This window comes from Dreissena polymorpha, chromosome 1, assembly GCF_020536995.1.
Source record: "Dreissena polymorpha isolate Duluth1 chromosome 1, UMN_Dpol_1.0, whole genome shotgun sequence".
In the NCBI taxonomy this organism is placed as follows: Eukaryota; Metazoa; Mollusca; class Bivalvia; order Myida; family Dreissenidae; genus Dreissena; species Dreissena polymorpha.
The window spans coordinates 55,925,756-55,997,844 of record NC_068355.1 but is presented as its reverse complement, the minus strand read 5'-3'; the positions used below and the strand labels follow the sequence as shown (position 1 = coordinate 55,997,844).

The 72,089-nt window shown below is 35.8% G+C and overlaps 2 protein-coding genes and 2 long non-coding RNA genes across 4 annotated transcripts in view; all 4 read right to left on the bottom strand.

Moving 5' to 3' along the window:
• Positions 1-913, bottom strand: part of LOC127875923 (uncharacterized) — a 2,178-nt gene extending 1,265 nt beyond the window's left edge. Inside the window, exons 1-2 of the mRNA XM_052420714.1 lie at positions 771-913; positions 1-466 (exon numbers count right to left, since the gene is read on the bottom strand). The exon at positions 1-466 is cut by the window's left edge and continues 1,265 nt beyond it. Of these exons, the coding sequence (XP_052276674.1) occupies positions 1-466; positions 771-785 (481 nt within the window). The 5' untranslated portion in view covers positions 786-913. The remainder of the gene's footprint in view (positions 467-770) is intronic.
• Positions 914-3,528: 2,615 nt separating this feature from the next.
• Positions 3,529-11,097, bottom strand: LOC127881641 (cation-dependent mannose-6-phosphate receptor-like). Its single transcript, XM_052429729.1, has 5 exons — positions 10,979-11,097; positions 9,403-9,493; positions 7,272-7,396; positions 4,798-4,924; positions 3,529-3,953 (listed from the first exon to the last, which is right to left on the bottom strand). Exons 2-5 carry the CDS (start codon positions 9,442-9,444, stop codon positions 3,891-3,893), a joined length of 357 nt encoding a protein of 118 aa, XP_052285689.1. The 5' UTR covers positions 9,445-9,493; positions 10,979-11,097; the 3' UTR covers positions 3,529-3,890.
• A 17,781-nt stretch (positions 11,098-28,878) lies between these two features.
• LOC127881651 (uncharacterized) lies at positions 28,879-34,900 on the bottom strand. The gene is made up of 2 exons (XR_008050180.1): positions 29,526-34,900; positions 28,879-29,235 (listed from the first exon to the last, which is right to left on the bottom strand). It is a non-coding gene; the product is annotated as an uncharacterized LOC127881651 (long non-coding RNA).
• Positions 34,901-34,945: 45 nt separating this feature from the next.
• Positions 34,946-65,816, bottom strand: LOC127881682 (uncharacterized). The gene is made up of 10 exons (XR_008050192.1): positions 65,455-65,816; positions 64,500-64,565; positions 54,126-54,928; positions 45,976-46,460; positions 44,245-44,380; positions 43,909-44,035; positions 39,767-42,658; positions 39,156-39,267; positions 37,753-37,882; positions 34,946-35,798 (listed from the first exon to the last, which is right to left on the bottom strand). It is a non-coding gene; the product is annotated as an uncharacterized LOC127881682 (long non-coding RNA).
• Between the last annotated feature and the right edge of the window lie 6,273 nt (positions 65,817-72,089).

Genomic DNA, 72,089 nt, shown 5'->3' with positions numbered 1-72,089 from the left:
AATCCCTGAAGTAGCTGTCAATATTCTCCTGTGTGACAGCGGCTGCTCTTGTTGATGAAAGACCCCTTGGTTTAATGACTTTCAGCCTGTGTGTCCATCGTCTCAAGAAGGCATAATACCAGTTGTTGCTTAGTTTGGAGTCAGTTAATCGTCTACCCAGTTTCATAGCCAAATCACCTGCAAGAATGTTCAACTGAGAGCGATTAATGCCATACCCAACCTGGGCCAACCCTTCCAGATGGCTAACAAGCAATTCTTCTTCTTCATGGGTGAATAATGAATCTTTTCCCCACCTTGAGCTGATCTTGACTTTGTTCAACACTCTGTCCCTCAGTGTTTGTTTTGGCACACCATACATGATTGCTGCTCTATCAACTGGCAAATGGTCATCTTTCACTGCCTTGTATGCACTCATCATCATTTCCCTAGAATATGCCTTGCATTTCATCAGTCTGATAGGTTGTTTCTGAAAAATAAAAACAAAAATGTGTTTCATTGGAATTCTCAAAGTGAACCCATTGTTTCTCAATTGATTTTAACAATTCAATTAAGGAACAATTGGTTGAGTGTGACCTAAACTTTAGTGTGTTTACAGCAAGTGCTTCGCGCATGCGCAAACCGTCATTTGTGTAAAAATGTCAACAGACGATGTAACATGGGAAATACTCATAAATAGGGGATTTTGTGTTACTTAGAAACAATATAAGGGTAGAAATAGTGTTTATTTGTGTATAAAAATGCATCGGGTTATGGTTAATTGAATTATTTACCTGTTTTTGACGCATTTTCGATCTGTAAAATGAACGCCGATTCTGTCAAACTTTTTACCGGAACGAACTGCAGCGCCTGCGAACGTTCTTTCAAGTGATTTCACGCGATCTCTATAACCACGACACAAAGGGAACCCACGACTCAATGAGAACAGTTTACGATTCATTTGTTTGAGAAATTGAAATTGTAGTTATAAAACCATCGTAAATTTATAGTTATTGCAAATTAATAGATGTAAGAAACAAATATTTAACTGTGTCATTACATTATAAGCTTTATATTCGTTACTAAAATGTATGTTTTATGTTCGTTCACTAAACGCGTTGACAAACGACGCCATCTTAGGTTACATTCAACTAAAACATCGAATATCCCTCAGTAGTTCGTAATTTCTAAAGAGTTTTTTTTTCTCTTCTTGCATAAAAGCAATTTTACAATTTTAGACTTGTAATATGTGGCTATTATAATAACCTATATGTATCTTGAGTATTTTTATGACGTAAATTGCATTCTTCTGTGTTTTCTGATGTATGGGGCTTTTGTCGAGAAATGCTTTGTCGAAATATGGCTGCCAAAACGATGTTTGTACTGGTGTCTGCATTCGCATGACATGCCCTTTTTATTGAAATTAATGAAACAACATATCGATCGTTAAAATAATGCCAGGCTTGCAATAGGAAAAAGAAAGGCTAAAAAAATGCTTTAAACGTTTGCAGTATTATAATGGGATCCTTTCGGAATTGGAATTAGTATAATTTAAATGGTAAAAGCACAGATACTGGCATGTTTATGTTGCAAATATTCATCTACAAGCATGATAAGAAAACGATTTTTTATGATTGTTCGACCATTGGATTGCTAGACAAGATGAGAGATGTGAATATTTGGGCCAAACTGAGTGGGCATGTAAGGGACGGGAAGGGGATCCTGTTGGGAAGAATAAGTGTTAACTTTCCGAATTACCTTTCTAGCAAATAGGATGATCTTCATATATTTAAATTTCAGATGGAGAACAAGATTACAAAAAAATACACAATGACACGGATGTATTCCATTCACGCCATTCTCTCTTGTTTCGTAGGCTTGATCTTTTATCCATTTAGCCACAAATTGAGAACAAATCAGTGGCAGTCTTGCTCCAGGCTGGAAGAATGTGAACACGCCGTTAAGAACTTTATTTGTTCAAATATCTGAAGTTATTGAAATATATGTGAAAAAAAATTTAAGTGCATAAAGACAAGTATCCTTGCAGTTTGTGCCGATATCTTAATTAAGGTATATGAATACATCCTTGAATACGTCTGAAATCGGTGACAAACTTTCACGTTGCGTTTAGTATAACCGTGCATAGCCGTGCAGTGCACAATGCATTGTTAAACAAGAACGCAGACTTATTAAATAAAGTAATTCTGGTGTATTTCACACTGCCATAAGCAGCAAAAATCTGTATGTTATGTACTCGTTGAAATTCTTATTTTAAAAAGTGCTTGTTCCAGACAAATCTCTGTGCGTAGGTTGTAATTTTGGTATTGAAAGTGTCGTTAAATCAATTTACCAAAACATACTGTCATGTGTGGCGTATTCTGTAATAATTATAATGTCAAGTAAAATAGTTGAATGAAAGTCATAGGATTCCAATCCGGGACCTCTTCGGGTCAGATATAACGCGATTCCTCTGTGTCTGTCAGGCTTAAATACTGTTCAGCCTATTTAAAGTTATATTATGGGCATCTCACAATTTATAGGTGTATATCGCAACCGTTTTTATTTCATTTGTGGTGTTTTCACTTCATATACAGTAATATTTGTTAATGCAGCATCAACATACTATAATGCTAAAACAATATCCCGGGAAGAGAAAAATAATGCATTTGAACATGAAAATGATTCGATTTCAATGTGAATCTAAATTTAGTTCTAGTGCAGATTCGTTCATACGACACAAGGACACTATTTTGTTGAATGTATCATTTCGGCTTAGAGGACTGGGTGACTCATGTAAAATATCGAATATAATATATATTTTTATAAACAATGAGAAGAAAGATGAATTGCAGATAATTGGTCGGTAACCACATTTTAACTAACTCTTTTGGTTGTTAATTCTTTTCAGCTCAAATTAACAGTGAAAAATGCCCATAATATCACTTTTAAATGCCTTGTAAGAAAATACACGTACTTTAAAAATTATCATTACAATGCATTCCAGACGCTTTACTCTATTAATAAATGTATTTCCTTTACAGCCCAACCGATTTTTACAACTAACCTCCAGATCTGAAAGGTTACGGTAATACATGATTGAATTAATACCTTGACGATTTTGGGAGTAAATATTTCAGTTTTTTTTGTTTTCAGTCATTCATTTAACATATCCAGACTCATCGGAAAGTTACAGTCAGGTCCAGCTGTTGAATCTTCATACTAGAATTCAACAACTGACCTGTAAGTGTGATTATGACAACACCGTCTTCAAATAGTGATGCTTTTTGGTATTTTATTTCAGATGTACATCGATGATGAAGTTACAAGCTGGACAAGATATTACAGACGCAAAAAACTGAATCGCCATGGTAACGGTTATTTTATCGAAAATTCTGCTATTACCGGTTTGTGGTTATTAAAATGTATTTAAAAATTACAAAATGCTTGCTCGTTGTAATAATAACGCAATCAAAAATATAATAATGCCCCTCTCTCTGAAGAGTACTTCCATTGCTTCGTTTATCATCGGTTACCTTCAGTTATTATCGGCTATCATCTTTAACCTTCAGTTATCCTCGGTTATCATCGGCTATCATCAGTTAGCATCGTTTTCATCGCATTATTAAATATACCCCTTTGCAGAATTCAATAGTAGTATAACGATTCTTTGACAAAATATATACCGGTAATTTAAATGTATAATCAACAAAAAATGTTCAATATATACAAACATATCAGGCATTAAACTAACGAAAAACGCATTGAATGTTTCTACGCGACTCTTGATGACATGACACTTGATGAAACTTCTGTTGATATGAGCACCGTTCTGTGAAAACGTAGCGTTTTGCATGTGCGTAAAGTGTCTTCCCAGATTAGCCTGTGCCGGTCAAGCGTTCACTCGCCGTATGCTGTTATATGGAGTTGTACGACGCAGATTTCTTCCTACATGGACTAATGACGAATAGCGTTCCACTCTACAACATAAAAAATCAACATGTTAATTAAACAACACTTGTGTTGTTGATGTTTAAGGGTTTTTTTAAATTTGTTTTGTGCTTTTGTTTTTGAAAGTAAAGAAATACTTATATTATGAATCATTTGGCTCGAAGTTTGTAGCTCTCAAAGTTTTCTTGTCGGTCCACGCGATTTCGTGCAAATGGGTGTCGTCTAAAAAATGCAAGGGGGGGGGGGGCAACAGTGCACTGCAACATGGTATTTAGCCGTTGATATTTCTCTTAAACTCAATCAAGATAAAATTAAAGGGCCATCACCCCCTAAGAGACTTTTTGGCTGCATTATGATGTATAATGATAGATACATGAGACCTCCGGTTCTGAGACGAATCTGTTTTTCTGAGTGCCCCCCCCCCCCCCACGTGAAGCCCTATTAGACTTCACGTTGGTCGAACGTCTAATGCAAGCAAAGAGCACTAGAAGTCTATACTTGAGAATGGTCACAAATCATTCGAACCACTGGTGACAGTCTGTTACCAGGAGGACACGAATCTGCTCAAATAATATAGCCGCGCTAATGAACTCGGGGCTGTATGCAGTCCGCACGTCCTTATTAGTGACGTCACTTTCCGCGTGTACGATATTTTTATATCAAAGTAAGTCCTTTCTCAGTGAAAATCTTAGCGAAAGGCGGAACGTTTTGTCCCTGATTAGCCTTTGCGGACTGCATTGTGCCCTGTTTTCGCAAAGCGCGATTCAATACGTTAATGCCGACTGCACAGGGTAATCTTTGGACGACACTTTACGCACATGCATTAAGTCCCGTTTTCCAAGAACGCCGATGATATTGTTCCAGGTACCTCACCTTTATGTATCCAGGCAGGTTGGACCAAAATCCGTAGTTTGGCAAGAGTTCCTTCCCCTCGGCGCGGCGCACGAATTTCATGAATGAAACACCGCCGATGATGTAGATGAGCAACAGGCAAGCAAATCTGTGGACGGCAATCAGAAAAATATTATAAATGAACAGGACTCTTGAATATTTAACGTTTTCAATACAGATTTTATCAAATTATGAAACCTCAGAAATATTATCAGGAGATAATTTATGTTTACTGATTTTGAGGAGACCCTAACCTCGCACTCGGCCAGTGCTGCCCTTTTATTTATTACAAAAATATTTATTTTTTTGACATTTGATCATTTATAAATCTCTCATTAAATTGTAATTAATTTATTCCTTATTGTATACATTTAATTTTTAATTGTTTAACAACAATGGGAATAATATATTCTAACAAATATAAATGACATATAAATTAATACGCAACAGGGAGCATTCCAGATACGTCCGCGCGCTCGAAAGTGCCCTTTGGACAAAACAAAGCTCCCTGCCCTTATCAAACCCTAGCTGGAGAACTGATTGGCCCATAATGTTTCGTGAAACATTGAAAGGTAAATAAAAGTTAACCTCATAGCAACACGATTCGGATTTAATAGCAATAAACAGGCAAGACACTTCAAATTTAATGAGAAAAACCGTGACTTTATGAGAACGGTAATTGTAGTAGATAATTAAATAAAAGATAGGCGTAGGGAATATGGTGTCCGCCTAGCGATCGGGAGGTCACGTGTTCGATCCCCACTGTGGGAGCGTTCATTAGATATCCCCCATAGACATCAAGTTCTGGTTCTAGGCACAGGACACGGACTCGAGAGCGTTTCAAATAAGCCTTAGGTTTTCTATGCAATCGAGCTAAATAAATAGGTTGAACTAAACTAAACTAAGGCGAATTTACATAGCGGTTGTGTGATTCAATCTATGTCCATCTTTAGCCCCATAAAATAGTTAAATTATTGCAAATTAATAACACTCGTATAGCCCAGTTACTATTAAAATGTTACGATCAACCATATTACCGAGACTCATACGTGTTTCAGAGAGAAATATCGTCACAAGATGACCTACTTGCGTCAGTAACCGTAAAATTTATTCCGTAGTGATAACCACGGTGCCTATACCACGTGACTTTTTAAGATCTGTGTTGGGGAATAAAGCGCGAACCAGTTAAGATTTTTAATGATGCCTTTTTAAATATTTCACCATTTTTAATGGGATAAAGTGGAGAGCCCGCTCATTCGTTAGAGTTTTCTAAAGGTATATTGATCTTTGAAAACAAAGTATTTTTTAGTAAAGTGCAACCGCGCGTTTGTAATATGAAGTGTGGGGACTGATCCGACATTTTCTAACCGTTCAAACGCGCGGTTGCATTTTACTGAAAAAAAAATATTTGTTTGAAAACATCATGATACCTATAGAAAACTCTTACGAGTGAGCGGGCTCTCCACTTTATCCGATTAAAAATGGTGAAATATTTTAAAAGATATCCTTAAAATGTTAACTGGGTCGCGCTTTATTCTCCCAACACAGATTCGAAAAAGTCACGTGGTATAGGCACCGTGGTTATACGACTCCTCGCTTGATCAACCTATTAATTTTATTATTGGAATATCATATTACCTATTGAAGGATCGTATGTTCAATCGCTTAATTGATAGTTTCAATATGTATGTTATTAGCAAATTGTATAATATTGATCATTAAATGCTCAAAAACCTTGATTAAAAAATGAATCTAATTCTCGCTCTGAGAAAACCGGGCTTAATGCATGTGCATAAAGTGTCGTCCCAGAGTAGCATGCGCAGTTCAACACTTTTCGCATGTACATAGTATTTTTGTTTAAAAAAATTCTCGTTCAAACAAACAGCCAGTCTATGCGGAAAGTGTCGTACCTGATTAGCCTTGTGTAATGTACATGCTACGCTGGGATGACATTTTACGAACATGCATTAAGCCTGGGATGACATTTTACGAACATGCATTAAGCCTGGGATGACATTTTACGAACATGCATTAAGCCTGGGATGACATTTTACGAACATGCATTAAGCCTGGGATGACATTTTACGAACATGCATTAAGCCTGGTTATTCTAGAGAGATGCTCATATTGTATCTTTATATAGGACAATATTTTATGAACTTTTCGAATTAGCACAGTATTAAGTGTCGACCTATTTTTTACCATTCTGAGCAATGTGTAAACTGCTTTATGAGAACAGCATAAAACGATAACGGCCTGCACGTACTTCACAGGCTGTTCAGATTGTATGCGGTTTGTTGCTCATTAGTATCTCATGGTTTGGACATGTAGCCTTTACAATTTAATTTAAGTAATAAAGGTATTCAATTCCAATTGATTTCTAAGGGACTACGTGTACACGCGTCAAAGTGTGCGCAGCACAGGATTAGGTGACCCGAAATAAAATTGTTCCTTACATAATGAGAAACACCACTCCGCCACTAATCCCTCCTCCTCCCCCTCCTCCTCCTGTACAAGGCTTCAGCGGCCCGGCCTCGTTACACGCCCCCGGACATGCGCACACCGTCTTCAATGTCAGCGTCTGTAGGCGCAATCACAAAAATCTCTTTTCATGGCTTGCATAAACTTATTTTGTCAGTAATAAACTTGCATACTCTTATTTTGGGAGTAATAAACTTACAAAAACTAATTTTAGGAGTTATAAACTTGCAAAAACTTATTTTGGGAGTTATAAACTTGCATATACTTATTTTGGGAATTTTAAACTTGCATTAAATCATTTTGGTAGTTTTAAACTTGCATAAACTTATTTTGGGAGTTTTAAACTTGTATTTGCTCATTTAGGGAGTTTTAAACTTGCATAAATGTAATTTTGGAGTTTTAATTTTCCATTAACTCCTTTTGGAGTTTTAAAATTGCTTAAACTTATTTTGGGAGTTTTAAGCTTTCTTAAACTTCTTTTGGAATAAAAACTATTATTTGTTCATCTCAGTAGTTCCAAATTGTCAGTCATCAAAACTTGTATCAATGCTCAAGACTGTCATTATCCTACACGTGAAGTCATTACTTAAAAAGTGTTCATTTAAAGGGAGGCTCCGTTTAACATACATAATACATAAACATTTACGAAAGGTCTTAATAAGCAATTGTAATTGCCACAAAATATTGGTGTTTGATGAGATTGTAAGTGTATGTTTGTTTATTCTGTTAGGTTTCATGATCAGTACATATATACGTTAAACCCAGCAGCTTGAGTATTGTTTTGAGTTGGTAAGCACACTTTCTATTGTTGTATGTTAGGTTTCGTTCCGCATCATGGAGCAGTAATGCATATGTTGTTTTTTGAAACTGTTATTCAATGTACATGTACATGATATTATTTTGAATCAATATTTCAATATCTTTAATTTACCTTTATCGAATAAGGGTTTATTCCTAATTCGTCGTACAGTGCTGAAAGATTTGATGACACATTGAATTGTGTATTTTAATTCTTTAAAAAAAGGTTTGCATGAATGATCTCTAGTTCTTTTCAAGAATAATTTCCCCAGATTTCAGTTGGGAATTCATATTATTTACAAACCGATAAAAGTGGATGAAGTATTATGTTACCGTGATCTGAAATTGATTTTATTGTTTTATACCATTGATTGTATTGTTTTTTATTGTATTGTTTAATACCAGTTTCCGTTTTTAAATAAAGTTAAACCCAAATATTTGAATGATGTGAGGATTTCAAACCGTTCTCTATATAAAGTAAAGTCACAACTTGTATATGAGTAATAATATGCATGTATTCATATATAAAAGTGATAAACATATATTTATACGGACGTATGAGTGGATGAGTGATAAACATGCGTGTGTACGAGCATATGAGTGATTAACATGCATGTGTACGAACATACAAGAGATACACATGCATGTATATGTACATATGAGTGATAAACATGGATGTGAACGAACATATGAGTGATAAACATGCATGAGTACGAACATACAAATGATACACATTCATGTATATGTACATTAGAGTGATAAACATGCATGTGTACGAATATATGAGTGATAAATATGCATGTACACACACAAACGAATGATAAACAGACATGTCTATGTACAAATGAGTTAAGTCCAGTAGCCCCCCGCACAGTCATTATGGGTTTACATGCATGTAAATCACATACCAGCTGCACTGTTGTGGCACTGCAATTTCAGAAAATGATTTTATAAAATGGTTTTACTACCCACAATGACCTCGCAGGGCGGTCTAGAACTCATATGTACGTATACATGCATGTGTATCACTTGAATTTATGTATGCATGCATGTTTAGCACTTTAATTCATGTATGCATGAATGTTTATCACTTTAATTCGTGTATATATGCATGTTTATCACTTGAATTCGTGTATACATGCATGTTTATCACTTGAACGTGTGTATACATGCATTTTTATCACTTGTGTTTATGTACAAGCTATTTTATATGTAAATATGATTGATAAATGTTCGTGTATAATGTAAAAGAGTGATACGAATGCACGTATTCACCAATACAAGTGATACGCATGCGTGTATACGTACATATGATTTAAGTCCAGAAGCACCGCCGCCCTGCGCAGTCATTATGGGTGTGCATGCATGTGTGTCACATTCCAATTGGACTGTAGTGGTGCTGCAATGTCAGAAAGAAATTTCATGCAATTCTCTTTAAAATCTGTAACTGCTTGTACGTCAACAATGACTGCGCAGGGCCGCTTCGCTTCGCTTCTCGATTTAACACTTATGCATGTATGTATACATGCATGTTTATCACTTGTTTTATGTACAAGTTTAAGGATATGCATATATGACTGATTAACTGGAATTGTTATGTATGTATGCATGATACAAATGAATGAATGTAACATACATAAGTGTTAAATCCAGAAGCAAAGCAGCTTATATCGCTGTCCCTTAACTATCAACAATCATCAACGGGGAATTTCAATAATTGATTTTCGTTATGGGAAAACGGGGTTTAATGCACCTGCGTGGAGAGTCGTCCCTTATTAGCCCCTGTGCACATACATTTGGCCCGGTTTTCCAAGAGCAAGAATCACACCCTGACTGACCCGACAATCGGTTCAGTTTTCGCTACAAAATGACCCGGGTTCAAACTCCGAAGAAATATTTTTTCATGTAACTTATTTTCTTAATATTGTTACTTTCCGAATGATTTAAAAACCACAGTATTTTTATACATAACATTAAATTTAATTGGAAATAAATGCTTCACGGATTTATGTAAACAAAATAGAAAACGTCACATACATATGTGAACAAGTCAAAAAAATACGTGTATGTGAAAAAAGTCAAGCAACTTCATGTGAACGAGTCTAACAACTTAACGTATACATCTTAACTGAGAATTTTAAGGTCTTTATCAGATAGGAGACTTGCTTGTATAAATCAAAATTAAAGCACATTCTTAGAAATTCATATTTAAAGAATATTCTTATATCAATGTCTAAGAATTGATTGATGAATACGAGCCATGAACGTACGTGGGGAGTTAATGACCCGCACTGTATCCAATCAGAACTTACGTGAGGAGTTAATGACCCGCAGTGTATCCAATCCGAACTTACATTAGGAGTGCATGACCCGCGGTATATCCAATCCGAACGTGCGTTAGAAGTCCATGACCCGCAGTGTATCCAATCAAAACTTAAGTGAGGTGCTCATGACCGGCCGTGTATCCAATCGGAACTTACGTTAGAAGTCCATCGCACGAAGTAAATCCAATCAGAACATAAGTTAGGAGTTCGTGACCGACCGTGTACTAAATCAGAACTGAAGTGAGGAGACCATGACCGGCCGGATATCCAATCTTAACTTACGTGATAAGTCCGTGACCAGCCGTGTATCCAATCAGAACTTGACCACCGTGTATCCAATCAGAACTTACGTGTGCAGTCCGTGACCGGCCGTGTATCCAATCTGAACTCACGTGAGTAGTCCATGACCGGTCGTGTATCCAATCAGAACTTACGTGAGTAGTTCGTGACCGGGCGTGTATCCAATCAGAATTTACGTGAGTAGTTCATGACCGACCGTGTATCCAATCAAACCTTACGTGAGTAGTTCGTGACCGGGCGTGTATCCAATAAGAACTTACGTGAGCAGTCCGCGACCCGCCGTGTATCCAACTTCCAGACCGGAATCTCCCGCGCCAAACTGCGCCGTCTGCTGGTCGCCAATGTCACTCGACTGCTCGATAGTGTTAGTCTGTCAAGCCTGGAGCAGACGACACATTCCAAGAGGTTAAAGGCTACTTTACACTAAATCAGTTTGTATCTTCCGGCGACCATTCGAATGAAGTGACTATTTCGAAAGAGTCAATTTTCTCTTCCGCTTTAAAAGTGATTTAGCGATCGTGATCATGCTTTTTCTGATTATTTCATGACTACATTTTGAAATATGTTTATTAGAAACCTGCTGTGGTGATCCCTATATTGCTTAATACTCGATTGTTCATAGTCGGCTCGGGTGCTTCTTAAACGTACCCCGGGTACTCTTATGTAAACTACCATTTTATCCGGGTAAGAAAATATACTAAAACGTATCCGTGAATACTTACGCTAAATTCACGTTTAATAACATTATACTTAATCATTCGTGTACCAATTTTAATTTAAGTTTTAGACCTGCGATATGACTTTTTGATGTTCTGTTGTTGTTTTTTTGTTCGGATATTTCCAATGATATTCTGCATCCAAAATAAAAAGAAAGCCACAAGAAGTCAGTTTTTTAAGGCATTTCATTCCAAATTACAGCCTGTTTTTTTTTCAAAAAAATATTATAACCATTTAATTACACATGTCGGTCCTAAGAACATGCATATTTGTAAAGCAATACTCAGTTTAATAATTAGTGAATGCAATATAATTTGACATATATATTTTCAGCTCCATATTAGTATCGCCATCTTCTTTGATTTGGACCAAATTATAGTAGTTTTACGCACATACTTGGGGACAGTTCGAGGTGACTCAAAGTTTCGTAAAATGGCGGAATTTAATACCTCCCATTCACATTGCTGATTTTCCCAATGTCAGTGTTTTCCTCACAATTTTGCGACAATGGCGCGGAACCAATACTTTTCCCAATTAGGCAAAAAAAGACAATCGCTGGAACCGAACAGTCCGGTCCGGGCGATGTTCATTTTCGAGTGAGTCTACTTTACGGGTACATCGAAACAAGGTAGATATGAGTAAACAGAGCTAATCTTAAAGGATTCGGATTTTTAAATGTTTTTTATATGAGTTATGTAGCTCCTTACCTATTTATAAGCAATAATGGAAACAATCTCTACGACGCTTAAATTTTAAATTTAAATAAAAATTATCATATTTGACGTTTGACATTATAATAATGACGTCATGAGCACTTGCACTTATTATTTGAAAATAATGTGTGTGTGTGTGTTTGCTGTTTTTGTGTGTGTGTCGCTGCTTGTATATTAAATATAGATCATCTTGATATCAAAGTGTTTGTTTTGTTTAATCTGATTCTACTTACTATAAATGATAACGTTATAGTTCCGAGTTATATGACCTACCAACACATATCGACTGATATAACAATTTCCTGTTGAACTGATATAAAAAATATATCTAGCAGAAATATATATCAGGCAGATATCAATGTACCGGTATGATAACACATGATTAACATACATGTTATTAATCAATTGCAAAGCTCAAGCCAAGGTTGAGGAAAATTTAAATTTTAATATGTAACTTGTCAACAAGCACGAGTTTTGCTCCACCAGCTTGAACAATGGCGAACTTTTAACCCATTTATGCCTAGTGGACTCTCCCATCCTTCTAAATTGGATCAATTTATTTCAAAAATTTGGGATGTCTAGTATATTTTTTTCTATATTTAGAATATTTCTTACATAAATTTCTTTAAGCTAACAGCGTATACCCAGATGAGACGCCGAATCATGCGGCGTCTTATCTGGGTCTACGCTGTTTGCCAAGGCCTTTTTTCTAGACGCTATGCATAATAGGGTTAAGGACAGAACAGAACATACATTTATTACGACTTGTGCATAGTACATCGTCAGTCTTAACCATGCGGTAGTACACATAAATTAGAAGATCGAGTTCAGAGCAATTGATCATAGGGTAAATAGTCGTGTACATGAAATCTAACAAAATACATGACGTGGTTTGAAAAAAACACAAATATTTATGAGAAAGGATGCGTATCATGTTGTAAATATTTAAGGAAATAAACCAAACTGGAAAATCAATTATCTTACGCATACCACATGCCAATAATAATAGTTAGACATAGAAAACAAACACTGTGTATCCTCCAAATATGATAGCAAACAATCGGACAAGTCTGTTTTACATGTGTATAAAGATACAAATATATTTTAGTTGTGGAAAATAAATATGGAAAATGGATCATCTAACAAATATCAAATGGATACTGGTGACCACGCATGTCGTATAAATGTAAGCCAAACCACGTGTTTACTGCGTGAAATAAATATGCCGCGGTCTATGAAAACGGGGCTTAATGAAAGCTCGTTAAGTGTCGACCCAGGTAAGCCTGTTCAGTCCAGACTGGCTATCATTGACAACACTTTCCGCTGTAATGGCTTTTTGCGTTTAAAGGAAGTATATTCTTTACAAAAAATCAGTTAAAGCGCAAAACGACCTTGCGGACTGCACAGGCTAACAAGGAACAGGCTAACAAGGGATGACAGGCTAACAAGGGACAGGCTAACAAGGGACAGGCTAACAAGGAACAGGCTAACAAGGGATGACATGCTCACAAGGGACAGGCTAACAAGGGACAGGCTAACAAGGAACAGGCTAACAAGGGATGACATGCTAACAAGGGACAGGCTAACAAGGGACAGGCTAACAAGGGACATGCTAACAAGGGACAGGCTAAAAAGGGACAGGCTAACAAGGGACTACAGGTTAACAAGGGACGACAGGCTAACAAGGGACGACAGGCTAACAAGGGACGACAGGCTAACAAGGGACGACAGGCTAACAAGGGACGACACATTTTAACAGAGTGCTACTCAAATACTATGTTATGATGTATTTGATGTATTAAGAGAGCAAGATGCTGGTAGCGAAGCATTTAAGCATGTTTATATCAGTAAAAAATGATATATAGTGCGCATTTAACAGTTATATAATTGTATTTATAATGTATATTTGTAATATTTTGCGTATACAACAGTTGCAATAAATCATATTTATAGTTAATTAGTTCATCTATATTTATACAAATACTCTATTGCAGTTGCTGTGTTTATTTTTTTTTTGCACATTTTTAATTGTCGTACGGCAAATGTTTTGAGGAAAAAATTGGTTATTAAAGCGAGATTATACGATTTGTTATATGTGTTGAATTGTTATATATTGATCGAATATGTTAGAATAACACAAAATAGGCAAGCAAATCTATACATTGAAGGCGAATTTCATAAAATGCAGCAAAAATAAATTAGCGTCCCGAGCCGATTGTGTCGAAGATATTTCGTACATATCTTCCTAAAATAACCGAAGCATTCGTCTTTATTAGGATCAGAGTTAGTGTTCGTGTGTCGTATGAATAGATATCGTTGCAGAAATTTAAAATGAACCGTTAAACTAAATTTAGATTCATATCGTACATGCATGATAAACATGCCGGCGAATTCGACTGTACAGACATTTTCGATTTCAGAATTAAATATCTGGCTTATATACGACACTTTCCGCCTAAACTTGATTTTCGGTAAGGAGGGACTTCCTTGAAACTAAAAATACCATTAAAGCGGAAAGTGTCATCCCTGATTAGCCTGTGCGGACTGCACAGGCTAATCTGGGACGACACTTTACGCACATGAATTAAGCCCAGTTTTCTCAGAACAAGACACCATTACGCACAACAATCGTCGTTTACGTAATTTCTTAACAATGTTACCGCCGAATTCTGAACTGCATCGTAAAACAGAACTGCATCGTAAAACACATTACAAATTTAATAATTTTCGCTTTTTGTGAATAAAAGGGATGTTTATTTCAGAAAATGCGTTTCGAGAAGAGGAACAAAATTATTATGTTGTAATTACTTTTACTTAATGTCACCTATACAGGCGATTCTAAGCACGTTAGAAGACTAAGGTAGACAAGCGACGTGACATCGCGTTTGACAAATACACATTTAAATGGGGGAAAAACATGATTACGCTGTAAATTATCTTTCACGTGGCCGACTGTAACGTGCATGTAAATTAATAAGATGTCATGTCATATGACCATGTTAAATTCATTATTAATTATTAGAAAAGTGCCATCGCTCTCTCTCTGTGTTTTTAGCATAGGTGCTTGCACCTATGCTTATGGTATATACCACATTTTGAAAATCCACATCGGTCGGTTACCCTTTATGAAGCCTTACCTGATCAAAAATCAGACGAAATATCTATTTAATTTAGTATATGGTAATTCTTACAAATTTTTTTTTGGAAACGTTTTTCTAACGTTTTCTTCCAAGAATATTGCTGACACCGTTTTTAGTGAATTTTTCTAAGACCGTTTTATGTCAAAAAATCTTCTTATAACATAAAACAAATTTCGTTCGTAAAACAATTCTGTTCTTGTTGATAGTGACCTCACACCTAATTTATATGGGATCCCAATTTCGATTTCCTTCGTTTACTGTTCTGTGAGAGGTCAAATGTTTACATAACTGAATTAATAAGGCCCTGGTTAAAGTATATGTAACATTTCAAAGGTTAATTATAAATAGAAAATAAAACATATTCTCAGCAGGAAGTGGGGCATAAATCACTTTTATTCTTTGAAAATGTGTAAAAAATGGCAGAGTACGATGAATGTTTTCTGATTTATGACATGGATTCTGACGTGCCTTTCTATGGATTTGATGAAGTAGAGTTTAAAAGTAATAGAGTTGTGTTAATTGAAGTTAAAATGATTAACTTTGAGCCAGAAATTTACGTTACGAGTAGAGTTAACGGTTTAAATGTGGCATCGGATTTAATGGATTAGCGCGAATTCTGGACGAGTGCTGTGTCTGTAAAATATTAAATGGAAAGCTGTAAATGTATCAAGTCGGAAAAGAAAACGGATGGTTGCATAATGGTATGCGTGAAATAATGTAATTCTACGTATTTATTTTCATAGTTATGTCATTTTGTAACCATTCACATTCGTCACTATTTGGAATTCCCGTTTCTAAAAATAGAGCATTTTGTTAACAAGGGGGGCGACTCGTGATGTCAGCAATCGTTAAGGCTACAATATACTAAATAATCGAGTCATGTACTTTCTAAACAAATCATCATATTTTCCTCGAAGGCATGTTATACACTTTGTTCTGGTTTTATCGTTTGGAGATATTGATAGGTGTTCACTACTTAATCCCTGAAATAGGATAAAGTTGGAGATTAAAGTAAAAAATGGCACTGCAAAAGGTTACAATCCACTAGAAAACGGCCGAAAAAGGCGCAAAAACAGTCGATTTTGATTTGAGTCGAATTTGTTTTTGGTTTGAACATGACAAATCTTTTTTATTGCTTAAATCGATTCAGCTAAGAATGCCCGTCAAGAAAAGGTATGGTTATGGGGGTCTCTATGTGCAAAATGTTGTATTTATTTTCGCTCAAAGTTGTCGCTTTTACATCGAAACATATAAGGAAACTATTTAGTATATTTTGACCTAAACATTTACTTCAGCAGCAACTTCCCTGTATCTTGCAACTATGCTTTCAGCGCCATCGGCGCTCTCGTTTTATTATTTGCCAGAAATAAGCCAACAAATACGAGCGAAAAACTAACTTATGTGTTACGTCTTTCATCGACAGCTTAATGCGTTTTTATGGCTCAAAAATAGAGAAATCATTATTTTATGCCTATTGAGCAATACAAAAACAATAACAACATATCCATAAAAATGCATACAATGTTTATAGCATGCTCAGAATTATTAATATTGGCAATGAGTCAATTTATATTCGAGTGAGTGCGTGTGTGCGTGAGCGAACGAGTGAGCGATCGGTCGATCAATTTAGCGAGCGAACAAGCTATTAAGTTCGTGAGCGAGTGAGTGAGTGACTGAGCGAGTGAGTGACTGAGCGAGGGAGTTAGTGAATAAGCGAGGAGTCGAACAGTCGAATCAGAGAGGGGTCGAACAGTTGTATCTATTCCACGGTCTACATCAGAGAGGGGTCGAACAGTTGTATCTATTCCGCGGTCTACATCAGAGAGGGGGTCGATATCGCACTAATGTCAAATCTATTAAATCGTAAATAACAATCAAAGCCACGAGTTTTAGGGAAGCCAAACCATGAACGTTTGAGGACGACCGCAAGTTATGAAGCGGAAGAGGTAAAATCTTCAATTTAATAATGGCTCCACTTTGAACTTCGATGACTCCGATGCCCTTTTTTATTGCTGTTTCGATACTGAAGCGGGAGTTCGATTGAAATAAATCACACATGTTTTCAATAAAAGACACTTGATTAGTTATTCATAATATTCAATCAAAGGTAGATACATGTATTTTCTTAACATCGATGGTTGTAAGACTACCTCCACATCCGAGAGATACTAAATTCAGTGCGTATTTACACAAAGAGATTGTGTTGAAATCATTGTTGCGGCGCAAGTGTACACGACACACAGATAGCATGAGCTTAACTTTGGGAAAACGGGACTAAATGCATGTGCGTAAAGTGTCGTCCCTGATCAGTCTGTTCCATTTGCGCAGACTAATCAAATACGAACATTTTCGCCTAATGGAGTTTCGCTAAGAAAAGGATTAACACGATGAAAGCGGAAAGTGTCGTCCCTGTGCAGATTAATCAAGGATGACACTTTACGCACATTAATTCAGTCTGTTTCCCCAGAGCTGTGATCACATTTATAATAATATGTGTCGCGTTCTGAGAAAACTGGGCATAATGCATGTGCGTAAAGTGTCGTTCTAGATTAGCATGTGCAGTCCGCACAGGCTAATCAGGGACGACACGTTCCGCGTTTATGGTCTTTTTAGTTTCAATGAAGTCTCTCCTTACCGATAATCAAGTTTAGGCGGAAAGTGTCGTCTCTGATTAGCCTGTGCGGACTGCACAGTCTAATCTGGGATGACACTAAACGCACATGCATTAAACCCAATTTTTTTAGAACACGGCTCACATATCTTTGAAATCGATTTATCATGTTGACGTTCTAGATAAAGCATCCACTGCTTTTGATTTCAACAATAAAAATAATAAAACATGCCACTTTTCACTGAAATGTTGGCAATGAAATAACCTTGATTTCTTGCAACTTTTAAAAACTATTTATTGCCATGATTCGCTTGTTCAGAAAATACAAGCGTAACTGCGCCTTGATGATCTTTGATGCATGCGAGAGTTTAATATGTTTCCCTATTTATTTGACAATAAGAACTTATGTAATTGCACGCTTAAAAAAATGGGAAAGATTTACTGTCTGTTATAATGTGTATTTACTAGTTTCGAAAGAGTTGATGACGATCTAATCATAGTTTACGTATCGAGACACGTGTTCGGCTGTAGATCATTGAAGCTTTACATGTGGTTATTGACCTATTACTGAATTCCGCAATAACAAAAACGCAAAAATACTAAGACAAACAACACGTTTCTTTAAAACAACCGATTTCCATCTATTTTGCATAAAACTTGATAACAGACTAAGTGTCGAAGTCTTAGTTTTAATTGTCAACATTAACCAAGAGATGTCGCATAGGTTTCACATTATAGGAATGACGAGCAAGCGTGTGCACAGGACAACGAAAACAAACCAACTTTTATTTCAACGACAAATCAGACGAATATCACATACATGTACATGTCATTGATACTTTAGCTATCCGTTTCCGACAGACTTAAGTACATACGTTAATGCGATGAAGAGAGGACGAGCGGAGTAAACGGGTAGATAATAGGACAAGCTGCATTCATAAATACAATTGAGCCGCGCTCTGTGAAAACGAGGCTAAATAAGTGTGCGTTAAGTGTCGTTCCCGTCTAGCCGTGCAGTCCGCACAGACGTATCAGATACGACACTTACCACGAAAACTAGATTTTCGCTAAAAAGAGACTTCCTTTAAACTAAACAAGAAATATCTTTAAAAAAAAGATATACGGCGTTGATTGTGGTCGATCTTTATGAACGATCAAAAGTTATCTCTATGAGATAAAAGTAGCGGATGCCTTTTTTCTGCGCAGTTCTTAGCTACATCATAAGCAAATCAATTACGGGGTGCTGCGCCAGATTTCGTGGCTTATTTTGCTTTATGTGATATTATTACTCAGATATCTATATTTACAGAATAGAAAAACGCAAGAAACATGAAAATAAACGAGTGCATATAGGTCAGCCGGCAATACTCGAATCTTATTTAATTGCATAATTATAGTATAGTGAATTATTGTGCTCATGTGAATGCATTTATCAGGCTATCAGGACTTCCATTTATTAAAAAGCCAAATATACAATGTGCATTTATATCATTTTACTTGAATAACATTGTATTTGGATATAATCAAAACAAACTTGTCTATAAATGTTTTAGCTATAATACAGATATACCCACTTGCCATTTAAAATGGAATACACTTTTTAATAACGTTGAATGGACAAAAGTGCATGCACTTGTTTTTATTATATCTAAAGACACTTACACTCAGTGGTTCCAGACAAGAATTGTTCACAGAATCCTAGGAACCAAATCTTTGTTATTTAAAATGAACATTGTTCATGACAATTTATGTTCTTTCTGTAAAGAAAATGAAGAAACCCTATTACATATATTCTGGGACTGCATTTTCACAAAGAGAATTGTTAATTATGTTGTAGACTTTTTAAGATCCCATAATGTGCAAAAATGTACTGATATTTCATGTCAAACAATGTTATTTGGTTGTACAAGTATTAACATGACTGATATTAATATTCTTATTCTTGAAATTAAAAAGTATATATTTGTATGCCAGAGAAAGGGTCTATTACCTTCAATAAGGGGGCTGAATAATTATCTTTGCGTAGCATGGGAGATTCAATCTAATACTAAATGTAAAGAAAAGAAACTACTTAACTGGTCAATTGTAAAACTTTTTGTAGATCAATAGAACAGTGTTATTGTAAATTGTGTTGTTTACTTAAAATATTTAATACCATGGTCGTTTGATTAATGTTTTTAATTGTCTGAAGTCAAAACGTTTGATTAAAGCTTATGTTTTTCTGAAGTCCAAACAATTGTTGTTGTTTTTTTGTTTCATAACATCGCATGTATGTGTCTGTGTATGTGTGAACTGTAGGATTGTGTCTATATAATGGAATGCATGGATTTTATTTACCTCTATTATATTATTCATTTGAATTGTTAAACAACTATATTATATACTAACAGAATAGCATGAAAACTAATGATACACTTTGTAATGTATGGAGGTGAATAAACGCTATAAATTCAAAAAAAAAAAAAAAAAAAAAAAAAAAAAAAAAAAAAATTATTGTGCTCATAAATAAACTGGTCTAAATGGATAAATATTTCTAATTAATTTTATCAAAATTGGTCCTTATCATGCAAATGTTGAAACCATATTAAAAATCGATGATTGACATACCACAATAATATCGCCGAATATCTTTATTTAGTATCTTTCTGATCAAAACAGACTTCAAGTGCACAAAGTTTACGAGACGGCGTTTATATAAAGATTTCTGCAACTGACCGCAAACTGACCTTGATACCTTGCGGATTGGAATGCAATGCATTACAGTCACTACGTTATTGTCAGTAAGACCGGTGTAACACTTCGCAACCCCTTCTGCGAACTCCGGTGATGAACTGTATATAAACTCTGACTTTCACAAATGGCCGCGAATTGACCCGAAACCTCGCGAGTTGAAATGCAATGCAAGTAAGTACTAAATATGACAACATAGCCTTTAGTATAAACGCTTTTGCGCTGGTAATTCTCTGAAAATAAAAGGTGAACGCACAAACTGTATTTATGTCGAAAATTGATTGTAAAACTGTTCTATCTATTGAGCCTTTTCATTAGAGATAAAATTGTTTCATGCAGTAAAACAGTGTTACAAAGACGCGGATATGTTTCCAATGTTCTGGTGTTATACTCAAATCAGCCAATGGATTAAATGACGTGTATTCATTCGTACCTAGCCGCGGGAAATTTTATTTGAGTATTATTGGACACTTACAAAGGTCAAGTCAGGGTGAAAAGCTGGCTTAATACAGCTTACGCCGAAAAATAACATCAGAGCGGAAAGTGTCGGTCCTGATTAGCCAGTGCGGACTGCACTGGTTTATCTGTGACGGCACATTACGCACATGCATTAAAGCCCGTTTTATCAGAGACAGGCTTAATTGAACTTATGGCATAATAAACATGACCAGTGGGTGACCCGTTTGGCATTCCCGGACATTCGGCACCTCGCAAATGAGTCGGAAAGGACATTGGCACCCGATTAAATAACACAGTTGAATGGTCGGCAAATTTATGAGGTGCCGATCGTTGGGTAATGCAAAAAAAGCATTGAGCCGATTGTTCGGCTGCCGTTGTTCCGGATACCTTTATAGGCTTAATACTTAAGTGTTCTGTGTGTCACACATTTCCACTTTTAATTATGTAAACACGATTAGTGACACATTTACTTTTAAGCTTAATATTTTCACTTCTGTAACAAGTTTTTAACTATAGAATCACATTTGCAACTGTTAGTAAACTACCTATGCGCGTGAAAACTGAATCTTAACTCGAGCGCTTGTAATCACGCATATCTATCATTCACGAAAGGTCGCTGGATTGATGTCCCATAGCTTTATGCTTCACATTTTATTTTAATAACAGTCAAGTTTAATTTTTCAGGGTTTTTTCAGTGTAATTTGACTTGTTTCATAAAAAATTAATGCTTATGTCAAAGATCAGAGAATGTTCGCCCAGTTGCTGCCATGAAAGTTCAAATTGCAAACATGCTACAGAAGGAAAACAGTAGAATAAAAGAGACAAAGGGTATGATTAATAATTTGCAAATACGATCGCATCAGTCGAGCGATCGCGTAGCCGAAGCCAGAGGCGTTGTGTTGTTGACTTTCTCTTGAGTTCTGATGCATTCAAGTGGCCGCAAGAATTATGATAATTATTTTCATAATGAGACCCTCGCTTCTTTCATGATTATGTTTATGTATATGACAACTAAATGCTTATTAGATACACAAGATTCGTCGCTTGCTATGTATGGCACGTCGCTATCCCGGGGCAATACTATTTACTTGTTTGGGTTTGTATCCCTTTTTTAGCTAAGAAAATGCCTAAATTCAGATGTTTAAAAAGATATTACGATGCTATTTGATGCGTTAGTATGATATGGATGCTCAATAGTGAATACTAAGATAAAGTTTGTATAAAGACACCTCCTGCATCGCAGTAGACAATGTTTCACTAAACAAAAGTGCACGAAAAAACAGTGATGCTACCTGGTTGCAAACAATAGCATCGTAGAAAACTTCGAAATCCGACAATGAAGTTATACAATTTGTGTTTTGCTTGCAATAACGTACTAAATGGCCAAAATATGTGCATCGTTCACGATTGGAGCCGAGTCATGCGAAACTGTGCATTGTGTGATATGCGCCAAGCGTAGCCCAAGACAAGCATGAGCATTCGCGCCGTGTAATCAAGTGCCTTAAAGGGACATGTTCACATATTTTGGCATGTATTGAAGTCTGTCATTAAATGCTTTATATTGATAAATGTAAACATTGGATCTAAAAAAGCTCTTGTAAAAAAAAAACAAGAATAAAATTACAGAAAGAAAAACAAGTAACCCATAACTGCACTGATCTCTGGAGTAAAAGTCTACCGCTCAGACCACTCGGCCATCTGTGCTCATACCATGAGTGCTGTTTGAAAACTTTATATAAACAACCCTCGTAGTGTCACAAAATATAAAGACAACAACATGAACTCTTTAAACTATTCAATCGTTTCGCGTTGCAACGCTTTATAATATTCAGGTTTTAAAATTGTCAAAGAATGCATATAATGGATAATTAAGAGCATGTTAAATGTTCAGAATTAGGTTTTTTATCACAAATATCATCACTACAACACAAAATTTCGAATCTCAAACAATTTTTTCATTTTTTTCAATAAACCAAAACGTGAAAAGGTCCCTTTAAATCCACGAGAGGTTTCGTGGCCTAGTACGCGGGTAAGGTAGCTTCTTACCAGACTGCTCGGATGCGCAGGCTGGTCTTGAGCTAAACTGGCTGCATACGTTTAAGACCCATTTTCGCATGTCGCTCCTCATATTAACTATGCCGAAGCAAAAGCCCCGATTTTTATTTCAGACAAAGTTTGTAATTTTAATAGTTAAAAACTGTTACGACTATCTTCTTTGAAAGTGTTCTATATAATTGTATAGTTAACGGTTAAATTCAAACTCATACAGAACAAATTATTAAGTCATCAAACGCTACAATATAACTGCAATTTGAAATAAAGACTGCCATGAACTAGTTAAAACCACAAACTCCTGAACCCAATATTCCAGTCAGCAATACTATGTGTGTGAACATGAGACAAACACATATCGTTTACATCCATTTTTTACCAACATGTGGTCGTTTATTGTTATTTGTGAGATTTTGTTAAATATAACATTGCATATGTTTATTGCAAAAGTAACTTATCTAAAGACGAAGTAATTTATGCGATATGCGGTTTTGTTAAGGTAACCATTGCCAAAGCTATATATGCATGTGCCGAAGAAATTATTTAACATGTCATGTTAATGTAGGTTTACATAAACGGCGGGTTTTATCAACAAAATATCGACGTATTTACGTCTATAGATGTTTATCACAGCGGTAAATATTGGCTAGGCGTCGAGGACATATCTAATATGGGGACCGGAGTGACGGGCTAAAGGGATTTTCACACATATTTGATACGTTCATATTTTATCTGCGCGTCCAATGCCCTCTGGCGGCTTGGCGTACTCTCTGGTCAGTCTGTTGCGTAAATTCACTTAATAAACGGCGACAGTCCTCCGTGGGGGATATGTTCATCTACTCATCATATGGTGTGAAATATTTGTATTCACTTTATTCACTTTGGCGTCATGAAAATATATGAACATGATAATAATGTTTACCACGAAAAACGTTCCTAACTTTAAAGGACGTATTTTAATATACAACGAAAATTGCCAGTTTTCAACAATTTTGTGTTTTACACTTAAACAATACCAACGACAAGATAGGGACATCAAACAAAGTTAATATAAAATGTTAGAAAATGCTATCGAGGTTCCCTATTAAGAATGGATAACGTCCAGCCTCGTTCTGGAATTCTGCGAGTAACGATACTTCGCGCTCTAATCAGTTTTTGCTTATTGTGCAAAAAGGTCTATTGCTGTCAGGTTAGATGATTTACACAATGATATATCTTAATACCACGAGACTTAATAATGATAACACCTTGATTTGGTACTTCTCATGATCATGACAAGGCGAATGCCGAATTCTCACTAAAGCAGTAGAATTTAAAATTACCAGTGCACTTTACGTTTCTCTGATGCCTTGAAGGTGAGTTCGTTTGCTGTAAAAGACAACAACAGCAACGTTAACACACGTTTGTGCACTCAAAGAGTATTGCAAACAATTAAGCAAAGCAACATATTTCCATCTAAACCCTTAAATTCCAATAGGAATTGAGGCTTGAAGAAAGCAGACAGACAAATAGACAGAAAGATAGTTTATTCAGATTTATACAATTGTACATTGTCTTCATGCTTAAATACACATACTATTCTCTGTCTCGAAACAAGGCATAACAAGATAACATTAAAGAATAAAAATACCAATAAATACAATCGATGGTAAGAACACCTAGGATCTATCAAGGCGGTACTGAAGTTTAATGAACAGTATTATTAAGTATTGTATTTCTTTTAACAAAAATCTACAAACATTATAAATTGTTGATTTGTCACATGAAACTAGTAAGTTGTGGAATTTATATACAGATGGGCTTATACAAAATGAACGGCAAATATAAGTTTTTCTTAACTAAGTGGGGCATATACACATTTAAATAGTATTCATCTTCTAAATCAAAGTCATTACAACACAGAAATAACTTGTTTACTTAAAAGCATACTTCAGGAATTACCGCTGCAAAATATGACGTCGGCAAGAAGTACAAAACACTTGAGCCTCGCACTTGGAAAACGGGGCCTAATGCATGTGTGTAAAGTGTCGTCCCGATTAGCCTATAGGTCCGTTAAGTTATTACGTTACGCCACTTTTAGCCAGAACTGGATTTATGCTGAAAAAATACTTCCTGTAAACGAAAACTTTCGTTAATGAGGAGAATGTCGTTGCATGTGCTGACTGCACAGGCTTATCAGGGACGACACTTTACGCCTTGATTAGATTTCGTGAAGTAGTCTTCCTTTAAATGTAAAAAGCAATAAATGCGGAAAGTATCGTCCTTGTTATCCTGGGTGGACTGCACAGGCTTATCTGGGACGACACTTTACACACATGCATTAAGCCACGTTTTCAAAGATCGCTGCTGAATTATTTTCATATTTAAATTCCTTCATTTGAAAGCCATATGTACGAGGCACGCGTAAACAGACTATCAATGGCGTTCCATGTTTTGTTTGTCCGCGTGTTTGTTTATTTTGGAATCGATTAAGCCTTGCAAATCTGGATTTCAAATTAAGCGCGTCGCTCTGGTGGTTACAATACACTAAATGATCGCTTCATGTTGGGCTGTACTCTCTAAAAAAAATATCATAGTTGACAGGAAGGCAATTTTTACACTTTTTACCATTATTCGGGTGTTATCTTGCGAAGATAATGGTAGGGCATGAATAGGTGTTCACTACTGAATCCCTGAAATATGATACACTTGAAGACTATAGTAAACAATTGCACTAGAAAAGGTTACATTCCACTAAGAAACGGCCGAAAAAAAAGTTGCAAAAACAGTCGATTTTGATTTGTGTCAAGTTTTTTCTTGCTTTGTACATGACATATCTTTTTTATTGCATATATCGATTCCGCTTAGAATGGCCTCTAAGAAAAGGTATGGTTATGGGGGGTCTCTATGTGCAAAATGTTGCATTTATTTTCGCTCAAAGTTGTCGCTTTTACATTGAATTATATAGGGAAACTATTTAGTGTATTATGACCTAAACGCAAAACCAGGCCTAGTCACAAAGGAGCTGTTTTTACAGAAAATCATCATTTTTTAGTGGAATATGACGCGTTTTGGCAAATTTCACGGAATAAATGCGTTTGTTTCATGAATTTAAGGAGCATCGTGAGTTTTTAAGAAAAAAATACGTTTTCAGAGGAATATAAGAAAAAAAAACGTACAAAAACTCGTCTTAAGCATTTCAAATCGCAACAATTTGTGCTGAAAGAGCTCATGAACACGTTTTAACAATTGTTTACTTCTTTTTCTACATAGCTTGTAACAATATTCCAGTATTTTGACCGATTGTAATTATTTAGGGTAATCGTTTTACGCCTGAACGCCCGTTATACATCAAAGCTCCGAACGCGAAAGCCACATGGCTTATCAGGCGTTATAATAAAATGCATTTTCAAGCATTTCTACGTGAAAGATCGGTCTGAAAATTGGCATGCACATAGAAAATAGGTTTACAAGTATCGAGAAGTGCTTATTTTTCGCGATGTTAACAGTAAACGTTGTCTTATAGGTTACAATACACTAAATGTACTCTCTAAAAAAAATATCACAGTTGACAGGAAGGCAATTTTTACACTTTTTACCATTATTCGGATGTTATCTTGCGAAGATAATGGTAGGGCATGAATAGGTGTTCACTACTGAATCCCTGAAATATGATACACTTGAAGACTATAGTAAACCATTGAACTAGAAAAGGTTACATTCCACTAAGAAACGGCCGAAAAAAAAGTTGCAAAAACAGTCGATTTTGATTTGTGGCAAGTTCTTTCTTGCTTTGTACATGACATATCTTTTTTATTGCATATATCGATTCCGCTTAGAATGGCCTCTAAGAAAAGGTATGGTTATGGGGGTCTCTATGTGCAAAATGTTGCATTTATTTTCGCTCAAAGTTGTCGCTTTTACATTGAATTATATAGGGAAACTATTTAGTGTATTATGACCTGGTCACTGCATTAGAGGCGCTTGATTCACGCCAATTAAGCGCCTGTTTGAAAACACACAAACCACGCGTCCCTCTTGATGTTTAGGTTACGCATGCGCAATTAATTTCCTTCTATATTACATATAAAATAGTTGAAGTTCGATATCAATTTTTACCATGACCAAGCGTTTCAGTACTATATCATCATACATCATTGGAAAAATAAATGCATAATCTTTTTTAAAAATGCATGTCATCAAATTCTATGTGTTGTAACTCAAAATATTTACCTTAGAATAAGCACACCAGTTTTGACAGATGTGGATGCGACCATTTTGGGCTCAAATAGTATGACCTACTTTCAAAGCCGGGAACCATCAACAGAAAAAGTAGAGCAGAAATATGGCTTTTTTTTCTTATTGCTTACAAATATACCTTCAAATTAATACCAAAAACAACCATTTGCAATGTATTTTACAAATCCTATGCAGCATGCACTGAACAATGTATGCTAAGTATCAAACTGACTGCATGTAACCTTGCAAACAGGAGTTCCGGTTTGGGGTTATGTGACCTTTAACGCGGACCGGAAGAATGTGAAGTAAAAAAAGTGAGTGAGACTAATTGCCGTTCATTTTCTGCACGTGCGCACCGGAGAGAATGTTAGCAGCCGACAGTTCGGGATCGAATGCGCATTGTGTTTTGATTTATTATTGAGCAGAACAATCGCGTACTTTGTAAAGTTTATACAATAAGAAGACAATGGTATGACATAAAAAAAATATCTCTTTAATCAATGAACAACATAACGTCAACGGTGTTCGTTTTCCTGTTACAGTCGAAGAAGTACTTGTTTGTTTGTTACCCATATCATAAATATATATGGGCCTTGCTCTATGAAAACGGGTTTAATGCATGTCAATAAAATGTCGTTCCAGATAGCCTGTGTAGTCCGCACAGGCTAATCATGGATGACACTTTCCGCTTTTATATTTTCGTTAAAATAAAGTATCTTCTTAGCAAAAATCCTGTTTAGGCGGAAAGTGTCGTCCCTGATAAGCCTATGTGGACTGCACTGGCTTATCTTGGACGACGCTTTACGCACGTGCATTAACCACTTTTCCCCAGAGCGCGGCTTTATATATATATATATATATATATATATATATATATAAACCTACTCAAATACAAAAGCAAAACGCCAAACACTCGTATACCGTTTGAGGTCACTTACCATCCAGGTCTGTCTAAAATAAAAGACATCATTGACCGCCACTGGACCACAATCGAAAAATCAAGCAAGCTTAAACGTATATTTCCTGAAAAGCCCATTTTGGCATATAGAAGATCCATTCTGGTACATGCCAAAAGTACACCAACTTCCGAAGAAGCTGTTCTAGGAGAATCAAAACCATGCGTTACCAAATATGCAATATGATGCGCCCATCAAATACATTAAAAGCCACATCTGGTGCCATTTCGTCCAATAAAGGTAACCACAACTGTAAAACTGCAAATGTCCTATATTTGATGACGTGCAGTATTTGTAAGAAACAATATGTTGGCGAAACAAAACTGGCATTGACCAAGCGCATTAATCTACATAGGTCCGACTGGAAAACTCGCCAATTCAATAGGTATCCCGTTGCCGCACACTTCAGCGAATCTGGCCACTCGTTTGACAATATCATTTTGTTTTGTATAGAAGCAAAAACACAATCGTCCGACGAATATATATATATATATGGCGACTTAATACTCTTCAGTGCCATGGAATAAATAAAAACAACATATTAAAAATAAAACAACTTCACGCTAAATTCTAACTTCCATTTTAATCATTTAAACGTTATATCGATATAATAAACATTTTAAGCGCCATTTTATAACACAGAATTATAATAAGTGTATGTACATAATCATAAAACGAAAAATAACAAGGGCTGTTTGTAAAACATGCATGACCCCCATATGGGATCTCTGCTGTAGTGACAGCCATTGTGTGAATATGTTTTATGTCACTGTGACCTTGACCTTTGACCTAGCGACCTGAAAATCAATAGGGCTCATCTGCCAGTCATGATCAATGTACCTATCAAGTTTCATGATCCTAGCCATAAGCGTTCTTGAGTTATCATCCGGAAACCATTTTACTATTTCGGGTCAACGTGACCTTGAGCTTTAACCTAGTGACCTGAAAATCAAAACGGGTCATCTGCGAGTCATGGTCAATCTACCTATCAAGTTTCATGATCCTAGGAATAAGCGTTCTTCAGTTATCATCTGGAAACCATTTTACTATTTCGGGTCACCGTGAACTTGACCTTTGACCTAGTGACCTCAATATCGATAGGGGTCATCTGCGAGTCATGATCAATGTACCTATGAAGTTTTATGATCGTAGCAATTAGCATTCTTGAGTAATCATCCGAAAACCATTTTACTATTTCTGGTCACCGTGACCTTGACCTTTGATATAGTGACCTGAAAATCAATAGGGGTCAACTGCGAGTCCTGATCAATCTACCTATCAAGTTCAATGATCCTAGGCATAAGCGTTCTTGAGTTATCATCCGGAAACCATTTTACTATTTCGGGTCACCGTTACCTTGACCTTTGACCTTGTGACTTAAAATCAATAGGGGTCATCTGCGAGTCATGATCAATGTACCTATGAAGTTTCATGATCCTAGGCATAAGCGTTCTTGAGTAATCATCCGGAAACCATTTTACTATTTCGGGTCACCGTGACCTTGACCTTTGACCTTGTGACCTTAAAATCAATAGGGGTCATCTGCGAGTCATGATCAATGTACTATGAAGTTTCATGATCCTAGGCATAAGCGTTCTTGAGTTATCATCCGGAAACCATTTTACTATTTCGGGTCACTGTGACCTTGACCTTTGTGCTAGTGACCTGAAAATCGATAGGGGTCATCTGCGAGTCATGATGAATCTACCTATCAAGTTGCATGATCCTAGGCCTAAGCGTTCTTGAGTTATCATCCGGAAACCATTTTACTATTTCGGATCACTGTGACCTTGCCCTTTGACCTAAAGACCTGAAAATCAATAGGGGTCATCTGCGAGTCATGATCAATCTACCTATCAAGTTTCATGATCCTAGACCTAAGCGTTCTTGAGTTATCATCCGGAAACCATTTTACTATTTCGGGTCACCGTGACCTTGACATTTGACCTAGTGACATCAAAATCAATAGGGGTCATCTGCGAGTCATGATCAATGAACCTATGAAGTTTCATGATCCTAGGCACAAGCGTTCTTGAGTTATCATCCCGAAACCACCTGGTGGATGGACCCACAGACCGACATGCAATATACCCCCTCTTCTTCGAAGGGGGGCATAAATATGACACAATACTGAATGCAAAACGTTCACTGCATATTATAATATTTTTTATTATAACATCGATATAAATTATATTACGGGCGTCAGTCTATAACACAATTTTAATATGCATAAATAAAAAATAAAAAATATAAAACGACATATAACTAAAAAAAACAAAGACTGAAAGCCAATAAGTTAACCTCTATTGTGCATTCGCACTGGGGACTCATATCTGTATACACCCCTGAAGAAGACGTGTAGTCGAAAGCGCTAGGGTATAAGATACACATTTTGAGCAATTTCTTTCTATATATATATATATATATAATTATATTGGCAGTCAACATAAAACAAAATGAGCTCACGGTCACGTTTTTACCCAGGTTCAATAGGGGAAAGCTATATATAATTGAAACGACAATCCTTGCGGATTTTATTTGTAAAGACAACAAATTGTCACTTAGCAATACTATTCCACGTGTATGGCTATGTACTTTATTGAGAATGCAACAACACACTTAGATTTGGAAATACATATCACCAAAATAAACATGTTTAATTATTTACATATAACATAAAACAAAAACAACAGCATTAGTGATATGCACTTTGTCTTACCAAATCAATCACAATAAAAGTACGCACGAATATAGACAATATTAAACTCTGTAAGCCAAACAATATAAACACGTTAAAATAAATGCAAAAGATGCACGGTTAAAGTTTAGATACTAGTTTATCTTTTAATATTAAAATCCTCTTAACAAATATATTTGAAGATATTTACACAATCAGACATAGGCATTAACACTCATGCAATAATTTAGAAAGACCCTGATCCATATGAGGTACACAAGCAATTGAAACGTGCCTACGGATACTTTCCATAGACATTTTTACCCTATATTTACTTATATACAATAATTATTTGGAGTAGACAAACATATTAACACATTATAATTAAAATTGCATTTCATACGATATTACGAATATAGCAAATCATTATATATTTATACCAAATACTTAAATTTGTATTTGGTAACATGTGTTGCTTAGCTACAAATACAAATAAATGCAAAATGTGTTTTTTTCTATGTATCAATTTGATCAACATGTCACACAATTTACAAACATCAAGCTATTTTCAGCTATTCAAAAACAGAACAAACGTGTTTTATGCATTCAATAAAAGTTAAATATAAACACTCCCAAATATGAGGAAATCTGGTCATAAAACATTTGCTGAACTTGTTGTGGAAGATTTACAGAAACTGGCCCCACTGAAAGCAAATGTGGGATTGTGGGATGGTCAATGCGAAAGGTCAAACACGCTATTACAAAACTAATAAAATGTCAAACGTTATCGTAAGCAATATGTCAATACTGTTCACGTTTAATATAAGCACATTCATAAGTGTCTATTTTTTGAAGAAATTGCAAAGCAGACATCTTAGTTTTTATTTTTAGCTCGGTATAAACGGAGAAAACCCGAGGTATTGTCGTAGCCAGTTCGTCGTGTCGTCCGCCGTCTGCGTCGTGCTAAAACCTTAACATTGGCTCTAAAATCAAAGTGCTTCCAACTACAACTTTCAAACTTCATATGTAGATGCACATTGATGAGTTCTACACACCACACCCATTTTGGGGTCACTAGGTCAATGGTCAAGTCACTGTGACTTCTCAAATAAATTCTGATAAGCTTTCATTTATTCTTTTTTTTTTATACCACATTTATATAGCGCCCTTTTCATACTCGAGATGTGCGTTCAAAGGCGCTTTACAGTTTTTCCCTGATCACTGGGTCATAAGTCGTCCGTTAACATCTTGGCGCAGTATGCAGTCACGGCACATTGGCTTATTTCCCTCACAGGTACCCATTTATACACCTAGGTGGAGAGGAGCAGTTGTGGGATAAATTTCTTGCTCAAGGAAATTCCAGCGGTCAGGGCGGGATTCGAACCCGGGACCTCTCGATCCCTAAGCCAGCATCTTACCATTAGACCACTGCTTGGTTGGTATTCAAAACTGCACCCGTAGCCAAGAATGGCACCCTTTATGCTGTAATCTTGTTTAAGCAAATTGTATTGCTCTGTTGTATTACCAATAGAGACAATTGCACTTCTTGACTATTGTTAGCATATGGCAACACTCCCTTAATTTTTCATTGACTGATTTCAAATTACAAGGTACTATTTTTTCTTCAGATAATGTAAAACAAAATTAAACATATTTTAAGTAGGTGTTCTTAATAAAAAGCATTTCATATAACAATGTGTTTCTATTGCCTTAAGTATATTTTTCTCTTCAGAAGTTGTTACTGTGCATTATTTTAACAATTTAATACATATTTTAGCATTGACACAAGAAATGTTTTTTATAACAATGGCTTGTACAAAGTAATGTTAACAGTGAGTTTATCTTATAACAAGATTTGCTTGTGAAGCACTATGTCCTCCCATATATTTGACCTTTGACCTTGAAATATGACCTTAAAAATGAGCGATTTTGGCCATATATATTAGACCTCTGACCTTGAAGGATGACCTTGACCTTGACCTTACACCACTCAAAATGTGCAGCTCCATGAGATACACGTGCATGCCAAACATCAAGTTGCTATCGTGAATGTTGAAATATTACAAAAGTGTACATTAAATGAGCGATTTTGACCCATATATTTGACCTTTGACCTTGAAGGATGAGGACCTTGAAGGATGACCTTGACCTTTCACCACTCAAAATGTGCAGCTACATGAGATACACCTGCATGCCAAATATCAAGGTGCTATCTTCAATATTGCAAAAGTATTCATAAAATAAGCGATTTGGGCCACATATATTTGACCTCTGACCTTAAAGGATGACCTTGACCTTTTACCACTCAAAATGTGCAGCTCCATGAGATACACATGCATGCCATATATCAAGTTGCTATCTTCAATATTGCACAAGTATTCATAAAATGAGCGATTTTGGCCACATATATTTGACCTCTGACCTTGAAGGATGACCTTGACCTTTCACCACTCAAAATGTGCAACTCTATGAGATACACATGCATGCCAAATATCAAGTTGCTATCTTCAATATAGCAAAAGTTATTGCAAAATGTTAAAGTTGGCGCAAACAGACCAACCAACAGACAGGGCAAAAACAATATGTTCCCCACTACTATAGTGGGGGACATAAAAATTCTTTTTCAGGGGGAATTCTTTCCCCCAAAAGGGGAAAAAAGTATACTTTTCAGGTGGGGGACTGCAGCCGAAATTGGCTGATAGATTGAGGGCCATGCTATTACACACACAATTTTTTAGCAGAGATACCACAATAATACAGATGCCAACTAATAATGTAACTGATTAACTGAAAAAACATCAGGATCATTTTGTAGCCAAACATTGACTGTTCCTATTACTTGGTTGGCAAATTCTAACTTACAGTAATAGACTTTGTATGTACTTTGCTGGGCATCATATACCGGTAGAAAAAAAGATGTGTTTGTGAAACACAATGTCCCCCTATATGACGTTTGACCTTGAAGGATGACCTTGACCTTGATCCTTCACCACTCAAAATGTGCAGCTACATGAGATACACATGCATTTCAAATATAAAATTGCTAGCTTCAATATTGCAGAAGTGACATTACATAAGCAATTTTGACCCATATATTTGACCTTGAAGGATGACCTTGACCTTGACCACTCAAAATGTGCAGCTCCATGAGATACACATGCATGCCAAATATCAAGTTGCTATCTTCAATATTGCAAAAGTAATCATGAAATGAGCGATTTTGGCCACATATATTTGACCTCTGACCTTGAAGGATGACCTTGACCTTTCACCACTCAAAATGTGCAGCTCCATGAGATACACATGCATGCCAAATATCAAGTTGCTATCTTGAATATTGAAATATTGCAAAAGTGTACATTAAATTAGCGATTTTGACCCATATATTTGACCTTTGACCTTGAAGGATGACCTTGACCTTTCACCACTCAAAATGTGCAGCTTCATGAGATACATATGCATGCCAAATATCAAGTTGCTATCTTCAATATTGCAAAAGTTATTGCAAATGTTAAAGTTGGTACAAACCAACAGACCAACCAACAGACCAACCAACAGGCCAACCAACCAACAGACAGGGCAAAAACAATATGTCCCCCACTAATATAGTGGGGGACATAAAAATGGCAACAATACATGAATACATTACATTTAAAATACAATTGTTTTACAGTTGATCTACTTATAAATGGCAAAATATACACTTGAAACAGTGATCAAGAAATCTTGATTAAGTTACTCATTGATTAAAGAGGATACAATCTGGTCGTCTTTATGTACATATACAAATATAAAGCATAATAAACTTTTACGTCTGAAAACAAATTTTAACACTTATGACCATGTTAGTATATGATATAACAACACAACTTATCAATCTTTTGCCATTTTCCATTAAACTCTAAAACAAATTAAATATTTATTTTGTAATTCACAGTTTCATTTAAAGCTTTTCAACAAGAGTCATACTATTATCATTTAACAAACAATATCCACTGAAATCAACAAAGTACCAGTAGTAAATACAGAATCGATTATTTAAGGTAGATAATTTTGCCCAGAATTTATTTATTTTCCCATGAAATACATAGTATGCTACTAAAAAAGATTCATGATGGAATACCGACCCAAATGAGCCAATTGACTAGTATTGTTTTCAGAAGGTTGATAGACAAAAATCTGAAGCGTAAACATTTTACATCTTTTTGAACAAATATTTTTCATTAGCTTATCTGTATTAACGGGTTAAAAACAGACAACTGAAACATGTCTTATAACATGAAAACACTCCAATGTTTTTTTCAATTTTGTTCAAATTACCAGCATCATTTAAACAGCTTTGGCAATCTTAACAAATCTTTGATAACAATGTATTTCCCATTTATTTATCATCATCAGGATCAACATCTGTAGTGAAAGTTTCATAATACAGGCAAAGACATTGAACAGACATGCAATATGTGTGCTTTTAAAAATACTTTAAATGCTTTGCTAAACCAGGGACCTATACAAACAACTTGGTTGGTCACATAAAAAATAAAACGTAAACTAATGTTTTTGACTTTTTCTTTGAATACAACTTGGCTGGTCACATACACAATAGAGCATAAAGTATTGTTTGTCTTTGAATACAACTTGGCTGGCAACATACAACATGTAGTTGTTGACATGTGGCTTTCCACTTGAATTGTTGTGATAAATCAGTTTTTATCACTGAGCTTCTTAGGTTTGACTGGGGTCAATATGGTAACAACTGCTGCAACAGTCTGTGTTTCTGATTGGATGGTTTGATTTCGTCAAAAGGCATCTGAAAAAAAGACTTGTTACTGTAAATGTCAGTTTTTCATTTTATTTTTGATACCGATGGAAAAAAAAACAAGCAGAGCACTTGGTATTTCAAAATGATACAACTAATCTGCTTTGAATCCATCGAAACAAGGGCTGTTTGTAAAACATGCATGCCCCCCTATATGGGCTATAAGTTGTAGTAGCAGCCATTGTGTGAATACGTTTTTTGTCACTGTGAACGGTGGTGGTGGTAGTGGTGGTGGTGTAGTAGTAGTAGTAGTAGTAGTAGTAGTAGTAGTAGTAGTAGTAGTAGTAGTAGTAGTAGTAGTAGTAGAAGTACCGATAGTAGTAGTAGTAGTAGTAGTAGTAGTAGTAGTAATAGTTAGTAGTAGTAGTTAGTAGTAGTAGTAGTAGTAGTAGTAGTAGTAGTAGTAGTAGTAGTAGTAGTAGTAGTAGTAGTAGTAGTAGTAGTAGCAGTAGCATAGCAGCAGCATTACAATACCAATACTTAAGAATGATCAAATGGGAAAAGGTAACCTAGCACTTGCAGTAAATATGGGGCTCATTTACAGGTCAGATTTGGAATCTCTGCTGTAAAATGAGATTTTAAATGAAGTAAAGGGAGGCAATGCTGTAATAAAAAGAACATGCATAAACGGTAGTTGTTTCCCTTGTTTGAACCATGCTAAATCCTTAAAATGCCTATTTCCAGTAACTGTGACCTTCACCTGTGACCTTGAGCTTTAACCTAGTGACCTCAAAATCAATAGGGGTCATCTGCGAGTCATGATCAATGTACCTATGAAGTTTCATGATCCTAGCCCCAAGCGTTTTTGAGTTATCATCCCGAAACCACCTGGTGGACAGACGGACGGACGGACCGACCTACCGACCGACAGACCGACCGACATGAGCAAAGCAATATACCCCCTCTTCTTCAAAGGGGGCGTAGTAGTAGTAGTAGTAGTAGTAGTAGTAGTAGTAGTAGTAGTAGTAGTTAGTAGTAGTAGTTATTAGTAGTAGTAGTAGTAGTAGTAGTAGTAGTAGTAGTAGTAGTAGTAGTAGTAGTAGCAGTAGCAGTAGCAGTAGCATAGCAGCAGCAATACAATATCAATACTTAAGAATGATCAAATGGGAAAAGGTAACCTAGCACTGGCAGTAAATATGGGGCTCATTTACAGGTCAGATTTGGAATCTCTGCTGTAAAATGAGATTTTAAATGAAGTAAAGGGAGGCAAATGCTGTAATAAAAAGAACATGCATAAACGGTAGTTGTTTTCCTTGTTTGAACCATGCTAAATCCTTAAAATGCCTATTTCCAGTTACTGTGACCTTCACCTGTGACCTTGACCTAGTGACCTCAAAATCAATAGGGGTCATCTGCGAGTCATGATCAATGTACCTATGAAGTTTCATGATCCTAGCCCCAAGCGTTCTTGAGTTATCATCCGGAAACCACCTGGTGGACTGACTGACCGACCGACCTACCTACCGACCGACCGACATGAGCAAAGCAATATACCCCCTCTTCTTCGAAGGGGGGCATTAAAATGATGGTCCTTAGACTATTCATATAATAGTTAAAAATAAATGATTTGATTGACGTGTATTCTTTTTATTACCAAACCAATTTGATTGAGATTGGATAAATATACATTTTGCCTTCAGAATCAAATGTTGTTTTTTTGAAGTAATGAAAGGGTTTGCCACCATTCACCCACATTTTGCTTTTGTCTCAAAATATCACATATGTAAAAAAACGAATGCAAAATACACAAGTAGGCAAGTTCACAGTATGGTTTGGAAAATATGTTTAGTTTAATCACACTAGAAACAATACTTTTTGAGTTAAGACTGTGCATAAAAATCCAACAGCAGGATGTACGTATGGACGGACAAAGGTAAATCTACATTACCCACACATCTCTGAACTTGGGAGCGTAAAAAAACATGCACATGACTTGAACACTCACCTGAGGTTCGCTCTGCCTTTCATTCACAGACTGAGGTTCCTTCTCCATGGAGATTCCAGAATATCAAGATGATGACTGCTTCTGGTGCAAATGCTTCAAGAACAAACTGAACGCCTTGCTATCCGGGTTTCTGCAATTTAGTATGTCATGTATAAATTAAGACAACACTTTTTAAGACTTTATAAGCATTTCATTAAAATTGTCAAGTATCAGAATGCGGGTTCAACCCTGGCAACACACTTGATACTCTCTCATAAAGCCATTCATTAACTTAAAAACAAACAAACTAGAGCTTGGTCACAGACGTGACAAATTCCCCAACATGAAGAGGGGATGAAAGATACTTGAAATAGGGAAAACCATGCTGAATGTGTAAAACGCACCCGTGACTCCTTGACCCGGAATGGCCCATGTTCGAACATGGCCTAAAGGTCATCTACATTAAGTTTCCCACCAAGTTTGTTGAAGAGGGGATGATAAGTACTTGAAAAAGAGAACAGACACCATACTGAATGTGTAAAACGCATTAAGTGACCCCGTGACCTAGTTTGTTTTCCCCGGAATTTCCAATATTTAATCATGGCCTAGAGATCATCTATATTAAACTTCTGACCAAGTTTGATGAAGATCGGAAGTAAACTTCGTCAATAAGAGACCGAGAGCGGACACCATGCTCAATGCATTAAATGCACTAAGTGACCCCATGACCTAGGTTTTGGCCTGGCATGGCCCATGTTCAAACTTGGCCTAGAGATCATCTAAATAAAACTTCAAACTAAGTTTGGTGAAGATTGGATGAAAATTACTTGAATCAAAGAGCTGACATCATGCTGAATGTTTAAAACGCACTGACACCGTGACCTATGATTTGACCCGGCATGACCCATATTTAAACACTTAATACGGACCGACCGACCGACAGACAGACAGACAGACAGACCGACAGACATGTTCACCCCTAAACTAAAAGCTACGAACATCACTGATCCCTCTTCGTAATTCAATGTTAGTTTTAAAACCATATTTACAGTTAATATGGAACCTGATTTTGTCAAGATTTAAAGAGTCAAATATGTTGGTACCTGCTGATAAATTGTTTCATGTTATTGTTGTTGTGGTTTTGAGTTTTAATGTAAGTATAGATGTTAAATTTAAAATGCAAATTCGAGGGTTTAGCTTGAAACTTTTGCATTTTCTACACATTTCTATATTAGATACAGTAGTTTGTGGCTGAACCCACTTAGATTAGATAAACTGGTCAATTAATTGAAGAGCAGAAACCCCAGTTTGTATTGAATTTTACCTATTGGGTATTTGTGAAAGCAAAAGGTTCAAGCTATTACGACTGGGTCTCCTGAATGCTTTGTCACAGTGAACTCATTTGCAACAGCAGGGTTACTTACCTATTGAGATGCAGAGTTTGATAATGTGGACATCGCTACTGGGCTTGAACTTGTGAGTATAAGACCTTTTGGAACAGATAGAAAGACCTTAGGGCATCCCAGGAATGTGTCCCTGTAAACCAAATAATTTAATTGCATTCTGAAATGGCATCAATTATATAAGCAGTCAATCAATGTTGCTTGAGTAAAAAAATATTTAAGAAATAAATTATGTTTGAAGGATCTTGATACAAATGGGATAAAAACTAAACACTTGATACAAACATAGCCTTCTATGACTTGTACAGTTGATACAAACATTTTGTGTCGCTCTGGAACCAATATTTATTAAGTTACGTGCAACACTAAAAAGGTGGGACGGACATAAGGAAGGATGAAAGGAAGGACGGGGAGAATTACAGACAAGGACACATGTGTATGCCCCCCACTGAGCCCTTTCAAGGCAATACCAATGGCGGCTATTATAAATATTTAACGCTTACATAAATGATTTGTTTAAGTTAGCAGCCAGGATAGAGTTATATCAATATTAAACACACCCAAACTGTTTATATTGAAATTTTGAGTGAAACACTGCACATTATAAATAATTAATTACATTACCAACCTACCTAATTGACGAGGATATCTTGGCCCCTGGCCAAGAAAGTATGAAGCCCCAGGTTCAGTGTGGCTCCACCCTGCGGGTAGGACTAGTTGAGCATTGGCCCAAAGGTCCTGGGCCAGGAAGTGTCACTGGGCCCTGGGCCCAGCTAACCAGACAGCCTGTTGTTCAGCTAGGTACCGATCTATGATTGCATGGGTTCCTGTAGGAATAGGCTCTAAAAACAAAATCCAGAAATTTAAATAAATATTGAAAATAAATGAAGAAAATAATTTTGAAATGAGCTGAAGGCTTTTACATAATTATTTTTCTAAAATTAAATATAATTTAACAACTCTATTAAAGCAGATTTTTCTGCAACGATAAACTTTTGGTTCAGGGGCTGAATTTCGGTTGAAAATATACAAAACTTAATGCCCTGACCTTCTATGATTAAAATTGATATCAGATCAAGTGCTATTTGCATTTTATTTACTAAGTGTGATCAATTTAAAAGCACATAATTCCCATTTGATGCTAGGAACTTTTCAGGCACATAAAATACTGATGTTAAGTGTAGTATACGAGCCTCATTCTGGGAAAATAGGGCTTAATGTATGTGCAGTCTGCACAGGCTAATCTGGGGTGACACTTTTATAGGGCTTAATGTATGTGCAGTCTGCACAGGCTAATATGGGATGACACTTTAATAGGGCTTGATGTACGTGCAGTCTGCACAGGCTAATATGGGATGACACTTTAATAGGACTTAATGTATGTGCAGTCTGCACAGGCTAATCTGGGATGACACTTTTATAGGACTTAATGCATGTGCAGTCTGCACAGGCTAATCTGGGATGACACTTTAATAGGGCTTAGTGTATGTGCAGTCTGCACAGGCTAATCTGAGATGACACTTTAATAGGACTTAATGTATGTGCAGTCTGCACAGGCTAATATGGGATGACACTTTAATATGACTTAATGTATGTGCAGTCTGCACAGGCTAATCTGGAATGACACTTTAAAAGGACTTAATGTATGTGCAGTCTGCACAAGCTAATCTGGGATGACACTTAAATAGGACTTAATGTATGTGCAGTCTGCACAGTATAATATGGGATGACACTTTAAGCATATACATGAAACCCCATATCCCAGATGAAGGCTCTTATACTAATTGTTGTTCTTGTTGCTGCTTCTGCTGCGACCAGGCCAAAGACAGAGATGAAGCCCCGACGCCAAATTGCCATCCCAAAGCCGGAAATTCCTGACAACAACTGTTGATGAATTGCGTCAATCGCAGACAGCTAATCTGGAGTAAGGCTCATATTATTGGAAAGCAACATATCCAGGTCAGTCACATTAACAGACGAGTCACGCAGAGCCTGCTCTCTGTTGGATCAGATCGTTTCAGTTCGAGCGACTCGTTCGGAACAATGTGTCGATGCCAAGTTACGCTGTTGGAAGCGTTGATGTAGCCAACTTGGGAGATGTTTATAAGAGGCTTTCTACATGTAGGCTGATGCAAGACAAAGTGAATTTCTTTACTAAGTTGTTGTACTTGTGCCCAAACTAGGTCAGAATTGTCTTGGACTTTCACTTAAACGACGTTTGTTTTGTTGTCTAATAATGTTTGCTAAAAAGGAAATGACAAGCAAACTAACCCTAATTTTTTAGTGACAAATGAATATGCACTGTAACAAATTACTTTAAACATCTGTTTTTTTAATGCCAAACATTTCATCTATTATTGATATTAAGGATATCGTAATTAGAACTCAGAATAGCAATGTATCAATATGTTACGAGCACAAACTTTTAATTGAAAATTTGGTGTTTTAAACCGCAAAACATTCATGGTAAAGTACACTGTGTTGCAAGGTGTGATATTGCAAAGGGCTGAGTTTGAGTTTTGATAAACTTCAGGTTGAGAGTTGAAAGGATTACTGGACCACACAACACAACTGCTGTCATTTTTCAAAGTCTTCTTTTGCATCGCTTCAATGCGAGGACCTTTGGGCTCTGAGTGGGAAGTGCTCATAACAAAACCAGACGTGTTCACTCTTAGCAACTTGTTAACAATAATAGGCAAAATTCCATCTGATGCACCCCCCATGGATGTAGCGTGCTCTGGGTGTTCACAACCAAGTCATTACTGCCTTTCTTTGTCAGCATGGATGTATCGTGCTCTGGGTATTCACAACCAAGTCATTACTGCCTTTCTCTGTCAGCATGGATGTATCGTGCTCGATGTGTTCACAGCCAAGTCATTACTGCCATTCTGAGTCAGCATGGATGTATCGTGCTCTGGGTATTCACAACCAAGTCATTACTGCCTTTCTTTGTCAGTAACATTGCCAAAAGTCTATTATGATATTTTAGCGGCCACTGCAAGGACAATCTTGGGCAGTCTGTAACCCTACTGTCGTCCAAACTATCAGCAGCAGAAGTATCCCCCTAGGAGAGCTTACGATTGTATTGTTCCTTGATTTTCTCCTGTTCAATTTCTGTTTGTCCCATAAAGATTGGAACAAGTTATTGAACTTTTTATTCTTCATGATATTCGTTGTGATGTCCAACAGCAACAACTGACTGTTAGCGTTACCATAACTACTGCTATAACTTTTCGTGTCTGTAAAACTCGTCCCTCTCAGGCCCACGCGGAACTCTAGCTTAACAAAACTACCCAGGCTTATGTGTTGACAACTTGACGTGGGCATTGCGTTTGTTCAGAACAGAATCATGCTCAGAATTTACTGCAGAACAAAGTTGTTCAATGATGCTGACTTTTTGAGTCAGGAGGTCAAGGGGGAGGAGTTAGAAGTCTGGGGAGGGGAAGGGTCGTTCTGGACTGGGGCTCCTGCAGGCGGGACTTGTGCGGTTGCTGGGCCAACTCGATATCAATGCTGGTGCTCTGCTGAAAACAACAACAACACAGTGGGTGATAGGAACTTGTAACAAATTATATTATAATCTATAACAAACTATGCCTCTTGACAGGTTTTGAAGGTTTTCAACAACATGAATTTCTAATCTTGCATTTTATTGGTTCCTTGTTCTTAATAGCATGAAAATAAATACAATTAAGTCATTTTGTATTAAAACAAGAAAAGTGTTGGCTAATGCTATACTTATCTGTACATTTATATCTATTGTCTTTACTCCATTTTCAGAGATGTATTTTCATAAGCCAATATGCGGATCACTAATGTTAGAAAATGTCGACCCAGATTAGCATGTGAAATTCACATAAGCTAATAAGGGAGGGTACTGACTAGACTGGATTTTCATAAAGAGGATTATTTGTTCAATGAAAAATACCTTTAAGAGGAAAGTGTTGTCCATGATTAGCCTGTGTGGACTGCACAGGCTAATCTGTGACAACAATTTAAGCACATGCATTAGGCCCCATTTTTCCACATCACAGCTTTTTCATCTATTAGCCAATTTTTTGCTGCATAACAAAGAGAAGGAAAACCATCTGGTTAAACATTTAATATTTTTTTATTGTTCTTATTCTATTAATCAGGTCTACGCTGCTGACCAAGGACTTTTTTCCAGACGCTAGGCATAAATGGGTTAATAGTCCTTGTAAATTTAACTTAAATGGGAAATTTGTTAGCTTTTGGGGTAATACTGTGAATTCTTTTTGTCAGCAAAGTAAGAAATTAGATATGTTAACGAGCACCTGCGGAAACATGTAAACTTCCTCACTCCACTGAAAACAATAATTGACTGTCTTACCCCAAAAGCAAACAAATGTTCCTTTTTGAATATTCTCAATAATGGCATCAGTTATATTAGAAGTCAATCAATGTTGTTTGATTAAAAATATATTTAAGAAATAAAGTATGTTTGATGGATCTTGATACAAATGAGATATAAACTAAACACTTGATACAAACATTATATGTCCCTTTGGGACTTAAATAAGGATGAAAGGAAGGACAGGGAGAATTACAGACAAGGACAAATTTGTATGCTCCCACTCCCACCAAGCAATACAAATGGCAGCTATTATAAATAGTTTACAATTACATAAATGATTTGTTTTAGTTAGCAGTAAGAATAGAGTTTTATTAATATTAAACACACACAAACTATTTTCATTGACATTTGGAGTAAAACACTACACATTATACATGGTAAATTACATTACCAACATACCTTATTGACGAGGTAGTCTTGGCCCCTGGCCAAGAAAGTATGGAGCCCCGGATTCAGAGTGGCTTCATCCTGTGGGTAGTACTATTTGAACATTTGTCCAAAGGTCCTGGACCAGGAGGAACAGGCTCTTAAAACAAAATGCAGGAATTAAATTAAATATTGAAAATAAATGAAGAAAATAATTTTTAAATGTGCTGAATGCATTTAAATATTTTTTTACTCAAATTAAAGAGAATTCAACAATTCGATTTAAGCAGATATTTTAATTATGCAAGGAGAAACTTTTGGTTCAGGGTTTGAATTTTGGCCCAAAAATAGACAAAACTATGTTCTGACCTTTTATGACTAAAACTGATATCAGATCAACTTTTATTTATTATTTATTTTCCAAGAGGTCAGTCGCAATAAGGAACAAGTCACGCAACGCCTGCTCTATCTGTTGGATCAGATAGTTTCTGTTTAAGCGACTCGTCTGAAACAATTTGTCGATTCACAGCATTAAATTGTTGCTAAGTAAAATCGATGCTGGGATGGCATTATTTAAAATTTAATTTTTTTTATATAAATATAACACAGATGTGTAGTATATTTTTTTTGTCATTTTCCTCTCTGCTTTATTTGCACTGTTTGGTTTTGGAATTTCCGATTTACAAAAATGACTATAAGGTGGTATATCTATGCCCTGAGGGCATATTATATTTTTTCAACAGTGCTCCCTTTAAAATGTAAGTTGGGATTGATACCACTGGATTTTTTGCTCACTTTTGGGGCAGATTTCCAATCTCAAAAAGTATACTGTATTTTTTTTTCATTCAAATGTAGAGCCTTAAAGGGACCCATTCCTAATTGAAAAAAGTAAATATTTTCCCAAATTTGACCTAAAATCTCCCTATCGTACGTTTCTTTTGTTAAGAAAATTTTTAAAGTATATAATATATTTTCATGAAGATATGCACCTCTAAAATTCATTAATGTTCATCTTGTTGGTTAATAATATTTGCAAAGAAAGAAAAATTTACGTTTGATACTATACAATTTTTAATGTGAAACTGTACAATTTTTAATTTGAGACAATCTAATTTTTAATGTGACACTATGTTAGAGTACCAGGTTTAACATGAGTCAAGCAACTTTAAATGTGAAACTCTACAACTTTAAATGTAAAACATTTTCTAACTTTAAAGTTTAAGATTATCAACTGTATGGCATATGATAAGAATCAATAGATATGAGTTTAATACTGTCAGTGTATGAGTACTTGATCATACACGTTGTTTTCTATGGATTAGACAGAAATGCAGAAATACAGATGGACGTCTATGGTTAATTCAGTATATGATACTCTATCTTGCTAACAGGGCCTTCATAATTTTACGTGTTAATATTGCATATTCTGCTTAAAACTATTCGCTGTAAGTGATGTTGAATCTATACTACCATAATTAATCTAAGTTTTCAGACAGTTAAACAAAATAAAAATGAATGTTTGTCCAAAAATGTTGATACCAAACATATTCCAAAACTGCAGGTGTCCGAAAATATAGAAACAAAAAATAATGTGGCGAAAATTTAGAGAAACTTAAAATATCGCATGGACGATCAGATAATACATATAATGCAATACATAAAGCGACCTATGTATCAATGACTAATACAACATGATTGTTAAATACCACGCCAAAGCTATGCCACCTTAACCCTTAACCTAGAATGATATAGAACAAAAAGTAAAAACATTAAACATACTGCTTACTTCATACGATATCAGTTAAAAGGCTGTTCGGTGAAGACATTTTCCATTACAGGTAAACACAGTTATTTACCAATTCACGCAAAATGCAAAAACGGGGCACAATGCATGTGGCTAGTGTTGTCCCACATTAGCCTGTGCAGTCTGTACATCTAATCAGTTATGACATTATCTGCTTTTATGTGATTTTTAGTTTAAAGGTTTATTCACAAAGTGTTGTCTTTGATTTGCCTGAGCAAACTTCACATGCTTTTTTTGGGACAACACTATCCTCATGCATTAAGCCCTGTTTTCCCAGAATGAGTCTGAAATACTACCTGTTGTTGTTAATGCTGCGGCTGCCATTAATGGGATACAGACAGAGATGGTGCAAGTCCAGATGCCAAAGTCAACAAACCCAAAACCTGGCATGTCAGTAAACAGCTGCTGCTAAATGGCAATCACAGACTGCTCCTTGGGCGTCAGGTTCACATTATTTCAGAGCAACATATTGAGGTCAGTCACAATTACAGAAAGTCACTTAATGCCTGCTCTATCTGCTGTATAATGACAAATCTTTTTCACTTCAGCAACTCATCTGGAACAAGTTGTCCATGTCCAGCATTGAATGGGACAAAAGTCGGACTCATCAAGGCTCTGCTGTTTGAAGCCAACATTGGAGAAGATGTGGCGTGCTAGGCTGATGCAAGGCGTCTTGCTACTTAATTTCTTGAGCGAGTTGAAGTATTTGTTAAAGAAGGGGGTGCGAATTGCCATCAACATTTACTTCAACGATATTTGTCTTGTTGGCTAATACTGTTTGCTGAAAAGAAAAACTTAACATGTGAGATAAAACAACTTCAAATGTGAGACTGCATAACTTTTAAAGGGGCCGTCCAGCAGATTGGTACATTGACATCATTAAAAAAAGTTGTTTCAGATTCACAAATTTTCGTTTTTTATGATATTTTTGAGGAAATAGTAATACTGACAATTAACAATGCTTTTAAATTTCCATTATATGCATCTTTTGACAATTTGAAGACAAATTATAAAGCGTCGTGCGACGTGAAACGGTTGAATAATTTGGAAAGTTCTGTAACAGTTGTTGTAGTTATATTTTGGGAAACTAAGAGGATTGCTTATATAGGTAAAAATACATCCGCTCTAAGCATGAACATGGATGGTCGAGTGGTCAAGGCGGAAGACTTTTAACTCCAGGACTCCAGGGGTCAGTTGTTCGAGCCCTGTTGAGGGTTATTTTTGTTTTGCCCCACCACTATAGTGGAGGACATATTGTCTTTGCCCTGTCTGTTGGTATGTCTGTTGGTCTGTTGGTTTGCTCCAACTTTAACATTTGCCATAACTTTTGCAATATTAAAGATAGCAACTTCATATTTGGCCTGCATGTGTATCAAATGGAGCTGCACATTTTGAGTTGTAAAAGATCAAGGTCAAGGTCATCCTTCAAGGTCAAAGGTCAAATCTATATTGGTCAAAATCGCTCATTTAATGTCACTTTTGCAATATTGAAGCTTAGCAACTTGATAATTGACATGCATGTGTATCTCATTGAGCTGCACATTTTGAGTGGTGAAAGGTCAAGGTCATCCTTCAAGGTCAAAGGTCATATATATGGGGACATGTTTTCTTTTTTTTAAAGTTGTATTATTGTGTGTTTTTTCTGGAGATATTTGGGTCAAATGTTTAAATTTATCAACATAAAGCATTTAATGACATGCTTCATTCAATACATGCCAAAATCTGTTGGATGACCCCTTTAATATGAGTATGAGCAATACAACTTTAAATGTGACACTACACAACTTAAAATGTGAGACTGTACACCTTTAAAAGTGAACATATACAACTTTACATTTGAGACTATACAACTTTAAATGTGTGACTATACAAATTAAAATATAACACTGTACACCTTTAAAGGTGAACATATACAACTTTACATTTGAGACTTTACAACTTTAAATGTGTGACTATACACATTAAAATGTTACACTGTACACCTTTACAGGTGAAACCATACAACTTAAAATGTGAAACTATACAACGTTAAATGTGAGACTTTTTTCAACTTTAAATGTGGGACTATACAACTGTAAAGCATATCTTCAGAAACAAATAGATGTGAGTTGAATACTGTAAGTGTATGAGTATTGGATCACACACGTTTGGCTATGGATTAGAAACAGATACAGTAATACAGATGGACGTCTATGGTTAATTCAGTGTACCACATTCTTTCTTGCTAAAGGGGACTTTTATAATATTAATAGTTATTATTTCCTATTATCAGCCTATTCTGGTTAAAACTATGCAATGTAAGTGATATTGAATAGATACAACATGCAGTTATACAGTGTGTCTACATTATATGGCATCTGTTTGTAGGACACACCTTAGATTTAAAGTTTCACTTCTAGTGTTGAAATTGTGTGCATTAGGATATTAAAGCAATACAGCACCATTGTTTCTGGCAAACATCTGGGCTCTGATTTAAATAATAATCAAATCCAATTACAATCCAAAAGCTGTATTGAAAACATTGACTTCACTAAGGTACAATAGTAATGATTAGCGCTAATTGTTAACAACTGCATTATCCGTTGTGTGTTTTTCAGGTGTTGCAGGGAAGCGGCGGATCTGGATCAAAGACAAGAACGCTTTATGATCGACAAATGACTGATATAGATTCTGCATTATTATTACAAAGAAATTAGTAAGCGTTTCCTGTGCCAATAAAACTAGTGTAAAATGCACGCCATCATCTACAATTGCAACGATAATTGGGAAGCAAGACGCCTATCACTAGATTTAAGGTGGAATTCAAACAAGAAGTTATGAGCATTTTTCAAAACCTAAACGCAGATTTGAAACCTAAACACGGACCCGAAGTTGAAGGTCAAGGTCACAGGGGTTAACAATTGTGCACGTATGAAAAGGCCTTGTCTATATACACAGTGATACCAAATATGAAGGTTATATCTCAAGGGACATTGCAGTTATGAACATCATTCGAAACCTAAACGCAGATTTCGAAACCTAAGCGGACCCTAAGTTCAAGGTCAAGGTCATAGGGGTCAAAACTTGTGTTCGTTTGGAAAGGCCTTGTCCATATACACATGCATACCAAATATGAAGGTTATATCTCAAGGGACATCGAAGTTATGAGCATTTTTCGAAACCTTAACGCAGATTTCGAAACCTAAACGCGGACCCTAAGTTCAAGGTCAAGGTCACAGGGGTAAAAATTTGTGTGCGTATGGAAAGGCCTTGTCCATATACACATGAATACCAAATATGAAGGTTACATCTCAAGGGACATAGAAATAATGAGCATTTTTCGAAACCTAAACCCACAGTGTGACGGAAAGACGGACAGACAGACAGACGGACAGTCCGATCACTATATGCCCCCATTTCTTCGAAAGAAAAGAAATAAAAGACTAGTAAATTTATATGTGCTAAACATGGTCTACCTCCTGCAAGTTATACTCTCAAGGGTTTTCCCATTTTTCCCACCGCAATTTATCGCGGAAATGTACTACCAACAAATCGCCCTTCCCAAAATAAAATACGCTTTTTACCAAAATACGCTTAAAAAAGTGTATTTTTTCTGCGCTTTTTACTAAAAGTGTATTAATTCTGCACGGTTTTCCTTAGTAAGTGCACTAAAGTGCATTTTTGCTGTATCTTTATTTTCTTCAAGCGTATTTTTCTGTACTTTTTTATCTAAGAAGTGTATCTTTTTCAAAACAAGTGTATCTTTTGTAGACAAAGCGTATCTTTTTATGCAAGAAGTGCATTTTTGTGCATTTAAGTGTATCTTCTTAATTGTCAAAAAATACGCTTTCTGTACAAGTGTATCTTCTTAAACTTTAATATTCTGTGTATTTTTAATCATTTGACTTAATCAGAACACTATAGGAAATTACTGAAGTTAAAGGACAGCAATGTCTTTAATAGCAGGCTTGTACTGAATTCTTTCTTATCTTCACATTATATTAATGGTCTTATTGTAGAAATTTGTCTGCTCATAAAATTAAACAAAAAATTAAACAACCCACATAAGTGTTTTTTTTAAAGTTTATTCAAAACATGTAATACGCAATCTATCACTATGATGTGAGAAATCATTGAAATAAAACTTTACGTATCCATCTATTTTGCATCTGTCTGTCTATTCTAATCAATATTAAAATATTAAAAAATATCTGGTTAAATAACAATTATGAATTAAGTCAATAAATAACACTTTCCAATAAATTGAAATAAGTGTAAATGTTCTGTCAAATACAAATATGTTTAAAAGCAATATTTTCAACTGTTGCCATTCACATTCAGTTTCATATGATACCATCATATCCATTTTCTTAATTTGTAATAAAAAAATAAGATGCCAAACATGACCTGTGTTACATTAACAGTCAACAAAATAACAAGACAATACCTAAAAACACCCCTTTTCACACCACTAACAATAAACAGATAACAATCTTTCAGGCATTCAGAGTTAAACAGGGTACTGATTATCTAGGGGCAGATAAGGCTACTGATAGGGGTTGCCCAGGGCTCTAGGAGAAGTGCCCCCCCGGAGAACTGCCCCCCCAAAGATTTTTCACTGGGCGGAGAACTGCCCCCTCACTGTTTTTTTATAGGGCGGAGAACTGCCCCCCTGCTGATTAATAAGGGGCGGAGAACTGCCCCCTGTCAGAATTGATGACCCGGAGAAGTGCCCCCTAATTAAAGAAATTTCGCGGCGATATATAAAGCGAGTATTATAATGACAATAACGCCAGTAACTTTCTTTCTATTATGTCTGGAAATTGAGTGAAATTTCAAAAGTAATATAAAGTTGTACAAGTAATAAAAGTTATAAAACGGCAAAAAAATACCTTCCTCGGCATGGACGTCGCCATCTTGATAATCACGTGATTTTCGTCTATGTGAACAAAGAAAAACAAATCACTTTTTGCTAATAAAAAGTTTTCGCCGCTGAATTATTTGATATTTTCCCCGTAATTAAAACAAACAATAAGCATGCAATTTAATCCATCCTTATGCAAGCTGAAAACAATAATTTATTTGTTTGTTTTCGCCAATTACGGATTTGGACGGTTCAATATAATAAACCCGTATGCGGCTTTATTCAAAGCTAACAAGTTCTTAACAATAAGGGTCGGTCCGGTCTACCAATTAAAAGATTAAAAGATCGCGGTGCTTATCGTTTACGGTAACAAGTTCTCTGCCTGCCTAATTAGCTGCTAATTAAAGCAACTGTTACCGATTCTGTTTGTTTGGCATGTCGACATGATCTGCTCAAAATGCAAACTGTTGCCGTAATATGTGTAATTAACTAAACAACATAAATAAATTGATTATAAATTCGACTTCACTCTACTTTTTTCTTCAAGTCAGCTAAATTAATGCCTTTGCTTTGCCTATTAATTTCCTTTTTTATACGTAAATTTACGTTTTTTTTTTCCATGGGTCAATACTACCTTTATAATGTAAATTAATTCCGATGTAACTTTTCCTCCATAAGTACTGAGTTGCACGTCTATATTTAGTTGCGACAGTTGGCCAGTATTAACACGCACGCGTTGCCTGTGTGGATCTCGACTATGTTTCGCGCTCTTATTAAAACACGACTTTTACATGGCATTCATGTATAGTGAGTGGTGCAGATGCGTACCAAGGGCCTTAAACAGTATTATCACATGCCTCTAGACAATTTGTGTTATTCAGTTCGATAAATGGTAATATACTTGTACTGAAATTCAATTGTTACCGGATAAAATGTGTACGGCGATAACGTAAAATTACCCGTAAGTATTGTTTTCACTACGTAACTAATAACTAATATGACACCGGGGGCAGTTCTCCGCCCCTACAGATTTGATGGGGGGGCAGATATCCGCCTACTAAATTCTGAAAGGGGGGCAGTTCTCCGCCCCTACCGATTTGATGAGGGGGGCACCTCTCCGCCACCTTTAAAATAAGGGGGCAGTTCTCCGGGGGGCAGTTCTCCGGGGGGGCGCTTCTCCGGATACCGTTGCCCAGACATAAGGCTGGAATGAGGTATAAGACTTTTGATTGTTTCAAATTTTTGCACAGGAAATTATTTGAAAATAACAACTTTTGAAAAACAAGCTGGTTTCAGCAATTGAATATTGATATAAATTAAATTAACATTGAGACTTATAGTTTGTTCTGTAAAATGTATTGAAATACTGTCAGCATGAAGTTTTGTGTGTTGAAAACAATGTGTTTTTACTACAATTTGGAAATCAACAATAAGTTTGTTGGAAAAGAGGTTCAACTGTTTTTTGGAATACTGAAGAACAGTTTTAACAGGTTTGTATTGTCATTTCTTCATCCTTTTTTAATTTAGTTTATTTAATTAATTATGATCATTATTATATTTATGTATTGTCACTGGGAAATGTAAATTGATAAGTTAATGTATTGCAATTTAAAGGAAAAAAAACACAATTTGAAGCAAATATAGATAAACATACACATGACAAAGTGTAAATGTTGTGAACAGTGAATTGTTGTGGTTGTGTTTTATGATTATTGTCATCTTTATTGTTATTTATAGATATTTCTGGTTATTACTGAACAGATTTCTTTCCCTCATATTTTAATGTTGAAGGTTAAACTCTTGCCCCAAGAGCAAAAGGGGTTATTATACTACCTGATGTATGGACTTTTACACCAGGCTTTTACCCTGCACGAGCTGGCCAACTTGAGGGGAACTGAAGTGGTCAAACCTCGCCTTTTCCTTGAACAAGAAAGCTGGATTTGTTGAGAGGTAAAACTATACAGGTTATTGCATTTTAAAAGCGTCATAATTCTGACCAATGTGGCAAATATTTTTAGAGTTTGAAATGTGATGAAAGTAAATTACAAGCTTTGGAAAATTACCAATTGTAAATATTTTGTCAAAACTCCTTTTCTTTTTTTGGTTCCAGAGTATCATTAAAGCTGAAATCCAGCATGAAACCAGGGAGGTGAAGGCAATCGCACAGGCCATGTGCCGACTATTCACTCCCCACCAGCTTGTGACTTGCTCCATGAAGGGAGCAACAACTAAAACGGGGTCACCAAGACCAAGCATATCAACATATTTGATTTCACATTGCTATTTTTGTGATATTGTTTAATAATGTATATTATTGACATGTTATTTTTCATTGTAAAAATGAATGTAACCCAAAAAGTATGGGGACAGGGAAACATGCTGTTAAAAATGCCTGATTGTATGCTGTGATTTCGTTGAATGAAGATATGTTATTTAATGTTAATAAATATGTTTATTTACAAAGTTTATTTGCTGTACTTGTTTCAGTTCATATTTAAACTGGTCACTTTTCATATCCAAATGAATGTATCTTTAAAATACTCATTTTTCAAAGGAAGACTTAAGTGTATCTTTATCTATCTTAAAAATACTCGTTTTAAAAAGATACACTTGAGTGAATTTTAAGTGCACTAATACGCTTAAAAATACACTTGAGCGTATTTTTTTATATAAAATACACTTGAGTATATTTTAAGTGCATTAATACGCTTAAAAATACACTTGAGCGTATTTTTTATAAAATACACTTGAGTGTATTTTAAGTGCACTAATACGCTTAAAAATACGCTCGAGCGGATTTTTTTTATAAAATACACTTGAGTGTATTTTAAGTGCACTAATACACTCAAAAATACGCTTGAGCGTATTTTTTAGTATAAAAAAAATACACTTGAGTGTATTAATGCACTTAATTAACGCAGTTAAAATGCACTTAAATACACTTGAAGTGAAGTTTCTGGGGAACAAATAAAACTGAAGCGTATTAGTGCACTTTAGTACACTTAAATACACTTAAGCGCATTAATACACTTGAAAAGTGTATTTTTTTAGAGAAAAATGCAGAAAAAACACACTTTTTTGCACAGAAAAATGCACTTGGTAAAGTGAATAATACGGTGCCAATACCGCTGCGTTTTATGCGCATTAAATGCACATTTAATGCGCATTAAATGCGCATTTTACACACTTTTTCGGGAAGGGCGGGTATGGACTGAAACAATTTTCTTTATATTTTTAATCATAAATTATTAAATTGAAGTGCTGATGAATAGTCATTTTTCTTCAACACACAATTTCGAACTGACGAAAATTAAATGGTTTCAAAGTTTAAAAAAAAAAAAATTTTTTTTTTTTATAACATCTTTAACTTCAAAATAGTAATAAAACTTAGTGAAATAACTATGAAGCCAGTTATTCTTCTAAAAGACTTAGACATGTGCTAGAACTAGGGGCTAGCTCTGTGAAAAGTGTCCTTTGTCATGGCAAACCGCCAATTGGGAACTTTAGCAAGTAATTATGTTAAAATATAGACGTTTTGAGATTAGGAATGGGACTGAATAATCAGCCCCAATTTTCAAAATAAATAAAACTGTTAGGTCTCACCTGAGGCTCAAGAAGGTGAGACGAAGTGCTGGCCTCGCTGATATTGCTGAGGGCCTAGTTAGAGTTCTACCTAATGTCGGGTTGAAAGTCAAAGGGCATACTGGACCACACAACAAAACTGCTGTCATTTTTCAATGCTTTATCTAGTGTCTATTCAATGCGAGGCCGTTTTGTCTTGGAGTGTGAAGTGATCGTAACAAACCCTGATGGGTGCACCTTAAGCACCTTGTAAACGATGATGTGCAGAATTTACGCCTGAACCACACCCGATGTATTAATCATGCTATGAGTGTTCATAACAAATTTTTTTTTGTCAGCAACTGCGTAAAAAGCACTTTCACTTTGAACATTTTGGACGCATTAGAGGACAAATCAGGATGGTCCATTATGCTACAACTATTGAAATCAGAAGTAGCCCCCGTGGATAGCTTATGCTTCGAATTTTAACTCTTCTTCAACTGTTTCTTGATTTTCTCCCATAATTCGCTGTTGCTCTGTTAGTCCCACAAAGCATGGAACAAGTTATCCAACTTTTTATTCTTCGGCAATGGAGCTTAACAAACTACTCAGGCTCGAGTGCAGATCGATCAACACGGAGATGACAGTTGTTGAGAACAGCTTGTGAAAACTCAACATGCTCAGATATTCCAGCAGACCGGTATTGTTCAACGAAGCTATGGGGCAGGAGATCAAAGGGGAGGACCTATGGGTCGGGGGGAGGGGAAGGGTTGTCCTGGACTGAGGCTCCTGGGGTCCGACTGTTGCCATTGCCATGTCAACTCGATAACAATGCTCATGCTCACCTGAAAACAACAGCACCATGGGTGATATGAAACAGTTAAGAGCACCGCCTTGCGGGTGCAGACCGCTCATCTATTTTTCTTTTTAAAGGAGAAGGGACCTATCTCAATACTCCAATCAACAAATTGGAGGGGTTGGGAGGAGAGCGGTGTATAGTCTGGGAGTGTGGTCATTCATTACATTATCTTCCAAAAATATGAAATAAAAATGGGGGGGTCGGGGGTATAGTTTGAGGGTGTGGTCATTTAAAAGATGATCTTTCAAAAAATAAAAAATAAAATAAAAATAAAAATTACCTTTTTTGGGGGGGGGGGGGGGGATTGTGGGGGGGGGGCAGGCATGGGGGATGGTTTGGGTGGAGTCTATTGTAGTATGTCAGGTAAGAGTTGTTTTGTAAAAGTATCAATCAAATCTGATCACAAATAACGAAGTCATGGCAATTTTAGCAAAATTTAATTATTTGACTTTGAGAGTTGACCCTCATGATAGTATGAAAGTATTTGAAGTTTGAAAGCAATAGCCTTGATACTTTACAAGTAAAGTGGATGTAAACACAAAATTTAACCATATATTTAAAGTTACTTAGTCAAAAAAGTACCATAATTCCGTCAAAATGACATCAAGAGTTATGCAGTTTGTCCTGTACAGTCACCTTATGAAAGTTTGCGAGTGTTCCAATTCTAAAAGCGATAGCTATGATACTTTAGGAATAAAGTGGACCAAAACACAATTCTTAACGAAATTTTCAATTTGCTGAGTATAAAGGGGCATAATTCTGTCAAAATGCCTGTCAGAGTTACATAACTTTGCCTGCACAGTCCCCTTATGATAGTTAGTAAGTGTCGCAAGTATGAAAGCAATAGCTTTGATTCTATAGGAATAAAGTGGACCTAAACACAAAACTTAACCAAATTATCAATTTTCTAAGTATAAAAGGGGCACATAATCCTGGCAAAATGCACGCCAGAGATATCTACCTTTGCCTGCCCAGTCCCTTCATGAAAGTAAGTAAGTGTACCAAGTTTGAATGCAATAGCTATGATACTTAAGGAATAAAATGGACCTTAACACAAAACTTAACCAAATTTTCAATTTTCTAAGTATAAAAAGGGCACATAATTCTGTCAAAATGTACGCCAGTGTTATATTACTTTGCCTGCCCAGTCCCCACATGATAGTAAGTGTACCAAGTTTGAATGCAATAGCTTTGATACTTGATGAGAAAAGTGGACCTAAACACAAAACTTAACAGGACGCCGACACCGACGCCAAGGTGATTGGCATTAGCTCATCATTTGAAAAAAAAGACAAGCTAACAAAAAGGTTCATATAACACTCTATAACAAACTATGCCTCTTAATTGGATTGGATGTGAAGGTTTTCAACTGATACATTTCATTCTCATCAATTTTTAATCAGGCATTTCATTGGTTCCTTGTCCAAACAAGAAACCGTCGGAGACGGGTGATGCTCACCAAAGGTTTTTTGGTATATTCAGATAAAAGGAAACGTCTTAAGGGGCATAACTTTGGACAAAATAATACGATGGATGGTTTAGCAACTTAAAAATTTAAAAGGGCCATAAATCTCTTAATAAATCATCTTACCAGAACCCACAAATAACATGGGCATCTCCTCAAGGTAGTTAAGCTTCCCATAAAGCTTCATTGAATTCCTGAGTCAGTAGTTGGGGAGAAATAGCCCGGACATGAATTGCACTATATATACAGTTTATAAAAAATTTCAAAGGGCCATAACTCTGTGAAAAATCTTCCGACAAGAACCGGCTGATAATATGCACATCTCCTCTTGGTAGTAAAGATTCCCATAAAGTTTCATTGAATTCCAGATTTTAGTTGCTGAGAATTAGCCCGGACAAGAATTGCACTATATGTACAGTTAATGCAAAATTTCAAAGGGCCATAACTCTGTGAAAAATTATCTGACCAGAACCCGCTGATAATATGCACAACTGCTCTTGGTAGCGAAGCTTCCCATAAAGTTTCATTGAATTCCGGTCAATAGTTGCTGAGAAATAGACCGGACAAAAATTGTGCACGGACGGACAGACGGACGGACGGATGAAGCGGCGACTATGTGCTCCCCCCCCCCCAAATAAATGTTGGGGGAGCATACAAAGCATGACAATTTATTCAATCAAACCATTTCGTATTAAATCATTAAAAGTGTTGGTCAATGTTATATTAAACTGTAAATTTATAATAACGTTTTTTTCTCAACTTGAAGAGATGTTATTTCGTAAACCAATATGCAGCTCATTAATATTAATTGTTGTCGTCTCAGATAAGCATATTAAGTCCACATAAGCTAATCAGGTAGGACACTTTCCCACTAGACTGGATTTTTATGAAAAGGGCAATTCCTTTCAACGAAAAATACCTTTGTAGAGGAAAGTGTTGTCCCTATTAGTCTGAGCACTGCGCAGACGAATATGGAATAACAATTCGAGAACATGCATTAAGCCCCATTTTCCCACAGCACGGCTCATTTATTTATGTTTGCCAGTTCTGTCCTGCATAACAACACAAACATAATGTAAAATGTAATGTTTTCTAATGGTACTTATTCAATTAATCACTTAGCTTTTAAAATGCCCCAAAGGTGTTTTATTTTAGATATATGTTTCAATAGACAAACATTTAAAAGTAAATCAACAAACAGTGGTAGACATAATTGGAAGGCAACTAAAGGGCAACAACTCACTGCTTGTGCAGATCTACAGTTATATCCCTTGTTAGTGTCAGCTTCATAAACTTAACAGCAACAAGGGCAACAACTCATTGTTGGTGCAGATCAAAAGTTTTCTCCCTTGTTAATATCAGCTAAATTAATTAAAGGCTCTATAAAGGTCACAAATCCAATTATTATGTATATCAACCGGTCTTATTTTTACCGGATTTCAGTTACTCTTGCATAAAAACTGATAATAACACAGCTTAGGTACAACGTTGTCCAGAATTATGGAAGATAAACCCGTTACATAATTGGAAGAAATGTTTACATTTTTGCAACTAACGTGATGTGTAGCCTCAGAGCGTTGACATATGCTAAAAATAGCCGAAAGAAAATTCAAATTTAATTCTATTTTAACAACTTTTTACCAGCAGAAAGTAACTTATTACGGTAGATCACTACAAACGTTTTAACCATTTAGAAGAGACCTACTTTGTGAGTGATACCGAAAAACGTTAAAAGTCATCGTTATAGTTTTGGTGACCTGAGTCACTTTCACTTTCTCTTTCGCAAGTTAACAGCAATGTAAATAAACTGATAACCTTTATAAATAAAATATGAAAAAAATATTTTAAAATCTGTAAATAATTACGAATCTTCACCTTTATAGAGCCTTTAAACAGTAACTTCAGGTAAACAACTCACTGCTGTTGCAGATCTTCAGTTCTCTCCCTTGCAAGTGTCAGCTAAAATGTCTTTCATGATGCGATCTTAAGACATGGAACGACCCCATCATGCCCCAACATCACTGGACTCGAATGTTTTGGGTCAAATTGGCTAAAATCCCCTTATGACATCAATTAGGAATAATTACTGTAATTACTGTGATTATTAATGACATTTGCAAAATTCTTAGACTTTTTTTAAATTTGGAAATAATGGGTTAATGTTTTCCTTGCATAAAACTTAATTGCACAAACCCTTCAAATTATTATTTTATATGCAATTTTGCTAGTTTGCAGTGTCAGTGCCAATTAGCCCGCAAGCATATAAGCAAATGCCTTGAACGTGTACTTTATAAAGAAGGAAATAAATGGCTGTCCACATTCACCTGGGAGTAAAATTCTGTTACAGGCCACATGCCCTGAACGGCTTTCAGCTGGCTAAACTAGTTTGCCCGTATTTGAAGACGCCTAAAGTTCCACATTTTTACAGTAACCAATACAAATACATTATTTTTTTCCAAGTAAATGCGAACATTAACTTTGTTTGATAAATTCAGGGGAAAAAAATCTGTAAAAATAGTAAATAACACCCACACACACAAATCAAATCACAGGGCTTGTTTTGTCTCATCCTTGTGAAGCGGCCTTGGCCCCCTCATATTGTGAAAAAATAAGTCGAAAACAAAAGTTTGAAAATATTAATTAGTTACAAACGTCTTTATGTAAATTTGTGGATTTTTTATTTTGTAAAACCAAGGAATTTGTACTTGATTTTTTGTTATGTTTGTGAATTTAATTTGTGTATCAGTAAATCCATGAAATCAACAGTTATTAATGTCCCACAAATAAAAGTGATTTTAAAATTCATATATAACATTTTCTGTAAAATGTGTTTGTAATGCTTTATTTTATTTATTTTTAATATATATATATCGTTTCTTAGTCAGGTGTATTCCTTAGTTTTAATACAATCTAAATATTTATTGCTGTATATTATAATTAGTAAAAAATTGCCATTCTACTATTCTGTGAACAAGTCCTAATACATGAATAGGTTCTCTTCATACATTTTTTATTGTACATGCATTATTGCATTTTTTTTCAAATAAAGACTTAAGAACTCGAGCCTTGTTCTGGGAAAATTGGGCTTAATTCATGTGTATATATAGAGAATATATGGTTGGTGACTTTTGATATCATGTGATATCAGACGAGGCTGATGTGGCGTAGGAAAAGGCGAGGCTTGCCGAGCCTTTTCACACGCCATATCGGCCGAGTCTGATATCACATGATATCAAAAGTCACCAACCATATATTCTATTTATTATGCCACATAAAAAGCAGAAAAGCAAATTTCAACGAGATAACGAAAACATACCACCGCAAATTTTTATTGATTTACGGTAGTTTAATATGCAAATTAGACGCGGCCTTATTACATCCGCTAGTGTCTGCATATTTCCACATTAAAAATAGTTCAAAAGTTAACAATAAACAAGAACATTTTAACGCACATAATTTAACAAAATAAAAAATAAAATGACTTCAGAAATCAATACTTGAAATTAAATTTTTTGCACTAAATATAAATTTACAATATATTTTATGCTAACAAATTTGCCTTGTACATGTAAGTTTTACAAACAAACTAACGGCCATTATCATGGCGAACGTGTCAACAGTGTTATGTGAAAATTTGAAACAAGAAAATGGACTATAACAATATCTAATGGGGTTTTAACGTTACGTTTACATTGAATTTTAAATCAGTTACTTATTTTTCATTTTTGGCATCACCGTAGTAAACATTTAAGTTTGAAATGTTCACTGTTGCCCGAAAAAACAGACCCCCACGTGTCAAGTCAAAGTGGGTGGGGAAAGAGACTGCTTCTGGATTTAAAGTTGCTGTAACTTCTTGAGGAAGCTGTTGTTGTCCAGGATTCAGAAGTGCTGCAAGTTGTGAATGGAACGAAGATGAAATGGCAATGCTTTCGCGCTGCATTATGCTTTGGGACATGTTAGATGCAATGGATTCGTTGCTTTTGGCAATGCTAGTACCTGCCAAAATATTGGAACATTTCTTTTGAGTCTGAAGGGAAATGTTGCTATAGTTTATAATGCTTTGAACGTTTTTGTGTCCACTGATTTGCATTATATCCGTGGGGCAGCATCCTGAATCCCGCAGCTTCTGTACCATGTGCTTCCTTGCAGAGTGATTTGTAAGTTTTCTACTGATTGCTGAATTAATGCACATGTGTTTCATAATTTGTGCATTTTTTTTTATTCCCATTTGCATGCTTATGGACCATTGCTCAGTTTCAGTAGTCGCAGTGATGTTGGCTTTTGTACTTGTTGACAAGTAAAATGGGTCGCTGGGTTTGGAAAACCGATGGGGCCGTTTTGACGCATATATTCTATAATACAAATTTAAAAGTTTAAAGAAATTTTATGAAATAAATTTAGTTTATATATAACTTTTTTTTAACAATTTATTTTTCTGTATCGTATAAATGGGTTTTTTCAATTCTGTATATAAAAATCATGTGGATTAACTTATTTGGACATTTTATTATTTTTTTCTTTAGAACACATTTGGATGGGTCTTCATCATTGGCCCAAATTCTTGGCGGCACAGTTATTGCTTCGTCAGTTGCACCCGTTCGAGTCTTTGTCTGCCTCTCGACCAACTCCAGATACTCATCTCCCTCTACGTCTCGGCACAGCTTCACATCACCCCATCTAATTAATTCGGAAAGGTGAATTTTTTTTTTTTCTACTTTACTTTTGAGAGTAGTTTTTTATGCTATATTTTCTTAATGTTTTATATTCAAATGTTATAGATTTCAAGTTAAATTAATTGTTCAACAATAAATTGTTAATTTTTTATTACTCAAGCAGTTCTGTTATTTGCTGTTTGGTTTAGTTTTTTCTTAGGGCTTATTTTTTTAAGTTTTCAGGTTGACGACCAGTGAAAACAATGTTATGTTCAGTTTAAGTTGTTGCGACAGAACACTCTACGAACACATTTTTAGATACATGTACAATCTAAATTGCAGACACTGGAAAGTTGAATTGTTAATGTGTTATAAGCATAGTTCGCCTTTATATTTATAAGACAGAAAAAGTGACGGAAAAATTTGCATTTTTAAGTTATAGTTATAAGTCAAGATGCATCGTAAATATTCTGTATTCCAGCAAGTTTGAAATTTTATTTTTTACCGTAAATTGTAATGTTCTTCCACACTCCCCATGCCAAAGTTTGTTGTGAATCGGAACCATAGAGAGTTTATTATGGCCTGTGGACTTCCATTACCAAGTTGCCCTTCATCGTAGAGCTTTTGAATTTCATGCTGCTCAATTGGTTGGGCCGCATTCGCCTTGGTTCCTTTTCCTTCTTTCTTAACTTTTTCCATTTTAGACTGGAAGAAGGTTTGAAAATCAAATCACCTTCAATCATTTTGAATGTCAAAATTATAGTATTTGTGTGTTAGTAATTAACCCTTTCAGTGCGGGAACCGAATATTGAAGGTCTTTGCAAACAGTTTGGATCCAGATGAGACGTCACAGAACGTGGCGTCTCATCTGGATCCAAAATGTTTGCTATTCTGATAATATTCTTTGAAAAAAATCGAAGAAAATGCTAATTTTAGAAATTCAGCAGACGACATTTTAGCAGACGACAAATTTCCCAGCATGCAAAGGGTTAAGTTGATACATTGTCACACGGCTTTTTTTCCTACCCCCCCCCCCATTTTGTAAAAAAATGGCTCGCGGACTGTTCATAATTGTGAAAATAATGAGTCGAGGACTGTTCAACAAATGAGTCGCAAACTTTCTAGATTGTAAAATAATGAGTCGAACACTTTCTAAAATTGTGATAATTTGAGTCGCAAACTTCTTGAAATTGAGAAAATTTTAGTTGCTTACTTCTTGAAATTGTGAAAATTTTAGTTGCCAATTTTCTAAAAATGAGAAAAAGTGCAATTCTCACAGAAAGGAAAAAAGCCCTGTGTCATTGAATGTTTTACGAACATTCAAAAATTAAAAAAAAAGATTTTTTTATTTTAACAACATATAAATAAAATATTAACGAAGTGCATAATTTGCATTTATTAACTTACTGAAAGTGTTTCCCTGAACCGTGGGAATCCATTGTGCTGTCCCTAAGTGATGGTGATTTGATAATTATTAAGTTGAAGTTCCTTGTCTATACTTGATACAAAAGATCTCAGTGAGGTTGTTTCGTACTCGTCACCATTTTCTTTTCTTATAGACAAAATGAACATGCATAAGATGATATCAAGTTCTTTCATTTCAATTTGTGTTATATCAGTAGGTAATTGTTGTTGTTTTAAAAATGTTTTCAACTTCTTCAAATTTGAGTCATGCTTTCTGACTGTTTTTGTTTTTTTTGCTGAGCCTTGTATTTGTCAATGTCTCCTAGGCTTATTGGCACAAAGCCTTTTATTTCTTTTGATTTATGATCATTTTCTTTTAGCTCATTTGAGACTAGAATTTGCTCCTCTGCTGGTGGTTTTTGAATGATTTCGTTAGAGGATGGTTCTTCCATGTCATCATCAAAAGATGAAGAGTCGATATTGAATTCTGACATTATGTTGGGGTCGACTTCGGTCACATTCAAAATTACCTGTTTATTTTCATACTCATTTAACCATTCCAAATCAATGTTGAAATTTGGAAAATCAGACATGTTTATTGATTTAAATCAAACACCTGATCAGTCTTTTTTTTTTTACTTTAAGTAAAACCTTTACATGATTATTGTTAGTTTTTTAGTTAAAATCTGTTGCGGTCGTCTGCACCAAATGATGGTAGCGGCCCAATAAGTATTTGTGTTCTTTTTTTATTGATTACTGCTTTTTTCATTCATATTTTTCGTTTTTATTTTACTTTCATAACATATGTGCATTTTATCAATAAATACTACTTGTTAATTAATGTTGTGAATAAAATATGAATGGATTGGTTTGTTTACATTTTAATGAAATAAGCGATATTCCATGCCTACAAAAAGTAGTTCTCCGAGTGGGCGGGACTTAGTATTATAAAACATGGAACGCTAGAAATTAGAATTATGAACTCAAATTCGGGCGGAGTTAAACAATGTCATTAATGGGCGGAGCCTAAAAGTGTTATCGGATGGGTATCCGATAACACTTAAAAATATCATGTCAGCGTCTCCAACGTAAATGTGCAGTCGTGGCATAATAAAGTGTCGTCCCTGACCTGAGACGACAATTTCCGCCTAGATTTGATTTTTGTTTAGGAGGAATTTCCTTTAAACAAAAATTCCTCAAAAGCAGAAAATATTGTCCCTGAATTAATTTGAATGCATTAAGCCCCCCTCTTCCCAAAACGATGCTTAATTTGAATTCCCTTTTGAAATTCTCTGTTACTCAGGTTTGGAAAGCCCCGATCTGAAGAAGGGTTTGCGTTTATAATGGATCTTCAAGTAAAATAAGTCATTTTACCTTTTGTGAAATCGTATCAGTATTGTCCAATTCATCTTTATTATTCTTAATACAGAGGTACACAGTCAAATCATTATTATTATTGGGACATTATTGTGTTTTGATTGTAAGGCTTTACAGATCCACAAATTTAACACAAAAACACTGACACAAATTCCTCATTTATTTGTCCAAACTGAGCAATCCACGCTTAACTACGGTGTCCACGAAAGTCTTTTCAACCAGGAAATTTCATGCAGACAAATATGAATGGTTTACAGTTTACAAACAATTAAAAAGGATAGTTTACCTTATGTAAATTCATACTGTTCTTTTCAACCTCATCTGTTTTGCATTCTTAATACATAGGAAATAAACAAGCATGCCTTTTCCTTGTATATTTATGGGTAAGTGAAACAGACCCATACGAATAGCGTTTTTCTTTTTTTAATAAGTACCTTATGATTAATATATCTCAATTATATTTCAATTAAATCTAGAAAAGTATATTACTATCATACTATGATTTTATTTTTATAATTTGAAGTATTAGAAAGAGTTATATTATATTAGTTTTGCTGAAATCAATGGACTTTTCGCACACAAAATGTCAAAATCCCAAAATTGCATTTTTTTCCCAAAGTGGCCAAGAAAAGGCCTTACAATTAAAACGTCTATTTTACCTTCTGCGTACTCAGGTCATTCTTGTCCACCACATCCTCATCATTGTTGTCCTGACTCAGCAGCCACTGGAAAAGCAGAATAGATTGATGTATTTATTGTATTTATATTTAGGACTCACACATATTTATATAAATGTAATGAAAATCAATAACAAATGTTCAACAGCCTCAAATACGACAAATTAATAAATCTCACATTTAACAAGGTCTGTTTGTAAAACATGCATGCCCCGATACGGGCTGTCAATTGCGGTGGCAGCCATCATGTGAATTCATTTTTTGGCACTGTAACCTTTAACCTAGTGACCTGAAAATCAATAGGGGTCATCTGCAAGTCATGATCAATGTACCTATTAAGTTTCATGATCCTAGACCTAAGCGTTCTTGAGTTATCATCCGGAAATCATCTGGTGGACGGATGGACATACGGACATATGTGCAAAACAATATACCCCCTCTTCTTCGAAAGGGGGCATAAAAAGTGTTTCCTTTCTGTAAATATTTTGAAAAGTATCAATATATACTACTCGAAAGATAACTTAAACAATTTCATATTTTATAAATAAAAGTATTCATCCATTTACATTTCTTACATGGCATGGTATTTATAGAAATGAAAGTCTAAAAATAGCCCTAGTTGCTATGTACATGTGCATCTATATATTAAATTTTCATGTGAAATGCTTTGTTTTTTCATGGAAAGTTTCCAAGAACGTAAATTTAGGACCATAATGACAAAAATGTTATGCCAACATAACATAATATGCAAAAAATCTAATGTTCAAACAAAACCCCTCACAATGTGTAATCAGCTAAGAATATGTGTACATAAATTATTTGTATCTTTAACTACACACTAATGTTGTATTGTAACATCACACACTACTATGTTCGTATGCAAAACAACACATTGTCATTGAAATACTAATCACTAATTACAACAACTTATACATACATGTACACACTATTCCACTCTGAACACCAGGATGTCGTCCCCAGCCTGTCCCACAATGATGGAGGATGTGGTGCTGCTGTAGCAGACTGACCATGGCCTCCACACTCCATCCTCCTTAGTAGCCAGCGTAGCCAGCTTACTCTCTCCCTCCCAGCCCACCTGTAGTACAGTGTAGGGCAGGTATCCACAGACCAGCACCTGGCCTGCAGGGGTCACATGTAGACCACCTAGGCCACCTAGTGCTGGGTCTGTGTATGTAGCCAGGAGTGTGCCATCCCTGGCCAGGGTGAGAAGCTTGTCCTGCGGGTAGCTGGTGAAGGTGATGTACAGCCTGTCTCCTGTGGGACTCACAGCACAACTGTCTACTGCAAAACAGAGTAACATCAAGATATTGAATTACTGTTAATGTTAAATAATCTTATTAAACATACTGCAGTGATATTGTATTACGCATATGTTGTTATAAAGAGGCTTTTACACATCTAAAATATATGCATACATTTCAATGATTCAATAGCTACGCGTGACAATTAACTTAAGTAGCAGAGCTATTGTGTTAACGTTTGACATGTTGAAATTCGACTGGTGAGTAAGATATAAATTGAAGCAAAACAATTACACAGATGGAAACAATTACACATACAAAAACAATTGCACAGTTCAATCAACATGTTTTATGTTACTATGTGCAGCATGAATAGATTTCCCATGCATGTATACATATGATAACTATGTACTGAAATGAGTGCAATTGACCAAAGCAGACATTATTCATGTGCCGTGTTACATCGTTATTTGTGTTCTTCAAGTGTTTATAACAAGAAAAATAATATTCAAAACAAAAGTTATTGAAACTTTTCTAGCTAGTTTGTTACCAAACCAATTTCAACAGCAAAATGTTTAAATTACTATACTACTATAATTACAATATAATTAATACATACATTTGAACGCTTCATAAAAGAATACAACCACAAGAGTACCTTTGTTATATGGTGTTATGAAATTGTTCAATCTATCAAACATATTGTACATGTACAATCATTAAACAACCACAAAATTAAGACAGGGTCAGAAAGTGTCTCACTGCCAGGAACACAGTTTCTATTTATAGACATGTCATGTAGTGACAGTCAAAATACTTCATTACTCATGTTTATAAATCAATATTTCTGAATCATGTTTTGGCTACAATGTACTGTACATGTAGTATTCAAAGGGCACATATGAATTATAGGACAAAATTTTTATAATACATCAGCGGGTTTTCTGCTATGACATCTGAATTTTATTTTATTTTCATCTCACAAAGTATATAACTATAATTTATATGATATAAAAAAAAAAGATAAAGGCCTTATGGGTCAATATCTGTTGATTAAAAAAATAAATCCCAATTCGGTTCATTTAGTCAATAAAAATTCCCAAATTTGTCATTGTATGGATTTAAAATAACACAATTTGACTAGACTCCTTTTCCCACAATGGCTAGAAAAATCCCTGTACATAATACAAATGTTATCAGGATGGATTCACCATGATTCTTACCTGTATTATCTTCATAGAGTCTGCAGATCAGTTTGCCATTCAGCGTGTATTTGTACAGTTCTTGACAAGAGGTGACAAAAAGGTCTCCATTTTGATGGGCAATACCTCTACATTCATGTTGTAACTGAAACTTCCTGCCAGGAACAAGCTTTCCCTGGTTGACAGTAATAAACTGGACCTCATGTATGTTGCTAGCATTCACAGTCACAGCAACCTCACTCGGTGCGATCAAACAAATGTCAAATGGCCAAGCATTCACATCCAAGTGACTCACCACCTGGTACTGCTGGTTCAGCAGCTTGACATTTTTATTTGTCCAGTCTACAACCAGGACCTGTCCATCTGGAAGAACACATATGCCTGAGATCTCACATGGAACTGAATCACTTGGTATTCTCACATTGTACTCAGACTTCCCCTGGACCTTAAACACCTTGCCTGACTTTCCAAGCAGAGTCAATGCCTGCTGTATTATATGCTTACATTTTATGCTGGCTATAAGGCAGAGCTCCTTATTATCTCCAATTTTCTGAACGATTTCAAGTAATTGCAACAAGTCATTGTGAAGACTGGTGCATTTATGAATAGAATTTGTAATTGACCCTTTTATGCTTATAACTTCATCTTTCATCTCATTTAGTTCCTTCACAGTAATATTATCAAATTCATTCAAGATAGAAAGAACACTCCAACACATTTCTTCTTTTAAATTTTTGTTTGATGTACCCACAGAACTATTACAACACTTATCTATATTAGTATTTAAATTGCCATGCAATTGTTCTATCATGACTGCCCCATGTTCCTTGTATGTTCTCTGCAATGACTGAACACTGGCCTCCTGATTTATCTGTAGGCTTTTGATTCCCCCCATGACAGTTTCCAGCTCCTCTGACAGTCCCTGTAGGTCTGTGGGCTGGGAGTTGGTCAGCTCCGAAATCGGGGTCATTTTACTGCACTTGCTGAAATAAACAATTAATACATGTACAAACCAAGGAATAGTCAGTAAAATAATGTAATGCTTCACAACAAGTATACAGTGCCAAATAACAAGAGCTGTAAGAGGACAGCGCCTTTGACTATTCGAGTGCTTGACAATATAACATAATCCATCATGGGGAAATTGTTCATAATCAATAATTTATAAGATGAACTTTCAAAAATAAAAAAAAGGAAAAAAAACATATTTTTTTTTGGGGGGGGGGGGGGGATTGAGATAGGGTATAATGTGGGGTGTGGTCATTTATAAGACAATCTTTCAAAAATAAAAAAGGGGGTGGGGGGTAGGGGGGGTAGGGGGTGAAGTATAATGTGGGGTGGGGTAATTTATTAGATGATGTTTAAAAAAAAATTGGGGGGAGGTTGGGGAGGGGGACGGGATTCTCAGGGGGAGGGGTGTGGGGAATTGTTTGGATAGAATCCATTGTGGTATTCCAAGTGTTGTTTTGTCAAAGTAATAATAAAATGTGATCATAAATAAAGAAGTTATGGCAAATTAAGCAAAATTTTCAATTATCTAAGTGTAAAAGGGGCCATAATTATATAAAAATGCTTGATAAAGTGGTCTGCTCTTGTTTATAGGTTGGGGTCATGTTGGTAAACAAGTATGCAACATATAAAAGCAATATGTCAAAGGATATAGGAAATATTTGGGGTAGTACGCAAACTTGAACATATATTTATAAATAATATGCATATTCTAAGTATAAAAGGGGCAACAATTATGTAAAAATGCTTGATACAGTGGTCTGCTCTTGTTTATAGCTTGGGGTGATGTTGCTTAACAAGTATGCAAACAAGGGCTGTTTGTAAAACATGCATGCCCCCCATATGGGCTCTCCGTTGTAGTGAAAGCCATTGTGTGAATATGTTTTTTGTCACTGTGACCTTGACCTTTGACCTAGTGACCTGAAAATCTATAGGGGTCATCTGCAAGTCATGATCAATGTACCTATGAAGTTTCATGATCCTAGCCATAAGCGTTCTTGAGTTATCATCCGGACACCATTTTACTATTTCGGGTCACCGTGACCTTGACCTTTGACCTAGTGACCTGAAAATCAATAGGGGTCATCTGCGAGTCATGATCAATCTACCTATCAAGTTTCATGATCCTAGGAATAAGCGTTCTTCAGTTATCATCCGGAAACCATTTTACTATTTCTGGTCATCGTGACCTTGACCTTTGACCTTGTGACCTGAAAATCAATAGAGGTCATCTGCGAGTCATGATCAATCTACCTATCAAGTTTCATGATCCTAGGCCTAAGCGTTCTTGAGTTATCATCCGGAAACCATTTTACTATTTCGGGTCACTGTGACCTTGACCTTTGACCTAGTGACCTGAAAATCAATAGGGGTCATCTGCGAGTCATGATCAATCTACCTATCAAGTTTCATGATCCTAGGCCTAAGCGTTCTTGAGTTATCATCCGGAAACCATTTTACTATTTCGGGTCACTGTGACCTTGACCTTTGACCTAGTGACCTGAAAATCAATAGGGGTCATCTGCGAGTCATGATCAATCTACCTATCAAGTTTCATGATCCTAGGCCTAAGCGTTCTTGAGTTATCATCCTGAAACCATTTTACTATTTCGGGTCACCGTGGCCTTGACCTTTGACCTAGTGACCTCAAAATCAATAGAGGTCATCTGCGAGTCATGATCAATGTACCTATGAAGTTTCATGATCCTAGGCCCAAGCGTTCTTGAGTTATCGTCTGACAACCACCTGGTGGACGGACCGACAGACCGACAAGCAATATACCCCCTCTTCTTCGAAGGGGGGCATAAATATGAAAGCAATATGTCAAGGGACATTGAAAATATTCGGGGTAGTACGCAAACTTTAACATATGCTGCATATTATAAGTGGAAAAGGGGCCATAATTATGACAAAATGCTTGATAGAGTTGTCTGCTCTTGTTTATAGGTTGGGGTCATGATGGTTAACAAGTATGCAATATGAAAGCAATATGTCATAAGGCACAATGAAAATATTTGGGGTAGTACAAAACTTTAACATTTGCACGCTAACGCTAACGCAGATGCTAATGCCGACGCCAAGGCCAGGGTGAGTATGATAGCTCCACTATATATTTTATATATAATAGTCGAGCTCAACACAATCATGGAAAATAAATGAATGCTTTTTTCATTGGCTTAATAGCTAGGGGTATATAGATTTGCACTCTTCCATCCATACGTGTGACTTTTCTGTCGTATATAACTCAATACGTATTCCTGAATTTTACGAGTACAGTAACCAGGCATGTGAGCTTGCGCATCTCTATATTTTCGTTCTGTTTTTTATTTCATTATCCGCACGCTTTTTGAAAAGCATGGGGATGTTGTGGTTATCTCCACCGTTCATCTGTCTGTCCGTCCTGGCCAATATCTCCTCCTACACTTAAGCACTAGAACCTTGAAACTAACACACATGGTAGCTATGAGCATATGTGCGACCCTGCACTATTTGGAATTTTGATCTGACCCCTGGGTCAAAAGTTATGGGGGTTTGGGCGGGCGGGTCAGAGATTTTCACTCATTTTGTACGTTATTTTACATTAACTTATTCATTTCTGCACCTATTTACTTCAAATTGATACTGAACCTCTCTTTTCACAATACGGTCAATCTCAACTAATTGCATGGCCCCATTAACATTTCTGGGGCGCCCCGCCCACATAGACCACAGCCACCCCAAATTGCCTTTTACTATAATTTCTGCATTTCTACACCGATTCACTTCAAATTGATACTGAAATTCTCTTATGACAATACGGTCAATCTCAACTATGCATGACAATACAGTCAATCTCAACTATGCATGGCCCCATTACCAACCCTGAGACGCCCCACCCACATTGGCCACACCCACCCAAAATTGCCTTTAACTATAACTTCTTCATTTCTACACCGATTTACTTCTTATTCATACTGAACTATTCTTATGACAAAACGGTCAATCTCAACTATGCATAGCCCCATTACCAACCCTGGGGCGCCCCACCCACATAGGCCACACCTGTTGTAGTCTAGCCGGTGTTATTAATATAACGTAAGGCGTATATGGTTACATGTTTATTCATTCATATACAAACTACAAGTGTGCAACAAACTATTAAGCATATTCATATAAACACAAGATTAACAGTAGAGATAACTCTTATGGGATCCAGTATTTAGTGTAACGCAGTAATGTCCCTTTAACATATTTCTTGACAATATGTAACAACACCCACCCAAAATTGCCTTTTACTTAACTTCTTCATTTCTACACCGATTCACTTCTAATTGATACTGAACTTCTCTTATGACAATACGGTCAATCTCAACTATGCATGACCCCATTACCAACCCTGGGGCACCCCTGGGTCAAACTGCGCCATTTCTAGTTATAATTGTAGCAAAGTCTAATTTTTATAAAAAAAATACATTTTAAAATATGTGTCGATTGTAAAATAAACAGTATTGCTACTAGAGGACTGACAATTTACATCAATATTTATCGTCATGTAATTTTGCCCACGTGCATGTCCCTTTAACCAAACAATCATATCTTTTTCAATTGTGATAAGCGTAACTATAAAGGATTGATGATACATGGATACGTCTACAGTAACATATTAATCGTCAGGGAAACTCGTGCAACTCTGTATGTTTGTTCGTAATTTTTGACACTTTTGGGACAAATTCACGATTGCAGAGGTATTCATGTACTAAGAAAACATATCTTGTTGTTTACATTGTTTTCACTTTTGATATTGTAAACCTTGACAACACTATGCATAATAATGCAAGAAAAGATCATTAATGTTCTTCCACCCCACAAAACAGGCATGACTTCCAGATTTTTTTTAATTGGCCAGCAATGAAAATCATATAAATTATTGTTTAATAAACCGGCTGGGACTGTTTTTTGCAAGCACCTGTCTAAAATGTTTTAAAATTCAATCAGTGAATGCATTTAATGATGGCAGTACTGTAATATATCTGTACAACGCCTTATGTTACTACATAGTTTCATCATAATTGAAAATCTGCTTACAAGATTGTTATTATGTGTATTAAATGTTCAAAACC

Excerpts from the sequence above, each read along its gene's own strand:
- LOC127881641 (XM_052429729.1), bottom strand. The coding sequence starts at position 9,444 with ATGACTGCGCAGGGCGGCGGTGCTTCTGGACTTAAATCATAT. Across the intron at positions 7,397-9,402 it reads CTTCTGGACTTAAATCATAT|ACGCTGACATTGAAGACGGT; the intron begins GTACGTATACAC and ends TTGCGCCTACAG. Across the intron at positions 4,925-7,271 it reads GGAGTGGTGTTTCTCATTAT|ATTTGCTTGCCTGTTGCTCA; the intron begins GTAAGGAACAAT and ends TGCCGTCCACAG.